At 33.3% G+C, this 72089-nt stretch overlaps 5 protein-coding genes and 1 long non-coding RNA gene across 6 annotated transcripts in view; 2 read left to right on the top strand and 4 right to left on the bottom strand.

The window, feature by feature from the left end:
* Positions 1-876, top strand: part of LOC122600887 (protein trichome birefringence-like 42) — a 3035-nt gene extending 2159 nt beyond the window's left edge. The window contains exons 3-5 of the mRNA XM_043773666.1: positions 1-115; positions 206-364; positions 456-876. The exon at positions 1-115 is cut by the window's left edge and continues 61 nt beyond it. Coding sequence (XP_043629601.1) covers positions 1-115; positions 206-364; positions 456-747 — 566 coding nt within the window. The 3' untranslated portion in view covers positions 748-876. The remainder of the gene's footprint in view (positions 116-205; positions 365-455) is intronic.
* A 12902-nt stretch (positions 877-13778) lies between these two features.
* Positions 13779-16110, bottom strand: LOC122602170. The gene is made up of 3 exons (XR_006324169.1): positions 15697-16110; positions 14885-14944; positions 13779-13998 (listed from the first exon to the last, which is right to left on the bottom strand). It is a non-coding gene; the product is annotated as an uncharacterized LOC122602170 (long non-coding RNA).
* A 17690-nt stretch (positions 16111-33800) lies between these two features.
* LOC122600390 (50S ribosomal protein L13, chloroplastic) lies at positions 33801-38874 on the bottom strand. Its single transcript, XM_043773099.1, has 4 exons — positions 38509-38874; positions 36880-37065; positions 36604-36774; positions 33801-34055 (listed from the first exon to the last, which is right to left on the bottom strand). The coding sequence occupies exons 1-4, from the start codon at positions 38764-38766 to the stop codon at positions 33939-33941; spliced, it is 732 nt and encodes a 243-aa protein (XP_043629034.1). The 5' UTR covers positions 38767-38874; the 3' UTR covers positions 33801-33938.
* Positions 38875-42196: 3322 nt separating this feature from the next.
* LOC122600244 (2-oxoglutarate-dependent dioxygenase DAO-like) lies at positions 42197-43709 on the bottom strand. Its single transcript, XM_043772931.1, has 3 exons — positions 43332-43709; positions 42639-42957; positions 42197-42529 (listed from the first exon to the last, which is right to left on the bottom strand). Exons 1-3 carry the CDS (start codon positions 43652-43654, stop codon positions 42278-42280), a joined length of 894 nt encoding a protein of 297 aa, XP_043628866.1. The 5' UTR covers positions 43655-43709; the 3' UTR covers positions 42197-42277.
* Positions 43710-49535: 5826 nt separating this feature from the next.
* On the bottom strand, positions 49536-51201 carry LOC122601944 (2-oxoglutarate-dependent dioxygenase DAO-like). Its single transcript, XM_043774672.1, has 3 exons — positions 50838-51201; positions 50139-50460; positions 49536-49962 (listed from the first exon to the last, which is right to left on the bottom strand). Exons 1-3 carry the CDS (start codon positions 51170-51172, stop codon positions 49711-49713), a joined length of 909 nt encoding a protein of 302 aa, XP_043630607.1. The 5' UTR covers positions 51173-51201; the 3' UTR covers positions 49536-49710.
* Positions 51202-58789: 7588 nt separating this feature from the next.
* Positions 58790-61353, top strand: LOC122602050 (pentatricopeptide repeat-containing protein At3g14580, mitochondrial). Its single transcript, XM_043774783.1, has 2 exons — positions 58790-58823; positions 58909-61353. The coding sequence occupies exon 2, from the start codon at positions 58937-58939 to the stop codon at positions 60104-60106; it is 1170 nt and encodes a 389-aa protein (XP_043630718.1). The 5' UTR covers positions 58790-58823; positions 58909-58936; the 3' UTR covers positions 60107-61353.
* The last annotated feature ends 10736 nt before the right edge of the window (positions 61354-72089 follow it).

Raw genomic sequence — 72089 nt, 5'->3', positions numbered from 1 at the left:
AAAGAGGCCGGGTTCTGAAACTGGATTCAATCAGCAGGTTCGGTAAATGGGAAGGAGCAGACATTCTCATCTTCAACAGCTATCACTGGTGGACTCACAATGGAATCAAACAAACGTATGTTTAATATATATCAGACGTTAAAAAGTTTTAAAATGTAATAGCGCCTTTTGGAGACTCTCTACATATGTTTGGTTTTGTGTGCAGATGGGACTATTTTCAAGTTGGTGAAGATATATATAGAGAAATGGAGCGAATGGACGCTTATAAGATTGCATTAACAACATGGGCTAAATGGGTTGACACCTACATAGATCCTCAGAAGACCCGAGTCTTTTTCCAAGGGATTTCGGCTGTTCATGAGAGGTAACTTACATTGTCATACTCAAATGATTCGGGCCAGCCTTGTGCCATTGTATCTAACTGTGAAATGTAAATTGACTTTATGTGTTTACAGAGGCAAGGATTGGAATGAACCTAATGTCCGGAACTGCAATGGGCAAACTCTGCCTACTCGAGGGCTACATTATCCAGGAAAAAGATATCCAGGGCAAGAAGTGGTAAAGGATGTATTAACACAAATGAAACATCCCGCTTATCTGTTGGATATAACACTTCTTACCCAGTTAAGGAAAGATGCTCACCCGTCCAAGTATGGTGACGGAGGCATGGACTGCAGCCACTGGTGTCTTGCCGGGGTTCCAGATACATGGAACCAGATTTTGTACAACATCTTGCTTAGGAATTAGATTTTTTGTACAAAATTTTTCATCCCTCAAGAATCTTGGAATTGCTAAATAGAGGAATATGCTCATACTATTCTTGTACAATTTAAAGTACAACATGAAATGATAATTCAGAAAACGGCGTTCTAGCTAGCTCTTAGTGTGTATCCTCTTGTTCTTATTGGCAACTCAATGGGCTTCTGTGCCTGGTGAGGATGCTCATATACACCTTAAGCCTTAAGGTGTGTAAAGAGGTCACTTCCAAGCTGCATCAGCAAGTTACTGGTATATATTCTACAAAATCTATCTACGAAAGGGCATGCTGGGTAACTTGTCAAAACGGGTTGAGTATGGCCAACCAGCAAATGCCTTCTATTCTATATCTTTGGAGTGTTATATATATATATATATATATATGACAATTATTGTGAGAACTAGTAAAAGGTCGAGAACTGCGAGAACTAATCTAATCCATTAGATTATCTAAATCAATGGTTAATAACACTTTATGGCATTTGTGTAAATAAGCTTTCAATTAAAAGGCTGGAACGTGCATAAAGGGTAGAATGGGTATACAAAAAGAGTATTAATAAAACAAATCATTTATTAAAAACAAAGCAGAAAACAAAAACCCCAAACCGATGCCCCTCAAACACTCCGTGGAAAACTCCAGAAACCTTCATTGAAAGATTCAATCCAATCATAAAATCAAAACAAAATCAGAAATTGAAGAAAAAAATCCATGGTGTTTCTGCTATCAACTAAGAATCCGGGATCTACTAAAGAGGAAAATTTTCAAGTATAGATACAGGATTGTCATATGATGAGGAGTAAAAGAGGTTTTTTTTAACCTAAAAAATTTTGTTGTTCGATTCATGTGTTGGTTCATATGGTTTTATAACTAATTTCGATTCATGTGTTTATATAAGTAATTACGATTAATGAGTTTCATATTTTTCTTGTTTTTCAATTGGTAGGAACAATTAGGAGTGACAGGGTAAGAATGTTGTAATCGTTTAGCAACTTTACCAATATATAAGAAACGATGACTGATTTAACTGGTCCATCAAGTAAATCCGCTGAAGGTACATCTGAAACATTATGTATTTAGTTGTAAGTATATTGTTTTTTTTAATAGTAATGTCATATTTTATGGTTGTTGTAATCGTTGTTTGAGATTGGGACACATGTGTTTGAGGTAGTTAACCTCAATGGATGGCTTGATCCGTTGTACATGGTGTTTTTTTAAGCCGATAGTATATTATGATTAGCTGTTAGCTAGGTGTACACATTTGTATGTTTGGTAGTTCACCTGTGTTGAGTTTGGTTTACAAATAGTTGTGTATTTGGCGGTTCACAATTGTTCAGTTGGTTACAACCATGTAACGAATGTTTGGGTACGAGAGGTTTTAGGTTTTAGCTTTGTCGAATGTGTGTTCTTCGTCGTTTCCATTAAGTATGAACTAATGTTAATATGTGTTTTGGATTAGCTTTGTTAAATCATGTACCCGTGTGAAAATGATGTTGTGACAATGTGAACAGATATAAGGAAATCATCATTAGGCAAAGATGCGCGGGGAGGATTTAAACGGGAACAAGGACGGTTAGGTGATCCAAATAGAGGCGAAGGGAATACAAGGAAAACACATGCGTCGTCGGTTGATAAAAATAGGGGCATGAGAATTAAAAGGAAAGAAAGTGGATCAGTCAAACTATAGGAGTATGTTGTTTTATAAATGTCAAGGATTCATCTAAGATTTAATCGGTTGTACATGTGTGGTTTTTCAAGCAGATTATGATCAACTGTACCTGTGTGTTTGTTTGAGTCAATATTCTATTTTACAATAGTTAGAACATATGTTCCTGTTCATGTCCACATGTGTTTGTCAGGGAAACATGTGTTTTTCGATGTACACATTGTATGTCATTCATCTCACTTGTGTCTTGCGTTCACAAATGTTTAATGAATGTATGCGTATGAGGTCCGAAATACATCGGATGTGATTTACGGTAAACAAATGAGTACAACACTGTAACACGTTTATGTAAATGGGTTAACTTTGTTTCATTTGGTTTAGAGTAAATGCATATAGTCCACATTTTGACAATTTATTCTATGATTTTTAACACATGTAGAGTCCGGCAATGATGATCTTAAAAAGAAAGAAAGTGGCTCAGGGGATGAATATCATAGAAATGGAACTAAAAGAAAATGATAAAACAATGAACTTAGGGGCGTTTGGTAGAGATGAATGGAAAGGATAAAAATAGAATTGATTCATCTTCGCTTGTTTGATTGGCAAATGGAATGGAAACAGCGAATTGGAAAATGATTCTCATTCCACTAATTTCATTCTTTAAAAAAAGTAGAAGAAAGCAGAGAAAGGAATGAGAGGAGCAAAACTATGCGGGCCCATCAATGAATATGCACCCATCTAGAAAGATGATATAAATATGTAAACCATGTGCCTTGCACAATTTTACAAGATTTGGGAAAAATCTTTCTAACCCTATCCTTCATCATTTTCTTTTCTTTATTATGATATTATTCATCTTTTGCATCTGCATCTTCACAAGGTATTTCTAGTCATCTTGCATCTTTCTTTTTAAACAAAATCAAAGATAAATCTTTTGGTTAAATTGAAACTCGATCTATCAAGCATATTATTATTTCTCATATATTATCATATTATTTTTTTTTGTAAATTTATTCTGTTATTCACTATTTGTGATATACATATTTCAATTTATACTTGTTTACTACGATTTACATATCTCAAAATTCATTTTTGGGTAGGTATTCTTGATTTGTCAATTTGTATGTTTTAATTTCACTTTGGTTTTTATAATTTGGGTGTTATGTATAAAGAAGTTCTACAACAAATTATGAGATGCTTTATTTGACATATCAAGAACACCGACATGATATATTATTGTACTGTATAGACAGAATTTCCAGAAAAGAAGTTGTTATCATTCCATTCAATAGTATAACCAAATAAGAGAAATAAATAACTTCTCTATTTCTAATATTGATTCTCTAGTTATACCAAACAAAGGAATCATTCCATTAATTTCTTTTCCATTCTCTTTCATTCTTCCCTCTAATTCCATTTTTTATGATTCACTCCTACCAGACGCCCCCTTAAGAGTTGGAGGTTTTTTTTTATAACTATGAATAAATAATGTCAAAATGGATGATAACGGACATTACTGACTAAAATAACATCAACTCAACTAAAAAATTTTGTACATGCTTAAAGAAACAAAAAAAACCTTGATAACTTAGTGAGTGTAACATGAGAACACATGTGAATGAAACCAAACTCTTGAATTATAAATAATAATGATACAACAGACAAGTAAATGTGAATGAAGAAGTGTCATGTTGAATGTGAATCTATGCTTCGGTTCTTTGTTTTGCTTTTTCTATTTTTGGTTACAAAGACGTTATTTTCATCCTTTTTTCTTCACTTCACAGTTGTGTATGTTATAGTTGTCTAATATTACTGCAATCACATATTCCCCAAAATATTAATGACGAATATGTTACATCTCGAATATGTTGTAAACTCATATGCCCCATAATCATGATTCACCTATAGTGATCAAAACAAAATCACAAATTTTTAGAACCTCTACGTGTTTGTAGTATTGATGAATCATGTATGCCCCAAAAACTCCAAATGACAAATTATGTTACATCAGTACTAATGAAACAAAAAATTGATTAACGATTCCAAATCAGAATACAACTTAAAGAACAAATAATGAAATGAATGTATTGATGGTGCCTTCAAGGCTTCAACCATCTCATGATTTTGAATACTTCATAGATTGTATCCAAGCCATTCTTTTCCTCCGTATGAATTAAGATATCTTTATTTTGATCCATTTTAACCTCTTTTTGTAAGAAAAAAAGATCTAAATCCTTTGGTAAATTCTAACGATGTATCAACGAATTCATGGAAATAAGGTGAGAGAATGAGATATATTTGCTGTAAATGATAATGATTCAGGTTTTTTTTATTATTTATTATATAATGTAATTGATCTAATTGTAATTGCAAAATTACCATACTATCCCTCCATTTTTTAATTAAATACTAGTTCTCTCAGTTCTTGACATTTTATTGGTTCTCATTTTATCTTTTGGCTATATATTTATATATATATATATATATAGGGGGATGATAATATAAGGCTGTCGGGTATCTAAGGTTAGGTGTGTAACACTCACATATTGTTTTTTTAACCCTTAAAAATCATGGGGACCCATGCATTTATTCATTAAACAATAAATAGTAAAATATTAGTATGTGAGGGGTTTCACACCTAAGCTTAGGTGCCGGACAACTTTATATTCCCTTTTCCCATATATATATATATATATATATAAATAGGGATAATCAAATAAGAACAGTTTTAAAATAAGAACGGTGAGAACACCTAAAAAATATCATTTTGATGCATTAAAAGTCCATAAAACTAACATAGTGCTTAACTAATTATCATTATTTAAGTGTTTAACAATACATTGATCTGTCAAAATCGAAAAAATCACGTTTTTTGGTGGATGCATTATTTTGAAGAATATGCATCCAAAATGGATGCACAAAACAAAAAATATGATTTTCTTGATTTTGACAGGCCAATGTGTTGTTATACACTTAAATAATGATAATTAGTTAAGCACTATGTTAGTTTTATGAACTTTTAATGCATCAAAATGATGTTTTTTAAGTGTTCTCACCGTTCTTATTTTAAGACTGTTCTCACTGGAATGTTACCATATATATATAGGGTAACACTCCGGTGAGAACACCTAAAAACATCAGTTTGATGAATTAAAAGTTCATAAAACTAACATAGTGCTTAACTAATTATCATTATTTAAATGTTTAACAACACATTGATCCGTCAAAATCGAAAAAATCATGTTTTTTTTTATGTGCATCCATTTTGGATGCATATTCATCAAAATGATGCATCCAACAAAAAACGTGATTTTGTCGGGTCAATGTGTTGTTAAACATTTAAATAATGATAATTAGTTATGCGCTATGTCACTTTTGTGGACTTTTAATGCATCAAAATGTAGTTTTTAAGTGTTCTCATTTGTTCTCATTTTAATTTTGTTCTCATTTGATAATCACCCTATATATATATATATATAATATAGGGTAAAGTTATTTTGAGAACTTTTTTTTACGAGAACCTTTGAGAACTTTTCAAATCAAGCCCAACCGATGATTGTTCTTTACATGAAAATTGTTTTTTATTGTTTTATGAATAACTTATGTGTAATTTTGATGTTTATAATTGTGTGGAGGCATGAATTATCATTCGTTATTCAATTATGTGAAGATTTGGATGCTTGATAACATGTGCACGAATATTGCTATGATCACATGTATGCAAGTCGTTCACATGTAATCATAGCAATATTCGTGCACATGTGATCAAGAATCCAAATCTCCACATAATTGTATAACGGATGATAATCCATGCCTCCACACAATTATAAACTTCAAAATTACACATAAATTATTCAGAAAATAATGAAAAAACAATTTTCATGTAAAGAATAATCATCAGTTGGGCATGATTTGAAAAAGTTCTCAAAGGTTCTCGCAAAAAAAAAGGTTCTCAAAATAATTTTCACTATATATATATATATATATATATTCAATTGTGTCAATAATTACCAGTTAGAAGCTACTTTGTTTACAAAGACTTCCAATATCTGATATTGTGTGAAAAACCATCTAGGAGGTTTCAGACTTTGAGACAATGTCACTTCAAAACTTTTTGACACATCTCCGTTTTAGCTATTTGAACTGTGAAAGACGTCTATAGTCGGATTGCCCGATTCAACCCTACTGCCAATTAGTATTCTCTCAATCAGAGGACAAAACTTTCAAATAGATGTGAGATCACCTTGATAACAATATAATTCATGTTATTAAAGCTCAAGTGTATGTTTTAGTGTGTTAATGGAGGTTACTAGTGTGTGTAAGTGTTTGTGGGTAATGGGAGGCTGAAAATGATCTAGAGAGAGAAAATAAACTAGAGAGAAGGATGTATGAAATTAATACGAAAACTTATTACAAGGTTATTATGGAGGGGTATTTATACAAATCACCTAACTAACACTAATACCCCTTCCATAGATAGAATTTTCAATTAAACATCACAATTTTAATTCTAACATCCCCCCCCCCCTTGGTGTTGAATTATAAATGTTGCATCGTCTTCAGTTTTTAAATAAACCTGATGAGCCCATTTATTGAAAATCTTCAATATTGAGTAGACTTTGAAGCTTTATCATTGTCTTCAACATCTTTAATCAACCTTGACTTTGAATCTTCTCAACAATTATATATATTTGGCGATGAGTCTCTAAATCTTGATCTTCTCTTGCAACTTTGAATATTTTAGAAGCATCTTTGAAATCTTTGTAGCTATTGAGCTTTGACAACTTGAACTTTTGAATGTTGATTTCAACTAGATGTTGCTTGGAAAAGTATTGAATCTTTGAGTAGAGTGCGGAAGCTTGGTTTTTGACTTTGAACTTCTTGAATTCTTTTAAGATGCGGAAGCTTGGTTATCTTTGACTTCTTTGGGCAATGTGGAAGCTTGGTTTTGGAATGCGGAAATTTAGTTCGACTATGTGTAAGTCCCAACTATTTCTAGATGGGTGCTGAAGACACCTCTATGTCAATGGTGAGTGTACTTTGCAGCACAATCACTTAATCTGGACGTGACCAGTTTAGAGTAATTGTGTACCAGGTAATCTGGAGGTTTACTTATTAAGGTGACAATGTAAATAAGTAAATACAATGCAATAGATATAATTGACAAGTATTTATATCGATGAGACAATATGTATTTTTCAAATGTATTTTATTTATTGATTGTTAAATAAAATACAAGGTTGTTGCGGAACCAAGATAATATAAAGATGTAAATATCCTAACAACCTATGAAATACAATTGATCTATACTTGGAAATTCTCCTAACAATCGAAACACTTAAAGTTGTGAAATGTTCCTTTTTGCGATTGAGAGAATATTGCACAAGTTCACCAATATTGCAGAATGTATGTGTTTGCAAAGTTGTTGAAATGCTTGGGCAAGGACCTCTATTTATAGTCAAAGTATGAGCATTGGGATCTCAACTTCGAAGTACAAATATGGTTGACAGCACACAAAAGTATTAGTAAATAATCCTTTGTGTGTGCTAAATAAAGTAAGACAAAAGGTTACTTTATTCAACCACTCTACATCTTTGCACTTTTATCCACAGAGAAGATTATTGTCCGGTTAAAAGGATGTTGTGTAAAAGGTCCTCCTCGTGATCAGTGTAAAGCTTTGTAAAGGCATTTACACTGAAGGATCTCCAGTTGATTGATCTGGTGAAATGTCAACTGGGCTTCGCTGCCATTGCCATTTCCTTTCTTCCACTTGTTGTCTTCGACTTCAACTGGAAGGTCTTCAGATTTAAGTCTTCAGATCTCAACTGGAGGAAGTCATCAGTTGCTTAAACTGTACAATGCAACTTGACTTCTAATATTTCGGACAATTCTTCATGCTTTCCAGATGCAGCTGGAGAGATCCAGTTTATAGCCTAAACTGGACCTAACACTATGAAACTCCATTTCTTGAACTAACTTGTCTTTGAATCAACAAACATCTTTGAGCATTTGATCCTTTGATCAATTAGTTCTTGCTCCCCCTCAAATAAGCAACTATCTTGGAGCAACTTACCATTTGAACAATAAATCTTCAATTTCTAGCTCCCCCTCAAACAAATAATCATTTCAGAGCATTTTTATCAATTAAGCAATTCATGAGTTCACTTTTGCTCCCCCTTAAATGAACAATCTCTTGTCAATCTCAAACTCTTCTCATCATCAAACAATGGTCATTTTTCTAACAAATCTTTTCATTATCGACCATGTACTTTCACAAACTAAATTCATCTTTCAAATAATCATATGACTTTCTAAAAACAATCATTCAACTTTCTCAAAACAATATTTCATTTCTCAACATCTCAAGATAATTATTCACTCCCTTCACCTAAACTAATGAGCTTTCGAACAACTAGACAAAACAATTATCCTCAATCAATCAAATTCTACCTAAAACCTTGAAATTCATCTATCAATCATCTAATCATTTCTCCCCCTTATGATGAATATGTGAAATATGTGAAACATGTTCATCATACAATAACGATTGATAGGTAGATGAAAACAAACAACATGTAAGCAAATCAACCTTCCCAATTCCCAATGAACCTATTGGTGAACTAAAATTTGAAGTTGCGTTGTTGGAAAAAGATTTTAAAATGGTGTTTGTGTTCTTTGTGTCTGTGTGAAGAGAAATGAAATCCAGATAAAAATGATCCGCCGACACACCAAAAATCGAAAGGATTAATGGTATGACCTAAAAATACGATTACTAATTTTAGGACTTCCCATTATCATCGAGAAATGCACAAAGCTTATCTCTAAATGGTTTGGTCTATGGCTTTTCAACCGATAGCTTGCTTTAAAGAATGTAATACATGGTCAGTATCACAAAGGCGTTCGATAACTATGTCTTACTATCCTCAAAGACTTTTGGGAAAATAAATCTGAGGTCACATAGACTTCTCGTTAACTCAACAAATTCATAACATGAAAATGTGAGACCTACATTCAACGTTGGAAAAGATGTTAGCATTGGTAGAATTTACATTCGATCGTCGTGGAATATCATAAAAATAGTATAACTACGAATGTTCCAACAATATCACAAAGATATGCAATGTCACAAAGACATATAAAGACTCGATGTGTTTAGTCAAAGAAATATATTTCAAGTACGCTCTAGACTCAATAAGTGATCAAATGAAGTCAGGAACCGAAGCAGAGTGTCTCCCTTTATCAATATCAACATCTTCCAAATGAAGAGTCAATAGAAATGTGAAAATCTCCGTGAGAATAAAACAAGTATTTGTTAAGAAACAATTGAGTGGTTACGAACAGATGTGCATTGCTTCACTGGGTCCATGAAGTCTTCTTCAATATCGAGAAATCAACAAATGAAATCTGATAGAAACGTGTTGACCCGACTTTTTGAGAATTTTGGGGAGGGCTTCATTTCTTTTAGCCCTTTCTCACATCATCATTTTACTATAACCTCTTACTTTTCGACTACTCCCTCATGCCCTATTTGCTCAAACATCATCACACTCATATACCCTCACAATGTAAATTGAGATTTCAACTCCGGGGTCAGATCTCATCGGCGATGACAAGATCATGGAGTATTTATGAGTGACCTAAACTCTCATGGCAAATCTAACATCGAAAAGATGATCGAAAATGGTTTAAAAATCATCCAAAGTGTTTGAAAAATGCAGATGAGTTTGAACACTTGGAAGTTTTGGTTTAATAAACAAACTCTCCCTAAATATATGCATAATTTGAACAAAGTTTTTGCATACAAAGGGTGAGTAAAAGGGTTGAAAGTTGCTCACAAATATTAAAAATGAGACTACAAAGGTAGTACACAATGGCGTTCGATGCCTTGCATCTCATCATAATACTTTGTGAGAAACTAAAAGACAAAGTACAAAAAAACGAAAAGATTAAATCTTTTTGGGGTTTTTTTTTCAAAAATAAGAAAAAGAATAATCTTTTTGTATTTTTCTAAAGATGCAATAATAAAAACAGTTTTGGGACGGGTTATACACTGAAGTGTGCATAAGTCACTTTTCATCAAAACATTTGGAAATCACCTTTGGAACCCATTTGAGATTGGGTCCAATGGTTTTTGACTTGTTGAAAGACCAAATATAAGTCTCATCGATTTGATGAATAGAAGTTGCATTCCACGGAGAACTAAAACTCGTTGTTTTAGTTGAAAAGATTTTTCATGGAAGCAAACGTGAAAAATCATTCGATTTCTTGGAAAGAGAAGCAATATTTTGAGATTGAGTTGAAAAATGATTTTTCGAAACAAAATCATTCACTTTTTGCACAACAGTTTTCACAGGTTTTGGTACAAGATCAAAAGGTTCAGAAAATGAATATTTGAAATATTTTGACTCAACTGACTTATCTTTTGAAATCGGTTTCCATTTAGATTTAGTCAATTGAGATTTGGCTTGAGAAATGTGCATTGAGTTATCCTCGAATGATAGAAAAGACACAAAAGTAGTTGTTCCATCAAAAATAGGTTTCTTAGAGTACTTCTTACCCATTTGCAAGGAGTAATTAGTAAAATGAGACACTTTTCTCTCAAAAGGTTTTGAAGATTTACCCGTGTAAACCCTCTTTGGAACAAGAACTTTTGGTTTGGTTGAATCAGATTTTGGAAAACATTTTGACATCTCAATCTTTGGAATCGTAGAATTACTCGATTGTTTCATGGGTTTTCCATGCTTTGTGTCCAACGATTTTGATTTAAAAGATGCAATTTGGTTCTCCATCTTTTCAAGCTAATTTGTAACCGAAGCAGTTAAATCAGAGAAAGAGATTGTTGACACATTAGATTTCAATTTCGAAACAAGAGTATCTTTCTCAAAATGTTTGGATTCCAAAGATGAAATGTAATCTTGTTGCTATTTGATGATTTTTGAAAATCTTTGCTCTTTGCATACAAAAATGTCAGACTTCTTTTGCAACTCATGGTTAAGCTTGGAAATCTTTTGTTGTAAAACAAGTTCTTTTGATTGAGTGCCTAAAACAATTTTATTGAACTCTTTGGGAGAATTGTCCAACTCATTAGTTGATTTAAAAATCTTTGATTACAAATGATCATTTACTTTTTGAAGACTTTCCAAGTTTGACAAAATGAGATCATTAGCAGATTTAAGCTTTTTGTTCTCTGACATGAGTTGGTCAATTTCAAGTTGAAAATTTTTGTGTTGTTCCATGAGTTTTTGACTCGTCTCATACATGAATATCTACACATAATTTTTGCAAAAAATAAACAAATATTAAATTAGATCAAGTGGTTTGTGCATAATATAAAAAGTTAGAGGTCATAAGTTCTAATCTTGTATTTAGCTTTTTTATTCGCTATTTTAAATTGATAAAAAAAGAAGCAAATGTCCACGTAAACAAATGATGATGTGGCAATTAAAGTGCCACATGAGCACTATAAAATATAGATTTAAATGTCAATATATCTAAAAACATTAAAATTACCAAAAACTGTCATCTAAGCAAAAAACCTACTATTCCCTATAACGAAAATGACCACATACAGTATATGTGTCAATCCTTACAACTAATTGTCATTGTCTAGTTAACCAATCATATACTGTATATACTCTCTCCGTCCCATATTAAGTGTCCTAGTTTTACTTTTAAAGTCTTATACTTTCAACTTTGACCGTAAATATTTTATTTTGTATTATATAATATTTGATTTAATATATATGAATTGGAGTTTTAGAAGTACTTTTCATTGATATAACTTTTATCAACTAATATATAACACAAATAAAGATATTTACGGTCAAAGTCGGAAGAAAAAGATTTAATCAATCAAAATAGGACTATTAAAATAAGACAGCCGAGCGTATAAGAGCAAAAACAAAGGCAGGAACTGATCCTACAACCAACATGTGAAAGGTATATCGCATGGGTGAAATGAATCGCATAGAACGATGGTTAATGGTCCATGCATATGACAAATATCTAGATTCCCTGATGTGACATAATTTGAACAAGCTTGCACACTTGATTGAGTATGACATAGATATATGCTCACACTCTAAGACCAAAGAGAATACTTGTGACACTACAAAATAAATGACTTTTTTGTCTGAAGAAAACAGTCACTAAAAGTGTTTAAAAGGTCACTAAATCAATTTTGACCTTCTCTTTTTGAAAAAATAAGTGTCACTAAAAGAACCATCGCTATAAGTCTATTATGACTCAAATTATCGGTCACTGGAAGGCTCATAAGAATTAGTGACTGAAGTTTCAGTCACTAAAAAACTCAAAATTTGTAATGACCAAACCAATGTGTATAAAACCAAGTAAAGTAAGATCCTGATTTCCTATTTTGATATCTTTCCCATAAGCAAACGAGAGATTGCAATATAACATGCTTTTCCTATTTAAAATATTAAAGAACATCATATATTATACAACTATATGTAATTCCCATAAAATGCCAATAAAATACAAACACCAAAATATATTTTATGTATAATTTGCATTCCCTCCAAGTACTAACAATGTTCCACGCACCACAGTATATTTTATGTGAAATTTTGCATTCCCTCCGAACATTATTACTACTTGGAAGGAATGCAAAATTTCACATAAGATATAGTATGGTGCTTGAAACATTGTTAGTACTTGGAGAGAAAGCAAAATTACACATAAAATATAAAGTTAATTACTAAAATGGTACCTAACGTTTGCGCTATATTACTGGTTTCATACCTTTTCTTTCGAAATTACACTGATCATACTCAACGTATGCAAATCTCCACTCAGACCATACTGGAAGCTAACGCCGTCACGTGGCCGTTAAAAACCCATCCACATGACTTGCATGCGAGGGGTAAAGATGTAATATCGCGTTTCTTAATTACTAAAATGGTACCTAACGTTTGCACGATATTGTTGGTTTCATACCTAATGTTTCTTAATTACTTAAATGGTACCTAATGTTTATTATTAATGTTTATTTTATTTTTTTTTATTTTGAAAGGTGAATTCCTATTTAATTCAATGTCTTAAAAACTGGTATTTTATTCATACTGGTGTGGAAAAATTTCTGGTATTATCGGTATTACCGGAAATACCGGCCGGTACGACATTTTTTAATTTGATTTATTTTTTTCTTTCATAGAAATTTTCCAAAACTTGTTATAATTTAACGAAAATAGTCAAAATGCACTTATAATGTAACACCCTGCTTTATAAAAATATGGATTTCAAAAAATTTTCAACTTTAAATATGACCGTTTATAAAATGCGGAAGCGACTTTTAAAAATCCCAATTGATTCCTAACGGAACCAATAAAACATAATAAATGTCTTAAAAAGGTGTTACCAACCAGTATAATCACAATAATGTAAATGAAATCCACAATCAACCTCAACAAAGACAGTCAACGTAATAAAAGCCAAAGGGGCTAAATAAATAAGTCTACTTAAATAGTGCAACTATGGGTAACTAAAGCCAACGTCCAAAAGCTCCAATAATAGCTACCCATCTCACAAGCAAGCTACTAGCCACTGATCAATGCCTAACCTGAGGGCACAATACATTTTCACAAAACAAGTGTCAGCTATTAAAGCTGAGTAAGATAACAGGTTAGTATAAATAAAAGGATTGCTAATTAAAACACTTTAATAAATCAACTCATGCATATATAAAAGCACAAATAACAAAAAAACATAAACTGCATAATAAGGATTATCAAATCCTATAATGTGCCTAGCAATCCTCCATAATCACCAATATCCACATAATTGCTTAAGCTACATAAATCACCAAAAGGTTATGCCATAATAAACTACATAGAAAGGTTGTGTAAGGCGGCTAAATAGCCAAATATGGATCCCCACACCCGACTTGATGGGTAGACCTTACGGTGGTCCATCTATGTCGTTATGGATAGGCATAACCAAATCCATGAGTAATCCGTTAACACCAGGTGGTCAACCACGACACCCGAAATACTCTAAACACCAGGTTGTATTCACAAGAGAACATGATCAGTGTCCCAAGTGACGCCATAGCACACTCCACCTAAATAGACATCATGTGGGTTAAGCTTAACTCTTACACCAATGCTCGAGACTTTCACCAAAAGATATATTAAATATCACACCAATATCTACATAATATTTTAGGGCCCTTAAACGCGCACGTGACATGACAACTTAAATCATGTCTAGTGTACTATGTGTACAAGTCCACATAAATCGTTTACCACACAAACAACAAGCTACATATATCAACAATACAACATTAAATCATTTCTACCCAAGCATGCTTTAATAACACCCAATAAATCTCCCACATATATCCCATACCCAACATATGCATGAGATAATTATAAGAACATAAAAGAGATTTTATCAAAACCATATTTTATTGTGTCCCCCAACGTGACAAAAATATGTTATCTTACCTCATCGTGGATAGTAGTAATAACAAAACTTAACTCCTTACTTCTCGAATGCCTGAATACCTAAACAATCATATATATAAAGATACTAATATTAATAACGACAACAACTCAACTTCATATATACGTGTGGTCTAGATTATAAGAGGAATCCCCCATGTCATACGATTACGCCAATTACTACCATAATCCTTAAGTTTACGTACAAACAGTACATATTATGTTTATATGCTAGACATGATAGGACCAATATAGTATTTAAACTAAAAGACTACTATACAATATGATATAGCACGTATGACCATGAATTCTTCTAGTCACCATTATTCATGGTTAATTAAAAATATGACATCATTAGCCAATTAATTTCCTTTATCGTATCCCATATTACATGACTTGTTGAACTACCTCCATGGCTCCATGATTATATATATATATATATATACTGTCATGAATTTCAATTTTTATAGAACACCAATATGCAATGTCTTCCTCATTATGTGACCTCACTTGAAGTTTCTTTTACCGCATATTTAAACAACCATTACCTCGTTCCTCATTCTAAAAATTTCCATTCGAAGACTTCAAAACCTCTCATTTAATTTTAAACTCATCATTAGATTAAAACAAAATCTATTCGCCTTATCTTCTCCGATAAATATATGTACATGCGCAAACATCAATATGAAATTCTAAATCACAATACTCGCACAGACACTCGACCATACCCTAGTCCCTCTTCCCCAATGTTAATACTAATAACATCTCTATTTCAATTAAAACTACGAAAGAGTTACACTTATAATGAAACTGACCTCGAAATCGTTTATCGACCACACAATCGAAACTCCATCAAAACTTGGCTGCTTATCATCTCGATTTGATCCATCCCATCACACAATAGCGAAACCATAAAAAGTGAAATTGCGTCATCGATCCCCCTTTTTCTAATTAGTTGTCGTATTATTATTATTATTACTATTGCTAAAGCTATAATAGAAATCAAGGTACAAGAAGAAGGTTTATTTTCTTTCTTTTCCCGAATCACGACTACACGAAAAACTGTATGTTGATGAATAAGATCTATTGTATATTTATATATCTATATATATTTAGCGGCTCAATACCACCTCCTCAAGTTTCTTTCATCTTTGTGGCGGCTCCTCTCCCTTCGACAAAATACGACCTCCCCTATAAGGGTTTCTTTTAGTTATTTTATTATCTTTTACTTTGGGTCCTCTCGTTTAATTGAAAACAATAATAATGTGGCCTCCTTTCAAACGTTTTTCCTCCATTCCTTATTTATTATTAATATTATTTTATTTTATTTTATTGTTTTCACGCCTGCTGCGACTACCTAGCCCAAAGTTAAGACACTCCAATATAATGCTGGATAACTTATTATATAAACCCAATTAATAGTAAAAGGCCTTTGTTTATCATTTCCAGACAATACAACCTTTAATCAAACTTAACTACGAATTGAATTAATTTTGGGTTTGTTCAAGTACGGTAACAAGTAGCAATCTATTTATTCGCTGCACACGTAGTTACACATATAATTATCTAAATATTTAATAGCTACATTAAACCATATATAATTAACAACTTAACAGAGCAAGTTAAAGTTAAATAAAGACAAAGTCAATATAATCGACAAAAAATTTAGGATGTTACATATAATCCACTCAAAAATAATACCAAATAGGTTTTTCATAACAAAATATAAGTTTAAAGTTCACAAATAACCAAAAATAGCAATAAAGTATCATAAAAACAATTATAAAAAAATTTCAAATTTTCTTTTTTGAAAATACCAGAAATACCGCAATATTAACACTGGAATATTTCAGGAATACCAGATATACTGGTCAGTATTTACTGCGACACGAAGCTTAAAATAATGTTTTAAATACCAGTAAATATCGGCCGATATTTCTGGTAATATGGATATTTCCACACCAGTATGACTAAAATACCAGTTTTTAAGACATTGGCTAAAAGCGGAATTCACCTTTCAAAATAAATAAAAAAAATTAAAAACTAAACATTAGGTACCATTTAAGTAATTAAGAAACATTAGGTATGAAACCAGTAATATCGTGTAAACGTTAGGTACCATTTAAGTAATTAAAAAACACGATATTACATATTTATCCCTCACGTGCAAGTCACGTGAAGGGTTTTTAATGGCCACGTGACAGCGTTAGCCTCCAGTATGGTCCGAGTGGAGATTCGCATACGTTGGATATGATCAGCGTAATTTCGAAATGAAAGATATGAAACCAGTAATATGGTACAAACGTTAGATACCATTTTGGTAATTAACTCTAAAATATATTATGGTGTTTGTATTTTATTGGCATTTTGTTGGAATTACATATAGTTACTTAATATATGGTGTCCTTTAATAGTTTAAATAGCAGAAGCATGACATATTGCAATATCTCATTTGCTTATGAGAAAGTTGGCAAAATAGGATATCATGAGATTACTTTATTTGGTTTTATACACATTGGTTTGGTATATATATTCAATAAAGGGAATTGCAACTTTCAGTTTTTCTTTTGACATTTTTTGGCTTTTAGTGACCGAAGATGTCAGTCATTAACAGATTTTGAGTTTTTTAGTGACTAAAACTTTAGTCACTAATTCTTATGGGGACTATTAGTGACTGATAATTTGAGTCATAATAGACTTTTAATGATGGTTCTTTAAGTGACATTTATTTTTTCAAAAAGATAAGGTCAAAATTGATCAACTTTCTTAACACTTTTAGTGACTGTTTCGTTCAGTCACATTCTCCTTTATTTTATAGTGTGTTATATTTGTTTGACTTTCAAACCATCTATCATATGTATGAAGCAGATTTCCTTTTTTTGCACATTATTTATTTGACATTGCAAGTTTGCAACCTATGTGGTTGTCAAGTCAATAAAAAATATATTGTTATAGAAAATTCAATGAAAATACTATAACTATATACATACAAATATCAATAAGCAATAATAACATGATAATATAATGAACTATGCACAAATGTTTACAAGTGGCAGCTTATATGGTTGCCACATATTCCCGGGTACATCTAATAACCAGGATTTGAAAGTTCATTACATATAATAAACATCCAGGTAGTTTATTACACAACAAAAACATCCGTGCATAGTTTATTACATTCTCATGTACTTATCCCTATCAATAAACTGATTGAATCTTTTATACACAAAATATCCGATTTAAAAGTCACACACAGAAAACGCTAAAATGTAATTCACACATACAAAAAAACACAGAAAAATCTTTCGAGTAAACATAATTGCCACAATTTTTAACAAATAAAATGCATATACATCCAATATTTTACCAAACTTAAAACAACAAAAGTAGTAAGAGTAATACTCCGTAGAAGTTACCAGTGAGTGAAATCAATGAGTAAATATCCAAATACTCAAAACATTGGGCTATCTTCGGCAAAACCCATTCATTTCACAATGCAATTTTCATTTTCATTCTTTTCTTCATGATTTTTCTACAACTCGATCTTTTCATCCGGAAACTTTTTATAGGCCATTGTCTTTTTTGTCTGCAAAAGCACCCATCTGCATCGATATAATAATGGGGTATTCTTTTGTCATCAAATATTTTTCTAGTATATCTTTAGACGTAGATGGGTTAATAAAGTATCTGATAATGAAATGAATAGCATATTTAGGTTCATATTCATCATAACGAAATGGGAGGCCGAGCCGGAATTGCAGTTTTGTTATTATAAATGAGTAAGCTTCTATCCTTTTTAGCCCGTATAGGCTCCTAAGCCATGAACTAACATTGTTTTCCGCATATTGCATCGATGGGGTTGCCAGGATATGTAGTGATAACACAAAGTTTCCTTCAAGTGTATGATCATCACCATATATTAGAAGGAGACGAGTAATGTGTTAGAATATGAGCACATAAACATATAACAATTCACGAATGAAAACGTATAGGCAATACTATTAATTAACAGAGAGGGAATCGACACGTGTAACTTATGTAAAGCTCCAATAATATAAGATAATATTATTATTATGATTAATTAAGGTTTAAAGGAAAACCCCTCTACGATTGCACACTAGACACCCCTATACCGTATGCTAGTACCCCGATCACGAACTTCACAACCCTTTGTGTACAAAGGCTTTGTTTAACTTCCGTTGAATAACAAGTTGGAACTTTGTTGCCATCGATCAAATGCCATCTTCAAAACAGACAAAAGTTCAATTATTAATATTTTCGATAATTAATGCTTAAGAAATGTAATTTACCCTTTGTTAAATTCATCTAACAAATTACTTTTAACTAAGGCTAGGATCCAACTTGACATACAATCATTTCATCTGTTGATCAGCTAGAAATAACGGTATTCAAAAGGTAATCGTGAAAACGATAATTGCATTCATGCAACTCCTAGAATTATGGGACTTATAAGAACACTGTAAAGGGATATTAAGTGTTTTGTAAACATGTTTTGTCCCATCTTATGCCACGGGTCAAGGATCTCACCTCTTAACTCGTTTTAAGTCGCCCAATTAAGAACATGTAGATAGTCCACCGTTGTCTCACAATGAGTGGTAATCTACCTTGAAGAGATACAATTCGCCTACGGTCTCACGCAGAGCGAAAAGCACTGGCAAGTGTTCTAATCAAATTGGGTGGCAATGACTTAACTTTAAATGGGTAATGCATTTGATGTGAATCAAAAGTTTATGTATGAAGACTCATGCATAATCTTCATAACATAATATTTAATAAAATCATTTGTATTGTCTTAACAACACAAAAGAGCTCGGTAGCTCTATTTGAACGCACAAAGAAGCGCAAGGGCAAAGGTTTGCGATAAACGCAATTAAAAACCCGCCCTTTTAGAAGGCTAACGCACTCCGGCTTATACTTCTCTTAGAGTTTGTTCAAATGGGTGAGCCGGTGTATTTCAAGGTTGTAAGACTCCAATTTTATTAATGAAATCTATATTTCGATAGTTCTTAGTCAAGTTTATATTTTTCCAAGAAAACAATTTTTGCATTACCTTTATACAACTTATAAACAAGCAAAAATTAATAAACTTACTAATTACCGAACTACTTTAATCAAGCAACAAGTTAAGGTAGGCCACCTAAACATGGTCACTATGGTTCATGCATATGTTTAAATTCCGGCTCCCCCTTCCGAAGAAAAGGACCACATACATCAAGTTGCCTTGATTGTGTAAGCCTTTAAACAATTTTAATTAACAAGTAATAACACATAAATACATAAACATGCTGACTGGAAATTTCCAGCACCTTGACGACCAGTTTAGACCTGTTTCTGGTCCGATTCGGCTTTCGGCCAGAACTACAAAGTTTTAGCCCTATGTGTTGAGCATCTACTGTCCAAAGCACAACTTATAACTCATTACCGATTAAAAGATATGAATTTTTAGTGAACTATCGCAAATCAGGAAAATCACACGAAAAATTCACATAGTCACATAATTATCTAATAATTAACCCTAATTATTTGATCATCATGCTTTGCAATATATATATATCTATATATTTAGTAAAATCACAATTAAATTTTCATGAATTCCTTGTGATTTTATTATTATTTAATAACTTTAAATAATTAAGAAACACGTAACATGCAAATTATAACACATAAATCATGTCAATTCATAAACTCAAAACTTGCCATGAGGGTTTCAATATTACATTGAATTAGGTTAAATTCATTAAACAAAACCCTAGATTTTATTTAATTAAAATCGATTTAATTATAAAAAAAATAAGAAAACTCTTTTAATTATTTAACAATTAATTAAATATAAACCAACCCATAACCTCCCCTTCAAGTTTTGATCTTTGTAACTAATAAAAAATTCACGAGTACGCAGCGGAATAAAACGTATATGCAATACTATTAATTAACAAAGAGAGAATCGAAACGTGTACCTTATGCAAAGCTCCAACAATATAAGATAATATTATTATCATGATGAATTAGGGTTTAAAGGAAAACCCCTCTACGATCGCACACTAGACACCCGAACTTCACAACCCTTTGTGTACAAAGGCTTTGTTTAACTTCCGTTGAATAACAAGTTGGAAGAAACAAAATCATTGTTGCCATCGATCAAAACCAAGAACACCATTAATGCATGATTATATTATTAAATGATATGAATTCTAAGGATAGAACAAAAGTCCATAAATGAATTCGTAGGTCTTGTATTGTTCGACTGAGAGAATCGACTGGTTTTACCTTTTTTATTTTCTTTCAAGACCCTTAACCTTTAGCCTCTACTTATAAGCTTATTTGTTAGGGTTTCCAAACTTGATGGACAAGTTTAGTCAAGGCTTAAAAGCCTTGTTAAATTAGGCCCCCATTAGGATTAATTAGAGCCCAACTCTAATTCCTAATTTACAATTAAGTCATTCTCTCTTTTAATTAATAAACATATTTAAACAATTGTTTATTAATTATTTCGTGATCTTTTTAATTAATATATTAATTAATAATATAGAGTTACCGTGTCATTTCGTGTGACCCCGTAGGCTTAAATTATTTCCGGACATACGTTTATATTTAACATGATCACACTCCAACATAATGAGGGTATCATCGAATGTTTTGTATGGATAGGACAAAAATCAATTCGTATGGTGTAACTGGGAATTTTGTTCGAATTTATTGCAAAAGTAAGAAGACCGGTGTTGTCAACACCGGTCTTGTCCATATCATTAAAGTTCGGTGTTCAAGACACCGTTCTTCTCATACATGTCTTTGAGAGAATTTAGATCGGTGTTGTAATATTGTCGGCGACTATATCACCGGTCTTATTTATATTATTTGTCTATTTTGTCGAAGTACTCAAATTGAAGTCAACACCACATTAATTTTGCATCAAAAGGCTTTCTAGTCTCTTTATCTTTTAATTCAACAATACGAAATAGACAAAAGAATCGAAAAATGATCCATGTATGAGAAGAACGGTGTCTTAGACACCGGGCTATGATGATTTAGAACAAGGCCGCTGTTTATAACACCGGTCTTCTTATCTTTACAAAAATTTCAAACGAAGTGTTACACCATACAAGTTGAGTTTTGTCCTATCTGTCTAAAAAACTCTGGTACCATCCTAGATAATTATTCGATGCAAAATTTGGAAATAATGTCGTTTACTGGCTTAAGAGCGCATACGGGCTACAGAACCGTACCATTTATGATGAAAAGGCTACAACTCGGGCTCCTGGCTATGCTAAAGATGTACCTTTTAAGACATACGAGTGAAAAAATTTTGCGACAAAAAAATTTACCACATGGTTGGATCCATATGGTATTTTTGTAGGTAAAAAAAAAGTAAAAATATGAACATGGTAAGTATGATCAAGATGAGGTATTAAAAATCTTTTTTTTCTTTTTTTTTTGTTTATTCCTTACCATGGTGATAGCCGGGATAGAAACTAACAATGTGGGAGCCACAGCCTCGGTACCGAAGGATAAGCTAAAGGGGGTTTCACTATTACTTCGTTTGGGAGTTGTTCTGTTTGCCAAGAGAACTAATGGTAGTTCATCGACCCATCCCTTATGGCTGCGTCCTAGCCTTTTTTCTATTCCTTTAATGATTTCCCTATTGGTCACTTCTACCTGGCCATTCCCTTGTGCGTAGTACACGGATATGAAAGACTGCTTTATCTGCAGCTATTTGCAAAACTCGGGAAAGATTCCTTTGGAAAATTGCGGCCCGTTTTAGGAAACTATTGTTTCTGGTATCCCGAATCTACATATTATGTGTGCCCACACGAATTTTTTCATTTGGTCCCCGTTTGTTGAAGCGAGTGGCTTGGCTTCTACCCATTTAGTGAAGTAGTCGATGGCCACTACCAGGAATCTCTTTTTATTTGCGGCTTCGGGTAGGGGTCCTACTAGATCGATCCCCCATTGCATGAAGGGCCATGCCGAAATTACTGAGATCATGTCATTTTTGGGCTGTCTAGGCACATTGGCCCGTAGCTGACATGCTTTGCAGTTCTTTAGTAGCGTAGCGGAATCTTGGTGCATTGTAGGCCGAAAGTATCATAGCCGCATGGCCTTCGTGGCGACGGACTTGGCTCCTGAGTGGGATCCGCAAATTCCCTCATGTATCTCCTGAATGATCATTTCTGCCTGTTTGGGCCCTGCGCACCGCAACCATGGTGTCACAAATCCTTTTTTATACAGTTTTTTGTCCATGATCTTGTACTGTGGCGCCTTGATCCTGACCTTTCGTGCTTCGTTTCCATCCATTGGGAGTATTCCGCTTAGCAGGTACTCATAAATGGGAGTCATCCAATTCTTTTCTTCCTCTTCGACCAGATGTAGCACTTGTTTTTCTTCAATTGACCTTTCTTTCAAGACTTCTACAAGCACCTTTTTTCCCAAGTGATCGAACATTAGGGTGGCCAGTTTGATTAGTTCGTCTATTTTTTTTCTTTTGACTTCTCCTAATGTGCTCTATCTCGAAGTGACTGAAACATTCCCTCAGTTCGTGTACCTTCCGCAGGTATTCTTGTCATGCTACCAGCTGGGATTCGATTTATACTTGAATGCTTCGGATCTTCATATCTCTCGCCATCCGAAGCCATGCCAATAGTGCTTTGTATTCTGCCACATTATTCGTTACTACAAATTCGAACTTCAGCGCATAAGTATATTCCTTCTCTTCCGGATTGACCAACATGAGCCCAGTTTCGCAACCGTCAGAGCTACTTGCCCCATCAGTGTATAGCTTCCATGTGTCTCGTTCGATGGTTCCTATTACTTCTAGGGATGCGGAGTGCGTTACCGAGTCCCTAGATTCTTGTACTTCAGTAATGAAATCTGCCAATATCTGCCCTTATACCACATGTCGAGCTCGGAACTCCATTTCCTGCTCCCCTAATTCAATGGCCCACTTTGCCACTCTACCTGATTTCTCTGGCTTTACCAGTATCTGTTTTATTGGTTTGTCCGATAGCACGACGATGGGGTGTACTTGAAAGTAACACCTTAACCTTCGTGCCGCATGGACCAAAGCTAGCACAAGTTTTTCTAGTTCAGGATAATTTGGTTCGGCGCCCTGTAACACCCTGCTTACGAAGTAGATCGGTATATGCTTTTGAACTCTTTCAGCCACCAATATGGCATTGACGCATTTAGAGGATGCTGCCAACTATACAAAAAGTGTTTCCTTCGGTTTTGGTGCTGTGAGGGTTGGCAGGTTTGCGATATATTCCTTCATCTGTTCCAAAGCTTTATTCACTTCTTCCGTCCACGTGAAGTCTTTTTGCCTGATGCATCCTTTTAAGTTTTTGAAGAAAGGGAGTTGTCTATCGCCCCCCCCCCCCCGTGAGAGGAATCGGTTAAACGCGACGATCTTCAAATTTAAACTCTGTACCTCCTTAATGGTCTTGGGTGGGGAGACTTGTTTTAACTTGTTTACTTTAGAAGGATTCGCGTGGATGCCTTTGTTGCTGATGTAATACCCGAGGAACTTCTCTTTCTCCACCCCGAAGGAGCATTTCTTTGGATTGAGCTTCATATTTACCATCCGGAGGTTACTGAAAGTTTCCTGGATGTCTTCTAAGAGCCCTTCTTCTTCCCTGCGTTTGATAACCATGTCGTCGACATATGCTTCTAAATTTCTTCTTATTTGCGAGGCGAAGGCTCTATCAATTAGCCTTTGATAAGTAGCTCCCGAGTTCTTCAAGCCGAATGGCATCTTCCTGTAGCAGTATGTCCCCTTGCTTGTGTAGAACGCTGTTTTATCCTCATCCTCCTCCGCCATTTGTATCTGGTGGTAGCCCTTGTAGGCATCTAGGAAACATTTGAACTTGTGGTCCGCAAGCGATTCAACTTTCTAGTCAATTTCTGGCCGGGGGTAGCAATCCTTGAGACATGCCTTATTAATGTTCGTGAAGTCAACGCACATCCTCCAGCCTCCGTCCCCCTTCTTCACCATTACGGGGTTTGCGATCCATATGGGATAGGTTGATTCTCTAATTATTCCTGCCCTTAGCAATTCGTCCACCTCCCTTCGGGCGGCCTCGTCCTTATCGGCTGAAAGGCTACGCTTTTTCTGGTGGACAAGTTCCATGTGCTTTCGTTCGTTTAGATGGTATTCCGTTACGAACAATTTGCCATCCATCACTAGGGTTCTTGGGACTCCAGTCATGTCCCCGTATTCCCATGCGAAGATATCCATATTTGACTGCAATAGCTTCAGGAGTTTGCATTTACATGTTTCTGAGAGCCGGGTTCCTATGGAAACCGACTGATCCGGGACGGAAAGTTTGACCACCACTTTCGTTTTGTCTGCCTGCTCGTGGGATCCCACCGTGACGGAGGTTCCTTCGCCCTCTGGTCTTTTCACGTCATGGATCTGCTTCCATCGCTCATAAGACGAACGGATCGTGCCTATCCCCACCTCGGATCTGAATTTGACAATTCTGTGGATCACGGAGGGGACCATCTCGAATTGTTGCATTGCCACCCTCCCCAGGAGGATGTTATAGGGTGATGGAGATCGTACGATGGCGAGGTCCAATGTTTCAGTCCTATCGTAGTCCTCATCCCTGATGCAAATGTCGAGGTCGATTTCTCCTATAGGCCACGAATGTTCTCCCGAGAACCCGACCAAAGGACCACGAGGGTCTGATCTTCGGGCTCTTATGGCGTCTGGTAGTTTAAGGAAGCAGTGCTCGTAGATAACGTCGCATTCGCTCCCGCTGTCTAAATAGACTTGCCGCACTTCAATATCGAAAATCATGGCCTGGATAACTAAAGGATCATTGGAGGCTTTTCCTTCTAGGGGTGGGAAGTAATAACCCTCCTGTTCTTTTTTGATTGATTTTGAAGTGCCAGTTGTCGCCTGATTGATCGCCAAGACTGGCCTTTTATTTTTTAGGGTTTGAGGTTTGTTTTTCTTAACCATTGCGTGCGGCAAAGATGTACAAAAATGTTTTTGAAGATCTAAGAGACCTGAATGATATCGAGGTCCCACGGATGGCGCCAAATTATTGTACACCAAACCGAGGCTATGCTAAAAAGGAGGGGTGATGGGTGTTTTGTGGTTGTTCGTTGGCGATTCCCCGAAGGTAGGGTTCTAGCCTCTTCACGCCAATCGAACAAGATGAAGATGGTCTATGTGTGATCGTATGTGATGTGTGATATGGAGTAGTCTATGATTCTTTGGAGGTCTTTTTGCTCCCCCTTTTATAGAGGAGTCCTCTCTAGGAAGCAGTCCACGTTCATTCTAGGGTTTTTCCCCTTTTTACGGATTCCAACAACTTCCCATATCTAACAGCCCTTATTAATGGAACCGAATCCCTTATTTGTATAGAATTGATTTTGTGATTTAATTCCGTTTGAGGTCTTCGCTACGAACAACCTTTCGAGTCGCATGATGGTTTCGTTGGGTGGATACACCATTAGCTGTTAGCATCAAAAATTGGAAGATGGTGGTGGTGTAATAAAGGTTGGATGGATGACTAGTTGTTATGAAGAGGGGAACGGTTGGATGGAATAAATGAAGCAATGAGCTCTTAATTTCTCATATCTACTCCGTAATACAGACTTACTTAATTTAGTGCTATTGTATTTCATATATTTAATCTCCATGTATGTAAGAATCACTCGGTGTGAAAACAAGCTTAGGATACCATTGAGCCATCAATGTGCCACTGCCACACTATAAATTAAATAGGTATTGGTGGTTATTATATTAATGGGAAGATATTGAAACTAGAAACCGTACATGATACTGCCTTAATAGCGCAGTGGCATCCCTGTGTTGCAATGAAGGTTTGGGCCCTGGGAGACCAGGGTTCGAATTCGAGCAATCAAAGGTTTTCCCCCAATTTAGCGTCGTGCTTTCTGTATCGGTTAAATTGGTGTGGTTTTCCCCTTATGTAATGGCTAGCCATCCCGTGACACGAATGTTCAAAAAAAAGAAACCCTTTTACATGGAGTTAGTTGGATAGAAAGCAAGCTTAATAAATATACACTGTTATAACCAGGAAAAGAATTGTATATGAAAGTTCAAAATGACCGGTCAAATCAATAATCGGTAATTACCGGTTCAACACCATTACATCTGTAAAAGAGGCACTCAAGTCATATTGAGACCTAAAGCAAAATTTTAAAACGAGGCTTATTTACGACTAAAATTTATTTAAGAGGATCTACTATAGGAACACTTCAATTTAAACACCCACCATACAAAAAGTATACATTTATACTTACCGTGTTTAAACACTCATCATACAGGAAGTATATATTGATACTTTCAGTATGGTATTTTGAATTTTCTTGTCAAAGCAAGTAAAATCCCCGTATAAGAACAAACTCTTATATAGTGGGTGTTTATGACGAATTAGTGGGTTTGTTTATAGACGTTACCATTTAAAAAGGAGAACAAAAGAACCAAAAAGTATTAGAATTTTCCCTTAATCGGTTAGAAAGTGCTAGTGTATGTCACCCTTCGTGACGGAACCATTACCTCCGTGACGAACCAAACCTTCATAACGAAGTTACCCGTTGTAAGCCTTATCTAAATATGAAAGAGATTATCTCAATCTCTTGATCCTAAATTAAAGGAAATCAGTTCACCAGCAATTATGGAAGGAATATAATCATGCCTAAAATCAAGGAAACCTTAAGAGGGTTCACACGGTTTCTACCTCTTATATAAAGAGAGCGTAAAGACCTCCTAGAGGCATTCACTCTCCATTCATCCAACACATAGATACTACTTACAATATATTCATCATACAAGATCGTGTTCTAAACACGATCAACCACTCATTCAATAGCACGATCATAATCGGCTAACAACATATACGATCAAACAAGATCTTATACTTAGTCGATAGTATGATCATAATCAACTATATGACGATATACATATACAGTGATTAGCATAAAACCCTATACATAATACGAGTTACCTTCGGGGAATCGCCAACAAACAACCAAAAACACCCATCACCCTTTTTTCTTAACTTAACCACGGCATGATGTACAATCACTTAGTTAATAAGGTTTGGTGATGACTTAATAAGGTTCAAAAGTGTTTTGATTGAAAAGTTAAATATAAAATCTTTTAAGATAATGAGAATATATTTTTTTAACTTACATATAAGAAAAGTATTGGAAAACAAATAAGACAACCTAAATGTCGTTAAAAAAAAAGAAATCAATTATATTTGTTATTTGGGCCAAATAGTTAATGAATATAAAGTTTTTTGTTAAACTAATATTTTACAATCGATCTATCCCGGTTTCAAAACTCCTTTGAAACTAGACTTACTTTTAAGCCTTTCTATTTTATTTTTAAATTTTTTATACGGCTATTTATCAATATATAGCAATGTCTATACATAAAATAAAATGACATATTTAACATATGTATAAAATCTGAGTCCTTCGATCATACGGGGCCTAAAGCCCTGCTTTATTTGCCTTACTTTTGAGCCACTATTGAAGAGGCATCAACGACAAATTGTGTTTCTCACGGTGACGGATCTAGGTTTCTAACTCATTAGGGGTCCATAACCTTAACTTTATGGCTTGGTCTTTTTTTAAAAGGTGAATTTTAGTGAAAATTTCGTGTCGTGATTCGACAGCGGGAGGTCTAGCATACGTGGTCTTGACCGGGTTCGCACTAGAGAGCTCTCTCAAAGTAGAAATGTCTATTTCAAATACCCGATGGGGAAAATACCCTACTAATCCGTCTGAAGGCACGACAATTAATAAGGGTAAACTCTGACCCCTTTATGGCTTGGTTAAGAGGATAAATGAGTTGCTTGAATCTAATGCGGTCACCAAAAACAACTACCGTAATTTTATACATGTCATGACTATTCTTTAATAATCAACGGTCAGTTTTAGTTGAAACTTTCTATTATATATGTTGGAACTAAAAATTATAAAAGCTTAATATTCTATAAAATTTTGTAGATATGGAAAACATAGATAAGGAGTAGATAAATTAAAAAAGTATAAAAAAATATGCAAATTAAATTAATAATAATTCAAATATATCAAGAAATACATTCAATGATTTTTATTATCTACCAAAAGTACATACTTTGTTTTACATCCGAAAATAATTCACCATTTTCTTTTTTATCATCTTCTTCTTTATTTCTTAAATTCTTGTTGTATAGATATTTTAGAATCTAACTTTGAATCGAATAAATATGAATTAATAAAATTTAGATGGGTAAATGTATAATAAGGGTAAATGTCTTTCTTTTAACGGCAAAAGAACTGACAACACCCTTTGAAATTGGTGTATGTGTCCACCCCGAGTTTAATCCTGGTTTGCTGGTATAGCATTACAAAGGGCCCTCAAATTTATATAGGATTCATGGAAGAGACTAAACAAACATTTTCACAGCAGTTTTTTAGAAGCAAAAAGGTACGTGCGTTGTTTGGAAGTGAATAAGATAGAGTTATGGCAAGTTGAATATAAATGCACCAGGAGTGAACATGGGGTTTTCAAGAAGCCAATGAGAGTGCAAGTTAAAGGAGGAAAAAAAAAGGCAAAGAACGTGAGCAGATTCAAATCTCAAGAAAAATAGAATGGGTGAGACCGTGAAAGCCGAAACCATGGAAAAACGAGCATGTGTTCGTGTAACAAGACCGAGATGTCAAGTTTATGGGAGTGGTTGTTGGAACAATCTTGACATTAATGGAGCGAGTCAAAGTGCTATTTTAATAGTGTTTCTAGTACTTGATTAATATCTTTTTAGCATGTTAATTAGTTCACTATTTTATATCCATGTGATATAAAACGCAATAAGTTAGTATGGGTAACAAGTATATATGCTGGTTATACATGGTTTTAGAAAGAGTCTTTGTTTGACCGAATAGTTGAGATGGAAGTTGGAGTATGGCTAGTAAATAGGATAACGTGGCTAGTCTTATTTGTGCAAGTAGAGCATATATGTATCCTTATTTGTTTAATGAAAGATATGCCCACTTTTCAGTAAGAAAAATCTGTAGTTTGCTTTTCTTTCTTCTTAACATATTCATACATAGTGTCGTGAGTTTGTAAGCCTATTCGAGGACTGTCACAGAACACACATCATGTATCATATCAATCACCATAGTCCACCACCACCGGTTATTTTTGTTTCATAGTAACGTGTTATGCGCACAATACGGTAGGTTCAGGCCCCTCCAATTACACTTATAAACTCACGTATCTATGAGCATTCTTCCATGATCAAGAAAACAAATGTACCTGCTACCGCTCTGATACCACGTGTAGGTTCAGGCCCCTCCAATTACACTTATAAACTCACGACACAATATGTATGAATAAGTTGAGAAGAAAGAAAAACAAACCCCTCCAATTACACTTATAAACTCACGACACAATAGGTATGAATAAGTTGAGAAGAAAGAAAAACAAACTATTGATTTTTCTTACTGAAAAGTGAGTGTATCTTTCATTAAGCAAATGAGGATATATAGGCTTTACTTGCACAAATAAGACTAGCCACATTCTCTTACTTACTAGCCATACTCCAACTTTCACCCTCACTATTCAGTCAAACAAAAACTCTTTTAAAACCATATAAAACCAACTTACTTGTTACCCATATTAACTTATTGTATTTTATATCACATGAATATAAAATACTGAACTAATTAACGTGCTAAAAACATATTAATCAATAAGTAGAAATACTACTAAAATAACACTTTGACTCGGTCCATTAATGTCAAGATTATTCCAACAACGCCTACGCTCAAGATAAACTTAAATATGTGGCTTATTCCATGACCGAGCACTTTAAAAGATATACCTTTAGAGATATACGAGTGAAAAAAATATGCTGAAGATGACTGGTATTAAAAATGTTTGAAATTTTTTTCCTTCTCTTTTTTTTCATGTCAATGTGATTGTTGGGATAGAAACTAACAAAAACTAAAATTGCTTGTAGGGAAAAAATGAGTTTGGCCAACCTGTTAGCATCAACAATTTACATGATGGTAATGTTGTAAAGAATGTTAGATGGGTGAGTAGTTGAGTAGTTGTTATAAAGAAGGAACAGTTGGATAGAATAAATAAAGTAATTAATTCTCATATCTACTCCGTAATAAAGACTTACTTAATTTAGTACTATTGTATTTTATATATTTCATCTTCGTGTATGTGAGAATCCCTCCCCATGAAAAACAAGCTTAGGATACTATTGAGTCATCAATGCGCCACTGTCACATAATTTAAATAGATGTTAGTGGTTATTATATTAATGAGGAAGATATGGAAACTAGAAATCGTAAATGGAGTTAGTTGGATGGAAAGCAAGCTTAATAAATATACACTGTTTATAACCAGGAAAAGAAATGTGTATAAAAGTTTGAAATAACTGGTCAAATCAAGAATCGGTAACCGGTTGAACACCGTTACGTCTGTAAAAGAGGAATCAATGACAACTTATGTTTCTCGCGGTGACGGATCTAGGTTTCTAACTCATTAAGGGTCCATAAAACCTTAACTCTATGGCTTAGATAAGAAGATAAATGAGTCGCTTGGATCTAGTCCGGTCACCAAAAATAAATAATTTTATACATATGTCATAACTATTCTTTAATAATCAATTGTCATTTTTAAATTGAAACTTTCCAATATATATGTTGAAACTAAAAATTATAAAACCCTAGGATTTAATAAAACTTTGTAAATCTATAATATAACTAAAAAAGAAGGTTGGAGTACACTTGCCACTCTTAAAATATCTTTTTAGATCTAATACTCTCTCCTAATTATTCTAGAATTTATATTAATATTTGTAGAAAAAGTCTCATTAACTTACTTTTTTTTTTCATCACTAATTTATACTTTTTAGCCTTAAATATTTAATTTATATTTATTTTTAGCCCTCAACTTGAAAAGATTTAATCATTTAATTTAATCATTTAACTAATCGTTTAACTATTATTAAGATAACATTTATTTATTTTGATATTAAAACATTTATGTAGCTTTCATAATTATAGTAGTTTTTTAAAGTTAACAAAAAAATTTACTTACGCAATTAAAACAACGTATGTCAGACATCGTGATATTCACGAATAATTTACATTTACTTAAAATATAAATTTATGTAACTTTTTTTTTTTTTGAAAAGTATAAATTTATGTAACTAAATAGATATAAAACATATATTTAGTTTTGTTACGAATAAAACATTTAAAAACATTATTACTAAAATTGTGATTTTGTATTAAACATTTATGATATCTCTGATAAATATTTAGTATATTCATTTTTCGTTAGTTAAGATATTTAAACAAAATAGTATTAATTATTATTATATTACATAGCAGATACAATGATTTCAAAAATATTGATAACATCACCATTTTTAACATTTTTTTCATTTACATTCGATCTGTAAAAATATTATGAAAGAATAACAATGATTTCATTTACATTCATCAATCCGCGTCTTACGCGGGTTAATAATCTAGTTGATAATAACTCGAATATACGAAGAAATACATTCAATTATTTTTATAATATACCAAAAGTACATACTTTGTTTTATATTAAAAAATAATTCACCATTTTCTCTTTTATCATCTTCTTCTTTATTTCTTTAATTCTTGTTTTATTTCTTTAATTCTTGTTTTATAGATATGATGGAATCTAATTTAAAATTGGAGAAATATGAAATTATTAATTTTAGATAGGTAAATATGTAGTTAGGATGATCATTTTGAGTATATACGAAAATTCTCTTTTTTTTTTTAACGGGAGAAAACTGACAGTACATCCTAGAATTGGTGTGTCCACCCCAAAATTGAATTCTGGTTGTGTTGTATAGCATTCCAAAGGGCCTCTCAAATGTCTACAGCACGATTTGAACCTTTGCTTCAAAATGAAACCCGTTAAAAGAAAAACACATTGACTATTAGACCAAGACACCAATGATAATTTTTTTAGATTACTTTTTCATTCGGAAATTGACATTAGTACCATGTAAGTTTATTATCCTACCACAATTATACATTATATGTTAGGACAGTATGCTATAAAGATTATAGTGTTAGTGATAATTTTATCAAATACTATGGTACATTGATACCAATGTCACCTTCCTTTTCATTTAGTAATATGTAAGCCTCAAAGCTATAGATACACGAGTGAATGGACACTTAGAAGATTGCATTAACAACGTGGGTCAAATGGGTTGACACATAGATCTTAATTAAGAAAGAGCCGACCCGGGTCTTTTTCCAAAGGGTTTCTGCTGTTCATGAGAAATTGTTAATGGGCTTATTAACTAAAAATGTCTAAAAAAAATCCAACCTTAACAACTTTTTCTCAGATAAAAGGTTATTTAATCCAACCTGACAACTTTTCTACTAAGAATCTGCGATATATTCTATATATTACACTTTTTAATCGGTTAGATGAAACCATATCATATCAATTTCTCCTACATCATTAGATGAAACCAATTATCTAATAAAAGACTTTTACGTGCTTATAGAGACAACGATTGTAATGTACTTAACGTCCGAAACTGCAATGGGAAAACTCTGAGTATTTGGGGACTACATTATCCGTGAGAAAGATAACTACGACAGCAAGCAGTGAAAGCTAACGCAGACAGAAAACAGTGAAGGATGTATTAGCACAAATGAAACATCCGGCTTATTAGTTGGCATAACTTCTTACCCAGTTAAGAAAAGATGCTCACTCATCCAAGTATGGTGACAGACGCATGGACTCCAGCCACCGGTGCGTTGCTAGGATTTCAGATACCTGGAACTGGAACCAGCTTTTGTAGAATATCTTGCTCATGAATTAGATTTTTGTACAATATGGGAGTGAACTTTAAGAAATTAATTATGCAAAAAAAGCTGGCATTAGATTAAATTTTTCATCCCTCCAAAATCTTGGAATTGCAAAAAAGAGGAATATACTCGTACTATTCTTGTACAATTTAAAGCACAACATGAAATGATAATTCAGAAACCGACGGTTTTAGGTCTTTTTCTGTATCCTCTTGTCTCTGATTGGCAACTCGATGGGCTTCTGTGCCTGGTGAGGATGGTCAGGTCCTGTATACACCTTAAGGTGGGTAAACAGGTCTCTTCCAAGCTGCATCAGCAATTTAAGCATATAAATTTCTGGAAATATATTAACAGCTAGGGTGTTCATTAATCAGTCAAAACTGCATCAGCAAGTTAAGCATATAAACCAAGGCATGTTGTGGTTTGGTCGGTCTAAAAAGTCTAATATCAATCTGGCTGTTTGGGAAAACGAAAACGGAATTGAATGATTGTTAATAATTTACCTAAACCGTATAGACCGAACTTAACCGAAGTTATAAGATACTGATTTCAGCATATATTCTATATATTTTCTCTACACTTGATCTATATCATTGTTACATAACAAATAATAAGGGGTAGTTTTAATATGTTGTAATAGTTTAGGGGGTTATAGTGTCAAGTTATAAAGTTAGGAAGTTAAGTCAGTTATGTAGTTATATATATAGGTTGTTGTAATATTGGATCAGTAGTTATGAAATCATTTTGATGTGAAAATCACATTTCTTCTCCTCTACAATTTCTCTCTGTAACAAGCATACGTATTAAAGAATTTTCTTTTAACTTCTAAAGCTATTTCATAAATCAAAAAATCACAATAGCACAACCACTTCATTCCTCTAAACCCTAGTTTTTTGCTGTTAAAAGTGTACACCACAGTCCCCAGTTCTCTCATCTTTGTAACAAGTAACACCTGATTGGTAAGTAGAGATGTAGAAGTACTTTCAATAAGTTTTCTAGCAAAAAGAAAAAAGAAAAAAGGTTTAAAACGGCTATGAGTTGCGAGTCTTGACGATATGAAATTAAAATATTTGTTAAATGGCAGTTTTAGTATCATTTTAGACTTCAAAACCATCAAACCAATGCAAACCAAACTGCTTTTGGATGGTTTAGTCAATCCAGTTTATCCAAGCAAAAATAAATGGTTTGGATTGAACTTTTTTAAAACCAAGGTTATCAGTTTGGTCCAGATTTATGATAAAAACCAACAAAACTGAACCGTTTACACCCCTATTAATAGCTATGTTACATACCAAATGAGAGAACACAACCCAAAAGACTAGCCTAATGGGTGAGAGAGACCATTTGGTATATAAACCCCACATTGGTTTCCCATACAACCAATGTGGGACAAGTCCCATACCTTGCAATGGTTTCGATCCGTAACAAGCTAGGAGTGTCAAAAAAGGTAGGCTGGGTAACTTGTCGAAACGGGTCGAGTATGGGCAATCAGCACACCTTTTTCTTATTTCTTTGGAGTACTTTCAATGAGTTTTAGAAGTACTTTCAATGAGTTTTCTAGCAAAAAAAAGAAAAGGTTTAAAGCGGCTATGAGATGCGAGTCATGATGATGATATCGAATTAAAATATTTGTTAAATAGCAGATTTAGTATCATTTTGAGGTAGACTTCAAAAGCATCAAACCAATGCAAACCAAACTGCTTTTGGATGGTTTCGTTGGTCCAGTTTGTCCAAGCAAAATAAATGGTTTGGATTGAACTTTTTCAAAACCGAGGTTATCAGTTTGGTCCAGATTTTTTATCAAAACCAACAAAACCGGACCGTTCCCTATTAATAGCTAGGAGTGGCAAAAAAAGTAGGTTGGGTAAAGTCAAAACGGGCTGAGTATGGGCAATCAGCACACCTTTTTTTTTAATTTCTTTATAGTTATGTATAGCAAATGTGTTAATAATAAGGAAAATGATAATGACAGCCCTAAGGACTATCACTAACAACTTATTACATGCTTAAAAACTTGTACATTATATATTAAAAATTGCCCCCTGAATTTTCTAACAGCAAGGTACAATTTTTTATGCAACCAATTAATTTTCACTGGCAGCCCTAAGGGCTGTCATTAACAAAACCCTAATAATAATAATCATGAAACTATATTATTTACAGTGACAATCTAATATCTGATATTATGTCATGGTTGCAAATATCGGCCATATCGGTCGATATATCGGTGATATATCGAATATTGGCCTTCAACTAATACGAAATATGGGTTATCGGCTGAACTTATTGTTTTGGTCAAATGTCGGTCAATATCGGTCAATATCCGTCAAAAAAAGTTGGCTTTTTAAAAAAAAAAAAACACGGGTTAAAATCAAAAATAGGGTTTCTGACTCTAAGATTAAAAGGTATGTAAAATTTGCTCCGTAACATAGCAATTAAGATTGAAAGGTATGTAAACTTATGTCAAATTGTATATATTGTTAGTATATATATATATATATATATATTTTAGATAAATTCCTTTACAAATTAGGGTATCCGATAAATCCCCGATATATCTGATACATCGCATATCGGGGGTCGGCCGATACGATACCGAAAGCGATATTTACAACCTTGAAAAAACCTTCTAGGAGGTTTTGTCATTTCAGATATACTTTAGGTGACGATTAAAACCATTTCACACATTTCCATGTTTGCCATATGCCCCGTTAAACAGAAACTATACCCTGAATAAACCCTTCCGCCCATTAACAACCATTAAGCAAGAAACACAGAAAATGGAACGTCTGACTGGTTTGGTAGCCAGTATTCTCTGAAACAAGCAAGAAACTCTCAAATGAATGTGAACTCACCCTTCCCTTAGGAAGCATCCCACGGACTGCATGCTCGATTATTCTCTCTGGAATCCTCTGTTGAAGCTGATCAAAAGTTTCTACCGTCATCCCACCTGGTCTTCCCGAATGCCTGTGGTACAGTTTCTGGGTCCGCTTTTTTCCAGAGACTGCCACTTTCTCGGCATTCACCTATAATTTATCAATATCAAATCAACATTCTGCTAATATTTCGAGAAGAAAAATGAAAAAAATGACAACTTTACTGTGATTATCCACTAGCGGCAGCAGACATACCACTATTACAAATGCTCCCATGTCAACACTGGGAGTATATGTAGCTAAATTCTTCCCACGGATGTGAACAGCAATAGCTGATGCCATACGGCCGAGAATCTTGTCACTAGCATCTACTACATACCATGTCTTTTCAGTATTGACATGATCTTCTGCTTTGGGGTACCATGTCTTGTTCCAGACATCCTGCCAGCAGAAGAAATAAGAATGTTTAGAATAATAAGAACAAGTTAGACTCATGATGTTTTTTATTTTCTATGATTAAATGATACATTGAAAACTAATAAATTCAACTAAAAAGAGCACATCCATCATCCATGAGTCTATCCTTAAAACTAATTGGCAATGTGTGTTGTGTGGATAATCAATCATAAATTTTTAGGAGTGAAAAATGACAACCAATCCCCCACCAACGGGTCCCACAGCCAGCATGGGTGAGGTAAATCAGGTAAAACCATGGTTAACGTTACATAGGGATGAAATTTGAACCGGAGACAACTCTACAGTTTCCAGCAGATAGAACATGATTTTTAACAAGCTTGAACCACTAGCCCCAAATTTGAGGCTTTGACGCATGAATAAGTTATGACACAGATGCTTACATTCTGCACCCAAAGGGAATACTTGTGGCTTTATCAAGACTTCTGGATTTCTCTTGGTAAATACCAAATTAACTCGTTGCAATGGAAAACATGTATAATACCATACTAATAGATGTCAAATCAACAACATACTCAGATCTGTGCAAATGCAGACAATGGCGTATTATGATCGACACATAGTATACATTAAACAATAAGACCAATTCATAGACATGGTCTCACTTTGCAAAGGTCAACTCAAATATGCAGATTAACAATTAGACAAAAAACCATCCAGCTTACAGAAAAAATTTTAAACCGACTTCCAGTAAGCTCCAATTTGTGTGTACCTAGTTTTTATATCAAAGTACTTGCAATATCGATACAAGGTAAGTATACCTCATCACATCCAACTTGTCATATTTTACAACTTTATGTATTTAATTAAACCAATTATCGTATGTATCAAACTTTCAATTTTCACTGTTGTGCATATTGACCTCTTATAAACCTGTAAACCGCGGCATTAGTTACAAAGTCAACAATAATACATATAACCAAGAGATAACCCGATACATACAACAGCAATAAATCGAAAAGCCTAACACACAATATTAGACAGTTTGAAAGTCAGACACATACACACAACACTAAAACTTGAGCTACATTTCAATGCACACATACACTTTCAAGAAAAGTTCCTAAATTTAACATAATTTCCACAATTTTCATCAAAATTAAGAACAAATTCCATACAACTTACACATATATCCAGCAATTAAGAAATACCCATCTCTAATTTCAACTAAAAAAATAAAAATTAACAACAGCTACATTTCAATGCATACAATATAGTATACACTTTCAAGAAAAGTTCCTAAATTTAACATAAATTCCACAACTTTGATCAAAATTAGCTACCAATTCCATACAAATTACAGATATATCCAACATTTAAGAAATACCCATCTCTAATTTCAGCTAAAAATATAAAAATTATAAAACTTTAAACAAAACGACGTCGTAAAAGTAGTAGAAAGAAAATTACCGGTCCAGTGAAATCATTGTCAGTAAACATCCAACGTTGTTCAACTGGAGCCAAATTTCGTTTTGGTACTGTAACCTGTTGTTGTTGTTGTTGGGTGTTGTTTTCACAGCAACGAATTTGAAATTTGTTGGGTCGGCAGACATTGATATGATTTGATGATGAGAAACCAAACACAAGTGATGATGATGAGTTTTTAATGTTGTTTGGTTGTGAGAATGTTAAGGATGGTGATGATGAGGTGGCAAATGTCATTGCCATTTTTGAAAGACTCTTGAGTTGAATGTGTTTATGTAAAAGTTTTAAGACTGGTTTTTGGAAGGGGATAAGGTTTCAAGAGCAAAAGGAAATGAGAAAGGATTTTGTTGATGATGAGATGAAGTGATTTTATTATTGAATGAAAAAAATAGGTAAAAAGGCAGAGGGGGTATTTTTATACTAGTAACTACTCAGTGCCGCCTTCTATGAGTTTTGAGCCCCAATACCTCGACGGTATATGGGAAAGTTAAGATGTAGGGCTTCCACTTTCTACCTAAATGATAGAAAAGGCCCTCCAACCTTTGCATGGGATGAGGATCGAACCCATGACCTATGTCTCCAGAGGCAAGAATGTTTACTACTGATCCAACCATGTTGCTTTTTAAAGGGGGTATTTTCATATGTAGCCCTTAATTTTTTTGTTAATTGGCATATTTAAGAAAATAAATAAACAAATTTATATAAATTTAATTATTTTTGAATGAAAAATGAGTATAAACTTATCACTGCATTCTTAAGTTTTATTTAAAATGAGTATATAAATTTTATTATTTTTGTATGAAAAATTAGTATAAGCTTATCCACTGCATTCTTAAGTTTTATTTAAAATGAATATATAAGTTTTATTATTTTTGAATGAAAAATGAGTATAAACTTATCATTGCATTCTCAAGTTTTATTTAAAAGAAAGAGAATGAGAAAATTGAATAGAGAAAAAAAGGAAAAAAAATTATATACCAAAAAACACATTTTTGAGTTAAATAGAAAAGAAAAAGAAAAATTACTTGATATTTTCTTCATAATTTTATAATCATGCCCCTCTTAATATCTTAATCACTTTGGTGAGAGAGTAAATTAGTAATTTTCTAATGGGTTATAATTTTTCTTTTCAAATCATGTCATTTTTTGTTGGAAAATTTTGGGATAAAAAGATTTACTTTTCTTTTTCTTCACTTTTTATTCCTTTAAAAACAAAAACCCCAATAATACAAAAATAAAAGTTTTTTTATTTTTTCTTTTCTTATTTATCAAAATAAAAACTCAAGAATGCAGCCTATAAGTTATAACTATAACTAATAGTTCCTAAGTCGCCTGTTGCAGGTAAAATCAGTAATCGTGTTAATAAGGTTTGTCATTATGCTTAGGTTGAATCCATAACTTTCTAATTAAAAACACATTGTCGTAGATAATTTTGCTGAAAAGTTAAAATATATATTGATTTTAGAGCAATACCACATTAGGTCCCTTTGTGCTTTATGTGGCTTGAACTAACGCGTGTTTGTTTGTTGTAGCGTATGACATTAACTAATGTGTTTATTATCGATGTGGTTTTGTACTTCTGTTATGTTATTTACCAACCATGGAAATTGGTTTGTAATCTTAGATGCGTAAATTTTTGTTTACATAAGAGATATCACAACTATATTTAAAGGTTTGTGATATATCTCTATATAACTAAGAGAGGTTAGTTTTTTGATTAGTTGGCAATTATTAGAGATTGTTATGTAGGATTTTTAATTATGTGTCATAGTTACATTAATTTCCTACTTTGCATTCCTTTAAATATTATTTTTTATCCAAATCATCATTAATTAATAATAAAAAAAATAAAAATAAAAATAAAAAACACAAATGATTATAAGTCGGCTCAAGATCATCAAATTGGATGACATATTTATTTCCATATTTTTTAATAGTTTTTTTTTAATTTGTTTTCTTAAATGTACAACCGTCTTTATATTTTATATATTAGATATTATTATAATTACATAATATTTTATTACCATTGCTTAAATCACTATTTCTTATAGATAATTTATTGTTGAAATTTTATAAGGTAATCATTTTCTATAATCATATTGATCTTTTCCACTTCATGTATTATTATTATTATTATTGTTGTTGTTGTTGTTGTTGTTGTTGTTGTTGTTGTTGTTGTTGTAACTAAGTGAGGATGAAGATAAGACTAATATGAGTTAAGTCTTTGGATATCAACTAAGTTTGTTTATTTGTTATTTTCTTTTCTTTTAGCACTTTATGATACTATTTAAGAGAAATACTCGGTAAAAGTCCGTTATTTAGGAATTACATAATGAATAAAAACTTCCGGGATTTTAAACTTTGTCACGTACTTTATATATAGAGTAAGACTTACATAACGATTATATCGAACTGATTTAGTATTAAATTAAATACAACATAGTGATTTTTTTTTCTTTTCATCCTTATGTATTAAAATTAAATATATGTTGATGGTTTATTTGTATAGTATATTTTAAATTTTCTATTTTTTGATTTCATTTATTATTACACAGTTACATGATTTAAATATTATAAGATAGATAAATCCTTTTAGAGTTAAAATATATTCATTTATTATGTAGCCGTCTTTAATAAATAAGTTCAAATTTAAATAAATTTTTACAGTATTGTATTCTTATACTTCAAATTGGAAGATGTATTATTTATTTTTATCGGAATTTTACGACAACAATTATTCACCATGCAATGCATGGGTTTAATCTAGTCATATATAAATTAACATTTCAAAGAAAAAGATGCTAGGAAGAAAAACAAAAGACCAATTAAAGATATATGTGGTAAGAACTCCGGTGGCCCAAAATCTAGCATTTTAGTAGAAGATCAATAAAGAACGAGGAAGACGAGGGTGGGATTCAAGTAGGGATGGCACACTTTTGTTTATCAATTACTCCGTATTTTACATAGATATTAATTTGTATATAGAGTTACTAGCACGTTACTCGCGCAATGCGGCGGTGATCGTGACAGCGACAGTGTGGTGGGGGGTGAGTGTTGGTGGTGGAGGCGACGTCGAGTGGTGTGAATAATTGATATAAAGGGTTAATGAAAATATATTGAAAAAAATAATGGATTGGTAGTGTATATTAATAATTAATGTTAGGGAATAGTGTATGTGAATATATTTTAAGGGGTGCTAAGTGAAAATATTACATATTTTCAACACTTTTATAAATAAAAAAGACTATTTATTTTATAATATAGTATAAATATTTATATGTGTTATTAAAAGAATGTCAAACTACACATTTTTTTTGCTTAATTTTTTTTTTTTTATCAATTATTTAACTTCTAATTATTTTTTGGGTTTTGCTAAACTAAGTCCTAAGGGTCTTCGTTAAGGTGTATTAAATAGTTATACATTTACCATAAAAATCAGGGAATGGAAACGTACAACCTTTTTATGCATGTTAGCATTTTCCTTATTTTTTATCCATAAACTTTTTACATTTTCCTAATTTACAAATTTGAACAAGGATAGAACTAATTTGCACCAATAAAGATAGAAATTTGATGCATATAATATACGAGTATCAAATAAAAACATATATATATATATATATATATACTCATACTTATTTGTGGAAAATAACTATGTAATGCATATAACTAGTGAAAGGGATCAACAACAACTTATACATATAAAAATTACAGTACATTAATTATTTCAAGATACATATGCTTAGTGAGATAATCATGCCGCGGATTTGCTAAACAAATCAAGGGCATCATCGGTGCTTAACTTTGAAGACATTCGAAATTGTTTGTATTCCTCAAATTCAATGGGTACATAACGACGCGGATGCTCCGAGTCAATGAATTCAGATGGTGCTTCAACCTTTTTATCTTTCGGGCCCAAAATAAATAAAGGTATTGTGTATCGTGTTTTGGCTTCATAACACCACTCTATATGTTTTGCACTGCAAAACCGTCCGTTGCTCCACGCCTACAATATTACATATATATTCGATACATATAATATGATTCAGTTTCAATTAGAAATAAATTAAAATCAACAAGCTATTATTAGGAACTAATTACTTTTGTTTACGTACCTTGCCAATGTCGCCGACATTGGCTATGAGTGAATTAGGAACAGGATCTACGGGAACAAATTCACCAGTGTCATTGTCGACTATTTGAAGGCCATTTACGTCGTCCTCTAGTAGAATTGTTAAAAATGTAGAGTCGGAGTGCATATGGATTCCGGGTAACCCTATGGTTTCACTTGTGTAGTGATATTTGTTCATTCTAAATTGGTAACACCATTGATCATCAAAAAGATCCCCAGATAAACCATTGCCTTCCTTCATCTTACGGCCGAGAATTCCAGCAAGATCACGAATAGCTTTCGTATATTTGTATATAACCTCCCTGCACGCAATTAAAATTCGTATTGTTATCCTAATTATGTATTTTTTTTTCTAAGTAACTCCCAATACAGTCTTCCATGGATTATATATGAGTCCCAAATGTACACAACCTTATCCTTATTTAGAATTGAGAGGTTGTTCCTTGGTTCTACTTAAAGTAAAAAAAGAACTCTGGCTTGCAAAGAGTAAGAATCGAACCCTTGACCTCTGTCTCAAAGTCAATGGTGTTACCACTTGATCCAAGTCTTGCTTTTCTTTTAGCAACACGTACATATATACACCTTTAATTCAACAAGCTAGCTAGCTAACACGTTCTCAAAGCTAAGTACGTGGTCTATTAAGTTTAAGGTCGGACAAGTATATATAAACACCAACCTTTGGGAAGGGGAAATAGCAAGATGATCACAAAACTCATCAATAGAAGAAATGTCATCAATACTAAAACTCTCGAAGAACGGAGTTCTTGGGTCACATCCAATGTAACCCTTGCCACGCACAGAACTAGTCGTACGTGTCTTGATCTCGCTAGGGAGATCAAAGAGTGAAGCAGCCACCACCTTCATCTCCGCCATGAGCTCGGTTGGGACAACATGGTTGACCATCCGAAAGCAACCCCATTCCTCACACGCCTTCACTATTTCCTTACCCATCTGATCAATCTTTTGCATATCTATCACTGGGACTCCCTCCCTCCCCATATTTTTTAGTTTAGAATGGATCAATTCTTAATTTGGAATGCATGAATATATATCTTTCTTAATTTGGGATGCAAGAATATATATAGTCATAGATAGACACATGAAAAATAATCAAGCTTATGACAGCGATACGCATGTGCACTACTACATCAATATAGTTGAGCTTAAAACATATGAGTAAATGAGTAAATTACGGTTTTCGTGCCTTTAAATGTCCATATTTGCACTTTCTATACCTAAGGTCAAAAAACTAGATAAAAAAAAACACGTAGTTGACAAGTCCTAGCAATTTTTGATTTTGGCCGTGAAGTTATCACATGCGATACTATTTCGTCCAAACACTTTAAAAGATAGAAAAATGAATAAATAGAATACTTTAAGGACGGAAAGTGTAATTTCAAGAAACTATCAAATAATAAAAGGTATTGATTAAAAGACAATGAGGTTGATTACTCATTTGTAAAGTGTAAGAACTTGAGAGGATCCAATTTGGTTCGAATCTTATTTTTTGCACGTTAATGAAAGTCATTATCCAACTAGATTGTTAAAGATCTCAAATTTCTATAAATAGCGCATCGAGATGATGTGTAACTTTAAGAAAAAGTAAGATAAATTACAACTATCACAGTAAACCATCATATGTGAACAGTATCGAGACGACGACTACTTTTATCTTTTTCAAATTGATTAATAACGTCTTGGTTATTGTGAAATCAAGGTTACCTTTCATTAAGAAAAAAAAAAGATAAATGACTTTTTTTACGATTTGTCCATTCGTGTTTGATTTTTTATGGAGTTTTCAAAAATACCAACTTAGATATAATAACTTTTTTCGCTAACAGGAGATGAAAATACCCCCAATCGATAGTACGTGTTTTTTCAACAACAAATTATCATATATTCTCTTAGTTTTAAACTCAACGAATGTGTGAGAAAGATCTCATAACCTCCACAAAACACCCCACAACCTTTTATACTCACAAATGTGAAAAATAAGATTCAAATCTGAATTAAAAAGCATTCAAAGACCTTACAAATAATTAAGTTACCAACTCCGTCGACACGTTCAATCTATAGTAACGTTGAGTCGATTGCAATAAAGAAATTATAAATGCATAATAAATATAGTTGTCGATCATTTTTGGACCTCCATGTGTTTGTGGTGTTTTAGAGGCTGGAAAATTACGAGGCCCTTGCACAAGGCAGACATGCTTATAGGGCCTACGTTTAAATTGGGATATTCATATTGGACCTCCGAAAACAGATAAAAGATCATTTAATATGAAATGAAACTGGTAGATTCCAGGTCTCTATGTGAGGCCTAAGTTGTTTCTTTTATGGATGGATCCTCCTAATTAATCAACTTAATAATCCACCTAATCATAGGATCAAGCTATATGGAAAAAATCAAGAAGGATGATAAGGAAAGATAATTAGTGGATTACACATGTCAAAGTTTTACCCTATTAGGAGGATTATTAGGCTAAAATGTTAGGAGAATCAATCATTTTCCTTTCGTTAAACGATTACATTAATTTAGTGTATTTACATTAAGTCTTTAATCGTTTAATTAAAAACTATTCGGTCATTAATAAGTTTGTTCAAAGGTTTGTCACATCAAAAAAATATAAATATCCCCTTCCTAAACCCCCTAAATATCATATATAGCCAAATTACAAGTTTTCAATGCATGATATACAATGGTCATAAAACAATGTTTGGGTAAATATGATATTTTATGATTTAAGAGGGATATATATGAAATTAACTCAAAAGGGCAAAAGCACATTGGCTTCCACCCATGTGTTATGCGGTTTCAAATATTATGATTACGTTTTTTTATTATGATATGTCACTATATATGTTTGTTAAAAACTTTGAATGTGAATTAGATATTTATTTGATGGCAACCACAAAAAAAACAATATATTAGTTCGAAACCCAAAAGGATAGGGCAAGAAACAAGAAGTCTCAGTTGAAAACTCGCATGGATGAGACAAAAAGTTGAATAAAATTTTCAATATATTAATTAAGAAAGTGGTAGAGGGTGTGGCAATAAAAAAATCGAATCAAAGTTTTTAATACATTAGTTGGAAACTAATTGTGAACCAAATCTAGTAGGGCGAGAATTAGTGGGTACGCGATGATTTGGTCGAAATAGATGATTCGTCGGTGATTCTCTTACGCAGAACCACTTTACGCCCTAGAATTGCTTGTGTGTGTGATGTGGCGAGGATGATATAATTTGTGAAAGAGCCGGAAGTCTTCCTTTTATAGACAAAAGATAGTTTGGAGGAAAAGTCGGGCTTCTATAAGGTTCCATAAGTCTTCAGCCGATTAATAAGAGTTGTTACACCCCCTTGATTTATTCCTATGTTTATGATCTTTATCTTTTATGAAAATAAAACAGATAGATATGATAGAACTCCCATTTGTTAGGGATAAATATCTTGTCCCGTCTAAGCGTGAAAGGATTTCGTAAGCCACTTTTGTTGTGATGCAGCCTACTAGTTTGCTTGCGTTCATTTAGGTCTTCGTACCGTTGAAAGGTATATTATCAAAAAACTAAGAAAATATGGCTTTATATTTAAAAACAAGAAAATACTAAAAAAAAAAAAAAAAAAGAAATTAGACTTCCACATACATACATAGTACCTTATCATGTATAGTATACTTATCAGTAAGTACAGGATTGAGAATAAGGATTGATTATTCCTAAATATTTCGACAATAATGTAATTCAGTAATTGGGAGGTTTGTAACCGAGTTATCACAATGTTTAAACTAATAAAAATAAAAAACGATGGAATCCGATATGACAGGGCATGTTGCTTCTGAAGAAACTTAACCAAAAAAAAGATTTGTGTTGTAAAAAATAGTTTAAAAAGGCATACATTTCGAATCCATTCCAAAACAAGTTCAGATTGTACTTAAATTAAGACCAAAATCTTATATGTTGAAAACAATAATCAAAACTCAAATAAAGCACTAGATTTGGTCATGTGAGTACCACACTTTCCTCTGACAAATTTGTATCCTAATTAACTAGTTTCGTTAAGTATGAGTACCACCCTTTCTATTATACATTTTTCTTAATCAACTGGTTTGTTTGACTATTTATATAACAATTATGTCTATATGGGGTAACGTGACACCACAAACCGCTAATTTTACTTATTATCACACCATGAACTAATATTACTTGTTCATAGCCAAACAATTAAAATCACGTATGAATACAATTGATAAGCACAGATATATCACCAACAATTATAATAATAAATAAAAATAAATAAATCTATTAAGATCTTAATACAACTTTAAGTGAAATCAACTAAAATTAAAAATCTAGCAACCATAATAAATTGTTTCATTTTATGATTAACTACTCGTAACAAAACTAATAGATATGAAAACAATTATTATTAACATAAAACAATCCATATTAACATTGGATGACGGTATAGTCTTGAAATATTGCAACTAATAATTAAATGCAATAAAAGGTAAAGTAATCGAACAAGAATGGAGACTTGCGTGTTGCTGGGTTGCTACTGCTCGAAGCCTCGAATCCAACACCAAGCACCTCACAAAAGTGAGCTTGGCGGCTGACACCAACTTACGTTCAACCTCCTTTCGTCCAGAACACTTCTTTATATTTTAATTTTTATATTTTATTTTTGTATTGGTTTTGGTATGTGGGCTTTTCAATGGAGAGTCCAAAATAAAAATCTTGCAAGCCTTTTTAATTCCTTTTTTCTTTTTTACGTAAGCCCGTAAGATCTACAATCCTTGGTAAAAGCCTTGTAGCCAAAAGTCTACATAACTGTAAATTGTAACGAGATTTTAGACCCGTGTGCAACACTGGATACGGGGTTTACGATATTATCAATATTAAATTTTTATACATTTAAGTCATAAAAGCTTATAATTTTGAAAATATACGGTTCCAAGTGTTATACTTTTCAAGTTGTTGTACCATAATCACAGATTCGTCACTTTCATTATTAGCTGAGACATATTGATCAAATTGTTTGTCGTAGTCATTGCACAAGGCACATGCTATAATAATGTTTCTATCATAAAAAATTTTGAAAACAGTTTTACTCATAATGCATGTGATATTATTATGAAAGATAATAAAAAATCAAAATATAAACATATTTGTGATCTTGTATTTGAATTCTAGTTGATCATGTTGCGAGTCTATAACACGAATAGATTTATTTTTAATCACATGTTTTATGATAATTAGATAACAATTATGATTGTTTTCATATTTTTTGATAACAATTAGAATTCTTGATTTGAATGACAATTGAAACTTTAAACATTAATACACAAAGCTAATATATAAAAAAGGATACAATTATGTACTTTTTTTTATTGAGAGATTATGTTGAAATTTTTTTAATTAATTAAATGAATGTAAGTTTTTAAAAATTCTCTCAAGTTCATGGCTAAAAATAAATATAAATTTAATATTCAGGGGTAAAAAATGTAAATTATTAATAGAAAACAAAAAAGTGTACATTATTGAGACTTTTTCTACAAATTAATATAAATACGTACTAATATAATAATATATTTAGATAATGATTATTAGGATTTTAATTTATAGTTTATCTACATGATGACATAAGCAAGAGTCAATTTTATAAAATCGAACGATTTGATTGGTTAATAAGTTATTGGTTCAACTGTCTTATAGTATATATTAAAATAAGATTAAGATTAAGATAAGATTAAGATTAAGATAAGATTAAGATGTTAGATTCCGGCACAACATGTGAAAGTCTTGATCTTGGAGTTCTTTTTTCCTTCTTTCTTTTTACTTCACAAAAATCATTTTGTCAACGGGCTTCAAACTAGTATTATTTAATCCAATAAGTGAAAAATGAGTATATGGTTGTTTTATATTTAACTTAGAACGGTATTCGCGTAATGTGCCGGTGGTTGTGGCGACAACGGTATGGTGGTGGGGGTGACTGTTGGTGGTGTAGATAAATGATGTAAGGTAATTGATGTAAAAGGATAGACCTCTTTCAGTTACCATCTAAATGATATAAAAGGACTGTCGGTCTTTATATGGGATATGATGATTGAACCTTTGACCTTTGTTTTTAAAAATAAATATGTTAACCACTTAATAGTTAATACATGTTTTATGAAATTCAATTCAAATAGTGACATAGAAAGAAACAAACTCAGAAATAATTAATCGAGGTCCAAATCAGGCATGCGTCGACTTTTTGTAAAGTCATATTAGTCGGCTAATAATAAACACCTAAAAGTTTAAAGATTTCTTTGCTTTTGTTCTCTTGTTTTGGTTACTCGAGATCGATGACCAATTTTTTGTAACTAATTTGTAAAGAAACTTAGAATATTTTACTTTTGAAATTTACTAAAATTCAGATTTATACTTCACAATTTATATATTTAAATACATTAATATAATTTTTCCTTACAACATATTCAATATATCCTTTTACAATCTTGAGACCAGTTGCTTACACTACTCGTAGTTGTCGTCATCATTAGTCGCTACCACTACCACACTTTCGTTGTAGTTGTCGGGTACCTTCTAATTTTTGCAAATGCATATGTTACCAAATGAATTGAAGGTTGAATTTATGAACTCTTATAGTCTTAATTAATATGAATAAATCAGTTTGTCTCTGATTACTTGGTCAGCTTGATGATAATTATAATTAAGCCGGCTGACAGAAATTGCCCAGTAAGTTTAACTACCCAGTTTAACTTTTAGTCGCTTACTCTTATAGTCTTAATTTTGAACAAATCATGTTGTCTGATTACTTAAATATATTCTTAAATCCTTAAACAACGTCAAAATTTGAAAAATTCATGTGCAACTTATATATAAAGATAGAAATTTGATGCATATAATATATCATATCGAAAGGAACATATAGTAATTTGTGGGAAATTACTATGTGACGCATAACATTAGTGAAAGGGATTAGCGACAACAACTTACATATAAGAATTACAGTAAATTAAGTAATTACTCGTATTAATTACAAGATGCAAGATAATCATGTCGCGGATTTGCTAAACAAGTCAAGGGCATCATCAGTGCTTAACTTTGCAGATATCCGAAATTGTCTGTATTTCTCAAATTCAATGGGAACATAAAGACGTTTATGATCCGATTCAATGAATTCAGATGGTGCTTCAACTTTCTTATCTTTCGGACCCAAAACAAATAAAGCCATTGAGTATCGTGTTTTGGCTTCAAAACACCACACTCTATGTTTCGCACTGCAATATCTTCCGTTGCTCCATGCCTGCATTACATTTATCGGATATATATACATGTTTGTGTTATATAATACTTGATATAATATATTATATAAAAACCCTGAAATATTTATAGTTAAAAGCTGAACAAAAAAAAAAACAATAATCATAAAGTGAAACTAAGACATTCAAATTGGGTCAGAGTGAGTAATATATCTGTTACCTTGCCAATGTCCCCGATGTTGGCTACAAGTGTACCAGGAACAGGGTCAAGTGGAACAAAATCACCAGTGTTTTTATCCACGATTTGAAGGCCATTTACGTCGTAATCATCTAGTAAAACTGTTAAAAATGAAGGATCAGAGTGCATATGGATCCCGGGTTTTCCAATGCTTTCACTTGTGTAGTGATATTTATTCATTCTAAATTGGCAACACCATTGATCATCAAAAAGATCCCCAGATAAACCACTGCCTTCCTTCAACTTGTGGCCAAGAATTCCAGCAAGATCACGAATAGCTTTCGTATATTTGTTTATAACCTCCCTACAACAAGCAATCAAAATTCGTATTGTTATCCTAACTATGTACATTCATTTCTTTGAATTTTTTGAAAGATTATTGGTGACTTTTTGTAATGGGTTTGTAAAACAAGAAATTTGGCCGAAAACTTTGTAATACAGTAAACCTCACCAAGTTTACAACCGGGTAAACTTGGTGAGGTTTACTAGTATTCAAAATTCTAGTAGCTATAGATATAACGTCATCAAAGGTAGTATGTGGTCTATTAAGTTTAAGGTTGGACAAGTATGAACATGCGCTTCAGGGGTTAATTTGTGCTAGGAAAAAAAATTTCTTTCTAGTCCGAAAAACTAAAAGACATCCATATAGTTTATATGGCACGAGTATATATATACACTTACCTTTGGTAAGGGGAAATAGCAAGATGATCACAAAACTCATTAGTACTAGAACTAGAAATGTCATCAATACTAAAACTCTCAAAGAACGGGGTTATTGGGTTACGTGCGATGTAACCCTTGCCATACACAGAACTAGTCGTACGCGACTTGATCTCGGTAGGGAGATCAAAGAGTGAGGCAACCACTAGCTTCATCTCCGCCATGAGCTCGGTTGGGACACCATGGTTGACCATCCGAAAGCAACCCCATTCCTCGCACACCTTTACTATTTCTTTTGCCAATCCCTGTTGATCAATATTTTGTATATCTATCAATGGTACTCCCTCCCTACCCATTTCTTTTACTCACGAGATATATATGTTTAGAATAGATGGATTTCTTATATTTTGGGATGGAAGACTTTATATATATATATAGATGGAAAAGGTAAGTGGTTAGACAAAGATAAAGGGTTTTATCTTTATGTCTTGCCTTACAAGACTGGAGGTCTTTTTCTACTTAGATAGAACCAAACAACCTCTTTACACAGTTGTGATAAAGGTAAAACTGTTTACATCTTAACCTCCCTCATACAATGTCGAGATATTATGACCTAAAACCTATTAAAAACGACATTGGATATTTGGATGTTTACTTTATTTTATTAACTTTCATAGATGAAAAAAATATGTTTATGACAACGTTAACGTTACGCACACGCAGTAAGATTATAGCTTTTTTTATACAACGAAACACATATAATTTATGTTTGTGTCGTACGTAACCACTAGTTTTTAGATCTAGTCACGTGCCCACGTATTGATATACAGATCTAAAATTATATTTTCTAATGTTTAAGATCTAACCAACTGTCCATAAGAACATAATAACCAATCCGAAAGAGATTTTTAATAGTAAGCCAAATGATATTGTCATGATTAATCAATTGACAAACTAATTACGAATACAGCTGGCAATTTCCGACACGGACCTGTTAGCACGACACGACACTACCTGGTTTTTTCGTGTTTTGTGTTTTGCCTTGACGTGTTTCGTGTTTTAACAAGTCCGGACCTGTTAAGACACGATATGACACGATAAGACAAGTAGTATATATATGAACATGTTAAAGACACGTTAAAGACCTGTTAAAGACACGTTAAAGACATGTTAAAGACACGTTAAGGACACGTTAAGACACGATAAGATACGTTATCATGTCCCTTAACAGGTCCCTTATCGTGTAACTTTTAACAAGTCTCTTAACAGGTCTTTTAACAGGTCCCTTATCGTGTAACCTGTTAAAAATCGTGTTGTGTTCGTGTTTGGAAAAATTGACACGATTAGCTATCGTGTCGTGTTCGTGTTTAACCCTATCGTGTTCGTGTTTTATCATGTTCGTGTCTTAGCGTGTCGTGTCGGACACGATATGCCAGCTCTAATTACGAACAAACTAATTAAACATCATCACATAAATATATGAGAAATTCTAGGTTGATAACTTAATTACCAACAAAAATTTACAAGCATATTTTTCCATCCATCGAATTAAGCTATTTATACTTTTTTTTTAATTTTCTTATTTCTTTATTGATTGGTCTACATCATATGTTATAAATTTTTGTAACCGTTTATCTCTCTATATAACTAAGAGAGAAAATGTTTTTGATTATGTGGCAATAATTTTTGTTTGCCATTAGGATTTTAGCTTATGTGTCATTCTTTGGTTTTTTAGCACCTTTTTAATAAAATAGTCATCAATTAAATAACTAACTAAATATAAATATATTATCTATTTTTTAATTAATTAAGTTACCTTTAAATATAAATTAATTGCTACTATTTTTTTAAACACAAAAGCTTTATACTTTATTTTTGAAAAATTTGAGAGTTCCATCCAAATTAGTGTTACGACCTTTATGTAATATTAACTTAATACACAATCAGTTATATTCCATTTTATTCTATGTTGATCCTAATAATACATAAATCAACAACAAATATATATTTTTTATCTATATTTTTTACTTCAAAATATCAATATTAATTTCATCTTCTTCTTTAAACTATTTTTACTATATATTATAAAATCATAATTATTATTTAATCAATGTGTTATTTTATTGATAAAAACTATGGTTTGTTTAAGATAAAAAATATGGTCTTATAAGGAGCTTATGATACTACTTAGTATTAAAGTATTGATATAACTATACTTAATAAATACGTTTATATTTGAAAATATTATTGTTACGATATTGTAGTTTTATAATTTTAAATCTAAAAGATGCATTATTTAATTTTAATATATTTTTAACAACAACTATTTATCATGTAACACATAGGTTTAATCTAGTTTATAATATGTTTGTAGATACTGCATCATTCTTTTTTTTTCCTTCCAAAAATTAATTTGAACTCGTTTGAATTAGTAATAATTAAATATATATATTTAGTACGTGGTTGATGGTTAAAGATGGTCATATACTTTTGGAGGTTTTTACTCAAATTCAAGTCTTTTTCTCTATTCATGGAGGGTGGGATGAAGAGAGTATTTAGGGTATGTTTGGTACAAAAACTTGGAGTTGAGGCTGTAATTAAGGGTTTGGAGCTAGAGCTTGAGGTTGGGACTAGGGGCTGGGGCTTTTTTTTCAACTTTCTTCCTACGAGCTTTTTATTTTAAAGACCTTTTGGGGCTTTTAAGAGTTTTTTGAGGCTGGGACTTTTGATTTTTTATGTATTACCAAACAAGACTATAATTTTTAAATGAACTTATTTTTAAAAGCTAAGGGCTTTTAAACCCTTAAAAGCCCCTAAAATTTCCTAAAATCCCCTTGCCAAACAGATCCTTAATATATTTTCTAAATTAACTTATGCGTTGTTATCAACTCCAAAACATCTTTGTCACATGCTTTGTCATGGAATAATATTATACCTATTGAAAACAAACCGTCCTCGATCTATCAATAGTAATAAACCCAATAGAATGACCTAGCGTTTGTGTTAAAATATCACTGATTTATTATTATTGTATATTAAATATCAATAAATTAAAACAAAATTGTTTTGTCTTATCATATTGATGTTCTTTTCTGAACTCTCATTATACGCTAAGTTTACTACTCGTATATTTCTGATCACATAATTAAACTAGTTTATGTATCCTTTAGGTTTAAAATGTTTGAAGCTTAAAGAAACACCATACAATGAAAAATCTGATATAATCACTTTAATATACCATTTACTTGTCTCTATCTCCACTATAATATTACAAAGCATGTGAAGAAGGTTTTGAATTTTAACTTTTTTTTAAAGTATTTGTATATTTAAATATTCTACTAACTAATAAAAAATACAATTTTAAATATATTTATGTGGTAGGTAATTAAAAGTCGGTGATCGGCAAATCCGGCCTTTGGCTACATCGTTTATAATGCGTATAGTCACCGAATTTTCCAGTTTTATTTTTTCTTTTAATTGAAACCTAACGAACATTAGTGCGAGAAAGTCAGCGGTAATAAAAATTGCAACTGTATGGGTAAATGAACCAATAGTCCACTATGGCGAAACAAACGACCCAAATGGGTCTAAATATCTTAATGATAAAAACGAAACTGACAGGCAGTTTTAAAAAAAAAAAAAACAAAAACAAAAAATCTTTACAATATAATAAAATCTAGAAGGTAATACAGGGTGAGACGTAAAAAATAAAATGTAAAAAAACCCATAAAAGGTACTAAAATAACCATGCTTAAAATTTTGTCATATTAAATACATATATTTATTTTTTAAAACAATCTAAAAGACAAAGCAAATAAAACTATATTAAATATATATGTTTTTTTCAAAAAATATATAAGCAAGCTAGTAGACAGCTGCGCAGCTACCTGTTAGCCTGGTTAAAAAATAAATAAGCAGGCAGCTGCGCAGCTACTTGCTAGCCTGATTCACTATTCATGATTTTATTCCTCTTAATAGCGGTATATAATAGATAAATCAAATAAAAAAATAGAGTTAATTACAGAATTCGTCCTTGTCATAGACCTCTATTTACAGCTTTCGTCTCTAAGTGTAAAAAATTACAGTTTTAGCCCAAACAACTTTGCTCTGTCAACACTTTTGGTCTTAACCATAAACGTCCGTTCAAAGGAGGTCACGTGTCTGGCACGTGATGGGTAATCTCGAAATTTAACTTCGAGTTATTTATAGAAATCATCCCTGTTGTGAACCATCAATTTCAGATTTGGTCCCTAACTTTTAATAATTAACTTTAAGCCAAATTAGTTAATCTAAATCTAAAATCCAAAATCTTATCAACATATACTAAACTAAATCTTATATACAAACTTCTAGAAATAATAAATCACACAAATTTTTAATAAATTATAGTTATCGTATTTGGAGGGGAATGAGGAGTTACCGGGTTTGGAGTCACCGGAGATGACGGTGGTTGTGAGTCACCGAAATATGTCGTAGGTTCCATAGTAACCCCATCACTCACTTGAATCCGATTTCAAAGTTATTAGGAGACGCATGCTTCAATTTATTTCATGCTTTCCTAATTTCCTCACGTGCACATGTATTTATAGTAGCATTCACATAGTCACATCTCAATCCCTTTTCATTTGTCATGGCTCACGAGCAGTTTATGTGATTTATTAAAAGTTTGTATATAAGATTTAATTTAATATATGTTGATAAGATTTTGGATTTTTAGATTTAATTTAACTAATTTGGTTTAAAATTAATTATTTAAAAGCTAGGGACTAAAGCTGAAAGTGGTGATTCACGATAGGGTTGATTTCTATATATAACTCAAAAGCCAAATTACGAGATTACCCATCACGTGCCAGACACGTGACCTCCTTTTAACGGACGTTTATGGTCAGAACCAAAAGTATTGACAGAGCAAATTTTTTTGGACTAAAACTGTAACTTATTAAACTTAGTGACGAAAGCTGTAAGTAGAGATCCATGTCATGGACAATTTTTGTAATTAACTCTAGAAAATATGTTTAAGAGTAAATTACAACTTCCGCCCATGTGGTTTGCTCCAAATTTCACAATTCACCTTTGGATTTCGAGAATACATTTTTCATCCCCAAGATTAGGACTCTGTTAAAAACTTTGGTCCACAAATCAAACACACGTTAAACAAATGGTCCCTTGAGTACTTGACCTATACATTGTACACTATGAGTATAATGGTCATCTCATTGTTCATCAAGCAAAAGCGTAATTAATTCCTGAAAGGTTTTTTTTTTAGTTAAAAATCAGTAAAATCATCAATTTCTATCATCATCTTAATTAGAAATGATTTTTTAAAGCAACTCCATATTTAATATCTACATAATACTGAACATACCTCACATCTTTTTCCTTTTCAATTTTTCTTCTAATTCAAAACCATGATCTACATTATCAACTTGTTTTTTTCAACCATCAATCTTTAGTTTTTTCATCTTAATCTCTTTTTTATTTCTAAATCAATTTTTCTATAGCTATATCAATACTCAAACACAAATCTAAAAACCAGTCTCTCTATATAATGATGGTGTTAGTCGGTTTTTGATATCCTAAAAAACAAGAATGGAAGTCCAAACCTCAAATGATGGTGGCAGTCATGTGACCATATTTTAACGCTCGTTTAAGTCGTGGCTTAAAGTTGTTAACGGAGTTCCAAACCCGAGAATGAAAGACGTAATTTCATGAACACAAAAATGAAACATGAAAATTGGGAAAACCACATAGACTAAAATTGTAATTTACTTTAAATGAAAGTATGAAACAAGCATCGTCAAGTTAACTCTATTTTAAAGTATGTTCAAAAAAACTCTGTTTTAAAGTACCCATATTTCTATTTGGGGCGCCGTTGCCGCCCGTAATTTCCATTCCGTCTATCAACCGGTTGCTGTTCACTTCAACAGGTTTTCTCATCACTTTTATATATTTTTCATTTATTGTGTTCGTTTAATTATAATAATAGTCTGATATACGAAATAATAGCAATAATCACTCACTTCATTTGGCCTGAATAATTAGTAAGTTCTATCATATGTCCAATGGAGAGTTACCATCAAGTTTTGTGTAGCTTGAAATTATTATTACAGCTATATGTTTTGTTGGTAGAGTATGTATATTAGGGATGAGCAAATAAACTGTTGACCCGCACCCGACCCAAAACCGACCCGAACCGACCCGCCCGAAGCCCCAACGGGCCGGGTCACGGGTCACGTTTTTGTTGCATTCGCGGGTCACGGGTCACGCGGGTTGAGCCGGGTGAAGGCAAAAACCGAAAAAAAGTAAAGGAAACCCGTGAACCGCCCGCGACCTGCCCAAACCCGACCCGACCCATACCTTCACAGGCCGGGTCACGGTTCCATTTTTCATGCATTCACGGGTTGCGGGTCGGGCCGGTTTTTCGCGGGTCGGGTCAGGTCATTTGCACATCCCTAATGTATATATTAGTTTTTATTATATATACAGGGTAGAGATCTAGAAAGAAGGTTCTTAAGGAAATAAGGGAGAGAGGTTCGTTTTTTTTTTTTTTAGCTTGTTTTTTTAACTTTTATTATTTCTTTCACTTTTCTTATTCTTTTTTTAGTTAAGTCAATCCATAAAAAAATTTAAAAAATAAATAAAAATAAAAAATTTCTAACCCGAGTTAGTGAGTTATACATGTAAGGATACGGTACGGGCTTCGCCCTTAAGGATATTCATATGGGGTAGCTGGTAGGAGTGATAGGTCATAGGGGGTGATCGGTGATGGGGTGATCTACCTAACGGGCTTCGCCCTTAGCTATTATGGCTCCGCCATAAGCCGAAAGGCTTCGCCTATAGCTTACGGGCTAAGCCCTTGAAAAAAAAAATATTTTTAAAACTTTTTTAAATTTTTTATATAAAATAAGTTAATTAAAGAGAGAATGAAAAAAGTGAAAAAAAGGAAAAAAGTTTTTAAAACAAATTTAAAAAAATCAAAAATGAACCTTCTCACCCTTCTCTTCTTAAGGTACCTTCTCATTTGATCTCTATCCTATATATATATATATATATAGAGAGAGAGAGAGTTTCCTTATTTTGATAACCATTTTTTTTGTAAAAACTATGAGAACTCTTCAATTAAATATGTGTTCATATGTTTTTTTTTTCATTCACATGTGAAATGATATAAAAATGTATGTTGTAGAAGAAACTTTTTTTCAAAACCTTATATATAGCCCTTTGTGAACTTGTGAATGACTTTGTTCACATGTTACAAACGACTATATATAAGGTATTGAAAAAAAATTCTGCAACATATATTTTTATAACATTTCACATGTAAATAAATAAAAAAACATATGATCCAATATGAAATCTAAGAGTTCTCATTGTTCATAAAAAAAAATAGGTTCTCAATTATACACTCAATGAGTCTTTAAATAGTCCGATGATTACTTATTGAGGTTTTGACCTAGGAAACAGGACACCCAACCATTAGGCTGCATTAATTTGGGTAACTTTCCTTTTGTTTCATTGTTTTTTTGGGTAATATGATGCTACCAGTCATTTGATGACTCTGGTCATTTTTTCAGTGATAGATAAATTATAAATATTATGTTACCCAAATTGCGGATACGTGCTTATCTGTTACCTAAAAATGCAATTTCACCCGTATGAGGCGAAAATGCAGTTTGATACAAGTTACCTTAGATAAAAAAGGTTCTGACTTGTTAATTTATTTTATTGTGGAAAAGAATATGGCTATTTGTATTTTCTTATATCGTTTTAAAATGACATTGACATGTTTTTTGTAGAATAATGTTATTTGTCTAACACATTGGAGACTATTTCAATACTCTTAGTGACATTCATGAATACATAATGCAGATATTTGACCATTCAGGACAAATTTTCTGAAGACTCGTCTGTTGTAATTTATACAAGTAGCTTGTTTTTTAATCAAAGAATGTTGTACAACATGTGGAGTGTGTGTTCATTATAAAGCAATGTGGTTTTACATTCATGGTAAGATATCTTTTAACTATACTAAAAGTTACGTACTTGCTAGACTCCGAGCGCACTTGAGCTTATCTGCTTAACATCATTTCAGGTAAAGATCAAAACCTGCAAAAAACAAAATGATTTCTCGTTCGGTGATTAATTGCAGTACCAAGCTTCTTAAATGCAATTCAGCCTTGATTCAACTACCATGGTGTCAGTATCATTCGGTTGCTTCACTTGAATCATGTAGTAAGCGAGATCTTCTTGATTTAAGTAATCATAAAGACTGGTTAAGCCCGACTGAAGTCATCAAGATTTTTGAAACCCTTCATGATCCCAATATAACTCTAAATGTTTTTGAGCAACTATCCAAGCGAAAAGATTATAAACCCAATGAAGCTCTTTACACATCTGTGATAAACAGTCTTTCAAAAGCCAAAAACTTTGATGGCATTCAAGAATTGATGAAAAGAATCAAACTTGAAAAAAGGTGTAGGCTTTCTGATGAGTTTTTCTACAACGTCATTAGAATTTATGGGTTAAGTGCTGGGAGGATAAACCGAGTAATCGAAACCCTTTTGGATATGCCCAGTTATAGTTGTTGGCCAACCCCGAAGACATTTAACTTTGTGTTAAATTTGCTTGTGAACACTAAGAATTTTGATGTGATTCATAAGGTGTATATGAGTGCTGGGAGATTAGGGGTTGAGATTGATGCTTGTTGTTTGAATATCATGATTAAAGGTTTGTGTAAAAATGGAGACATTGATGCTGCACTTCAAGTGTTTGATGAATTTCCAAGGCAGGGTTGTAAGCGTAATGTGAGGACCTTTTCGGCTTTGATGCATGGGTTGTGTGAAGCTAGTCGGGTTGATGAAGCAGTTTTATTGTTGGGTAAGATGGAAAGTGAGGGGATAGAGCCTGATACGATATTGATAAACATACTGATTTCGGGTTTAAGGAAGAAGGGTCGAGTTGAAGAGAGTGTTGAGCTTTTTAACAAAATGTTGCTTAAAGGGTGTGAACCTATTCCTAGCACCTACCAAGAGGTTTTGTATGCTTTGATCGATGACAAAAATTATGTTGAGGCCCTGAATCTAATGCGAAAGATGTCATCCAAGAAGATGGTTCCAAGTTTTGAGTCATATAAGTCAATGATCCATGGCCTTTGTAAAGCAAAGCTGGTGGAGGACGTTGATTTTGTTTTGAAGCATATGATAGAATATGGGTTTGTACCAAAGTTATCAATGTGGAGGCAAATCGTTCAGTGCGTACTCTCTAAGAAAACCACCATTGACATTGCTTAAGAATCTACTTCAAAGTGAGCATCAAATATTAACCAGAGTTTGTTGGATTGACAACAGGTTACTGAGGGAGTCTGCCACATTTAGTGGCGAAATCAAAAGATACTTGAGCTTAGTGTCCATAGTAACTGTTTATTCTCCATGTTAGGATTTATGTTAAGCTTTTTTTTGCTTCAAATTCCTACAGACTCACATTTCTACTGCCAAGTATTTTGGAAGGGCCTCAAATGATCAGGCTTGATTTCTCAGTGTGGCTGAGGCTTCTCTGAAGTAGTTAATTTTAGGTCGCAACATATATCAATCATGGTGGTTATGGTAGCACTGCTGGGATTTCTATGGATTTTGAATGTGGTACTCTTAATTGAAAGAATCCAATCATGGTAGTAATACATTGTGGTTTGGCTTCATTGTTGAACCAGCAGGAGTATGGATCAGTATTATTTTACACGACTCTGTGATAGGCTTAGAAAGAACATGAAATGTTTGCCGTTTGGGCTTTTAATCACCAATGTGTGTGTCTTCTGTATCATGGCAGCCTTGGCAACAATGAGGCAGGATGTGATGGAAGAAGATTTTGATATTGTGGCAAATGGCACATGGTTTGATTTATGTCAATCATTGTATGGGCATGTTTCAACCTTCAATGGTGAAATTGGAGCCATGATAGAGAGCAAGCAATATTGCCAAGCCTTTGTTAACGTCGTCACAACTGATGTACCCGGTTCCTGTGTCGACTTAAGGCTGGTCATAGACTCCCAGTTAGGTGATTAGTCTTTATAATGCGAGTGAATGGACTATGCGCCTATTCAATGCATAACACCTCCAAAGTTCTCGAGTCTTCTACCTTTAGGTTTGAACTTGAGTCAAGGCCAATCTAGTTACTCAGCTGAGGTTGTGAGTCGATGACGTGATCCGATGCAGGTCTACAACATGAGGGCTGGTAAGTGAACCATGGAACTAGTCAATGTTGTGTATCTAAATGTGTAATGAGGTGTGAGTGTGATTAGGTGTATCTATCTGCTAAGAAACTGAAGCACCTCAAAAAATGTTGCTGTTACATATTACATATGCCCTCAAAAAATGTTGCTGTCACATATTACATATATACTTGTGCCTGTACTAGACATATATTTTCTTAAGAGCTAATAGTTTTTGAAGGTATCGAACTTTCCTCAAATCCTTAAGCCTAACATAGTGTATTGTGACTATATGTTTATTTTTTTAGTTTTATATAGTCCGATGTTTTGACATTTTCATACGGTGGGTTTCTATAGGCAAACTCTTATTTGTATGATTTTGTTTCAAAACAAAATAACTTTTGGGTTGTTTAAGTTCAGGTTTCAATTAATTGAACTTCATGATTCTGTCACATCTATAACAAGTCACCAGCTATCAACTCTTACATCTAAAATAAACAATGATTCCAGTCAGGTTATTAAGAGGTTGCCAAATTGCAGGAGGTCACACATGAATATCATAGCTGGAACTTAATGGTAGTCTCTTTTATTACATTACATATTACATCATTGGGACAATGCTAGAAAATTTGAAGTTTGGAAGAAATTCTAATCTACATAAGTACATATTGCTTCTAAGTTCTTGATTCGCGTTTTCTCTGTAGTACCCAAAATATGAAAGTAACCGATAGTTGAAAGTACTCCGAGGTATTATACAGAACAGCTACAAGTAGTGATAGACCAGGTACGTTACAATTCAGGAAGGATATATTATTGCACATGAGTTGTTGATTAGCAGAAATATTCAGCAGCTTGCCTAAACACGCCGACTTGGGTCGGCATACCATAAACAATTTCCCCTACTTGTGACATCTCAATTCCGGTTTAGGTTTTTGCCTGCCGCCCAGAATCTCTCATAACTTCATAAGCGTTGTCCCTTCTTTATACTTGCTAACGTCACAAGGGGTTGTCTCTAAGATTCGACTCTGAAGAGTTGACGTCTACTACAGTTTCAAGTTCAACATAAGTCTTTCAATTACATCAAATTATTAACATATAAATGTCCAAATTATCAATCAGCAATGGTTTTGTATAAGTAGAAGGACCCAAAAACTATATCAGTGTTCCATAAGTATTTGCCTATTACTAACATGTCAAAATGGATAGACCATCTTAAAGAAACTTCAGTGTACAATATTATTTGCTTATCACATACATTTTAATATTATTGTATTTGTTCATAAATTACGGGTCATATATAAAATTAAGGCATAGCCATTTATTCAACAAAATTGTGTGATTTGTCATATGATGTTAAACTATACATATTTTTATTCTCATCTTCTTTCATAATTTTGCCAGCTACATATTATAATCTTGTATAACTAATAAGTGCCCATTGTTGACCTCTAAAATTAGCTGGTTCGCTTCTTTTGCAAAAAGGTGGAAATTTATATACCATGATGTGTTAATCCACTGTTGATTTATGTTTTAAGATCGAGTAAAAAAAAGAAGCAAAAAAAAACAAAAAAAACCACTAGACCAAACATCCCCTAAGAATATGTGATTAGTTTAAAATTAATTTTTGATACTTGACATACGATGCCTATTTTCTATTTTAATTCTAACTTTTTGATTTGACATATATCTTGAGGTCCTTTCGACAATGGATAGTTGGTTGTTTAAATTAAATTTTGTTATCATGATTTGAGCAAATACGTCAAATGAAAATTTCACTAACTTTCTCCAAACAATTGGGATTAATAAAGTATAAATTTATATTCGGCAAGATTCTAAACTTAGTGTTTCACTATTTGAACCATAATTAATTTAGGGAAATACTAAATACAGCCCTATGTATGTAACGTGCATAAAAAAATTTGTACCTTTCATATTAAAAGCTCATCCCCTTATTTTTATGGTAAATGTACAAACAATTTATGCACCCTAAACACAGCCCTAATGACTGTATTTAGCAAACCCCATTAATTTATACTTATAGATACACATATACGAGATTTTGGACCCGTGTCTAACACTGGACACGGAGTTTATGATATTATCAATATTAGATTTTCATACATTTAAGTCATAAAAGCTTATAATCTTTTGCAAGTTGTAGAACCATAATCACAGGTTCGTCACTTTCATTATTAGCTAAGACATATTGATGAAATTGTTTGTCGTAGTCATTCCACAAGGCACACGCTATTATAATTTATCTATCATAGAATTTTTTTAAACCAATTTTATTCATAACGTATATTTTATTATGAAAGATAATTAAAAATTAAAATATAAACATACTTGTGATCCTGTAGTTGACATTCAAGTATATGTATTTGATCATGATGCGGGTCTATAACACGAATAGGTTTATTTCCAAATCATCTGTTCTAGGATAATTAGATAACAATTATGATTGTTTTCATATTCTTTGATAACAACTAAGACTCTAGATTTGAGTAACAATTGTAACTTTAAGCATTAATACACAAAGCTAATATATAAAAAAGGATAAAATTATGTACCTTTTTTTATTGAGATTATGTTAAAAAATGAAATTAAATGATTGTAAATTTTTATAAAATTTTCTCAAGTTGATGGCTAAAAATAAATGTAAATTAAGTATTCAGGGCTAAAAAGTGTAATTTATTAATGGAAAACAAAAAAGTGTAAATTAATGAGACTTTTTCTATAAGTTAATATAAATACTAATATAATAATATATTTGGATAATGATTATTAAGATTTTTAATTTATAGTTTATCCACATGATGACATAAGCGATAGTCAATTTGATAAAATCGAACGATTTGATTGGTTAATAAGTCATTAGTTCAACTGTCTTATAATATATATTAAGATTAAGATTGTTTGTTAGAGCATTCACAGTCGTAGGCACTCATCCTCCAAGGACTAGTCCCTGTCAGCACCACATCAGCCCAGGGACTAACCAAGGACTAATCCCCCAAAACACCCACAACCCAAGGACTAGTCTAGGACCCACTATTTATTTATTTTTAAACAACTAAAAATACAATATATATATATATATATATAAACTTAGAAAAATCATTCAATTAATTAAAAAAACATACTTCATTCATAAAATTTAAACAAAATATATAAAAAACTTAGAAAAAAAATTACAACACACATTAAACTAGAAAATTAAAACGAAATTGTTCGGTACATAATAAAAATTAAAACCACATATTAAACCAACTAAAAAACCATCTAAACACCGCGAGGACCTCGGACCAACGGTGAATACTCCGCCATGAGCTTCTTCTTCACGTCCTTGATGAACATCTTCTGCTCTTCGTCCAACTCGGTCGTTCCCATGAAAGAAAGTGCCGAATACATTGTCCTTTTTGTTTCTTCCTCGGTCGTATCCAAGCTAGTGACTCCTTCTGGGACTACATAATCTCCTGTCGGGTGCTACAATGCTTCTCTAGTCGTGTTGCGATGTCTGATGCTGATGAGCGAGCTGAACCTGCATCGGAAGAGGCGGAAGTGCGGGGAGTCTTTGATTTAGATGGACGCGCATACGGGTCGGGCCCGAAGAGTTCATTTTCGGTTCCAAGGTCGACGGGTTCATAGGCAGGAACATCATCTTCACTTTCAAGATCCACAACTCCCGGTCTTCGGTTTTTCATGTTACGACCCAAAACATCCACGGCGGAAGGCGTTGGAATCAACAATCATACATGTTAAACGGGGCTCCAACTTCGTCTTTGTAGGCTTGTCACGCCTCTTCCATCACTTGGGCGTCGTTTTCTCCACTAATTCGGTTATCATTGTACTTGGCATAAATGGCATTGAACTTGGCAACTTGGGCTCGAATCTTCCTCCATTTCGACGTCATTTGATTCTTCCTTCTTTGAAATTCCACTAGTGCATTGTAGTTCTCCATCACTGTGTCCCAAAAAATATCACCCTTTCTATCGGTCCCAAAGTCTGGATCTTCAGACGCATCGAGCCAACACTCGGTCAAAATCTTCATCTCCAACTCGGTCCAAGCTTTCTTCGTCTCGGGTGGGTCGACTGCATCTCCTTTTTTGCGACTCGCCATGCGTTTAACTTTCCTTTTTGGGATGGATGACTCTGGTATATCAACTGGTGGTGGCTATGGTGCGACTGGTGGTGGCTGTGGTGGTGGTTGGACCACGACTTGTGGTGGAGGTTGGGTTGAGGGTTGTTGTTGTTGGGATAACCATTGTTGATAGTGTAGCCATTGTTGGTATTGATAATCATTTGGTGATGGTATGTAGGGTGGATACTGTGGTGTGGATGGTGAGTTGTGAGATACTTGGGATGGAGCGGAGGAGTTAATGGGCGAGAAGTTAAGCGCCGCGTTGTAGAAGTCGTCACCCCGTTGGTTGCTAAAGTTTCTAGACATTTTGTATGGTAGAAATGGGTGTTGTTTTGGAGAAATGGGTGTTGTTTTGTATATGTATAGAAATTAATGGTCGGCTATATGGAGTATATGTATATATATAGTGATAGTTGGAGAAGAAGGCTTGTGCATATTCATGTTTCCTAGTACATGCATGGTCAAATATGACCATTGGCAATAACGTTCGTTTTTTTTTAAATGGAGCATCCAATTAAAAAAAAAAGCCAAAACCGTTCGTGTTAGCTTTTGTAATAATTAGTGCTAGTTTTGTATTTCCTATTTGTATTGTCCATGTATTTAATTAAGTGTGGTTGGAGGGTTGTTTTGATAATTAATTAAGGGCTTGTATTGAAATTAGCAAGGGTGCTAAGTGTAATTGTTAGGTCTATATAAACCCTCCACCACTCCACATTATGTAACCTTTTTGCACAATATTAATCATAGTTATAATATCTACATTTCCTCCAATACCTACTTTCCTTTATTTCATCTAAAGGTTCACTACACATTTAACATACATTACACTTGGTATTAGAGCAAAATCACAACTTGTGAAAGATCCATGGATTGATTTTGTTCATTTTGTGTGCTATTTTGTGTTTTTATACCAAAACCGAAAGCTTTGTTCTTTTTCCTCTAAACATGTTAAAGTAATCGAATTTCTTGCATTAATCAACTCCTTACCTTCCTAAAACATCACCCATAAAGTTTCAAATCCTAACTCAAATCACAATGTCTTGAAATCGAAAAACAAACATTTTGTTCTGAATACCGGGTTTCATACCGGTTTACAGGTTTCTTGATTCGTAGGTCTAATACCGGGTTTCCTCAGTGTGTTTCATTGTTTTAATACCGGGTTTCATACCGGAATTCGTACCGTTTTTTCGTCGAAATTTTCATTTTTCTTTTACTTTCAATACCTGATTTACACCAAAACCGGTATTAGTTTACCATTTCCTAAATTTAATAACTCTTCATAATTTTCGATTTTATCTTCGAAAACCGGTTTTTCTACTTCCATTGTAGAAAACCGGTATTAGTTCATAATTTCTAGTTTTGGCTATTATAATACCTGGTTTACCCCAAAACCGGTATTTGTTCTCCTTTTCTCCAATTTTCTAACCCGTTATAATTTTCAAGGTTTTCAACGAAAACCGGTATTAATGAATACTTAACTAATTACCGGTATTTGTAAAGGATTGCTGTGTGGTTGTGTTTGAATGCTTTAATACCTGGTTTCCACCAAAACCGGTATTTGTTCCTCTATTGAACATTTATTAAGCCGAAATTCTGCTCTTCCCTTTAGTTGAAAACCGGTTTTTGTTCTTCCAAAACGAAAACCGGTATTAGTACATCTATTTTGAAAAACCGATTTCTTTTGAGATTTATTGTGTGGTGGTTGTTGAAATACCTGGTTTACACCAAAACCGGTATTTGTACTTTAGTTCACTACTTTTGTGAAAACGTTACTCTGCTCAACTTCTGTCTTCAAAACCGGTTTTTGTACTACCTATGACTACATTGGACTCTTTAATCATCGGTTCTGAGACTCGCCCACCGGTATTGTACCGTGACTGCTATCCACAATGGAGAAATCGTTTTATGAACTGGGTCTCTAAACAACCTCTCGGAGCCCAAGTGAAGGAATCATACAAAAATGGGCCAGTTGAACACACTAATCCAGTTACGAAGGAACCTCTACCGCCTGAAAGCTGGAGCGCTTCTCAGAAAAACCGCTCTCAAGCCGATGATTTTGCTGTTTCCTATCTCTACCATGCTCTTCCAAATGAAATCTATCGAAATGTTGACTCCTATGTCACTGGTAAGGAAATATGGGATGAACTTGAAAAACAATTTCAAGGTTCTGAGGTCTCCACTGCCATTCGTCTGTCATTTGTTCTTGACTTGTATGAAACCTTCAAGCACGAGAAAGGTGAATCTCTTGAAAGTACGTATGACCGTTTTTGTAATGTCATCAATGATCTGAGAAAGGAAAAAGTCAAGAAAACACAAATGGAACTAAATATCAAGTTCATCAGAAGCCTAGAAGATGTTTGGCAAACTTTTGGAACTCACATCAACACCCAATCAGATTTTCACAAACTAGACATCCATAGTTTGTATGAGAAGTTGAAATTGAATGCAAGGGAAGTTATGAAGAAACAACAATCCAAGGCTCCTGAAAACTCCAGCACAGACCCACTTGCTTTACTTGCTGAGAAAAAGTCTTATCGATCCTCCAACATTACAATTGAAGAAATGAATTCTGATGATGAACTATTTGTTGAAAGTGATCCAGAAATGGATGATACAGAGAAACAAATGTCTCATGACTTGGCCTACTTTACTCAATCCTTCAAACGTAAGTACTTCAAGCGTTGACCGACAAACAATCAACTCCGCACTTCATCCGTGTCTTCATATGCCAGAAGTTCCAATGCTCCAAAGTTTGACTCCAATGACAACTCTGCTCCCACTAACAAGAAGGTTGAGAATCCTAGAAAGTTTGAAAAGAAGGTTACTAAGCCAAAGCCTGAGTCAAAGAAATGTTATAACTGCGGTGCTCCTGGTCATTTTGCCATACACTGCCCAAAGCCCACTCTGAAGAACAAAGAATATTATCAAAACAAGTTGATGCTTGTCAAACAACAAGAATGTGGCATGGCTCTCCTTGCAGAGAATGAACAGTGGCTCCATCTGACTGATGAAGAAACCGAAGAATTGAAGGCAAATGTCTGCTTCATGACTAAGATAAAGAAGTCCAAAGCTCTTGATGAAGGATCTGCCAGCTCGGAGACAGAGGATGACGAGGTAAAATCTAATCTTCATTCTGATATTCCTCCATTTGAAATCACTCGTCTACTGTCTGAATGTGATAAAACTGTTGCTCATAACAACTCTTTAACACTAGACATGTCTCTGTTAAATGAAGCTTTGATTGAAAAAGACAACCTTTTAAAGGATTTTCAACTTAAACATGAAAAACTTCAAATGGATTTCAATGTTCTTCAGAAAACTAAAGCTTCAGTTTCTTTCACTCCTTCATCTGAATTGTTTCTTGAAAAACAGAACCTTGAATTAAAAGTCCATGAGCTAACTAAGACTGTTAAAGAAGCACAAATTGCCAAATCTAATGAGTCATTCCGTGTTGATGCCTTGTCTGAGGATCTTGTTACCTTGCAACAAAGACTTCTCAAAACCAAACCTACACTCAAAGAGTTTGAAGATAAAATCTCTGACTTAAATTATGCTTGTCGCATCAAAGATTCTTTAAACCAAAAGCTTGAAAGTAAAATCGATGAATTAAAAGAACAAATCAAATTTTACCAAGTCAAGGTTTACAAGCTTGATCGTTCTAACAAGAAAATTTTCCTACATAAACCTCGAGATTTTGATTCTAACTTTGCTCAAGGGTTGGGTTTCGAGAAACCCAATAACTTACTCACTGGCAAAACTGAAGTCCCATCACTGTACGATGCTGATCTTATGCGATATGGTCTAACCATTCAATATGTTCGACCAAGTTATGGTGACTTTGAGACTGACGAGCACCTATCCAAAGGTTGTAGAATTAACTTGAATTATGATCAAATCAATGACTCTTTCAATCTTTTCAATCTTCCACTTTATCCTAAAAACAAAACAAATTCTATCACCATTGAGGAAATTGATGAAAAGTCTGAGGATAACAAGCTTGCTATCATTTCAAGTAATCAAACACCCAAGGTAGATATTCTTGCTCCTAAACCAGCTCCACCAAGACCTTATATCCCTCAAGATGTTTTAGAAAACCAAGTGGCCGACTTGAAACAAACCATTTTGGAACACCAACGTGTGATACATGTTCTGGTGTCTCAAGGCCATTGTAACTCAAGAATGCATGATAAACCTGCTACCTCTTCTGATAGTTCTTCTGATTGTATTGATCCTGATTGTCTCGTCTGTGATGTGCTAAAAAATTCTTCTACATTCTCTTCTACAATCAAATCTATTTGTGAATTAGTTGATGTTACTTTAGCTACTGATAGTGACTCTGACCCTTTGACTGATGTGGATAGTCCCATAAAGTCCCGCAGTATTTCCATCCAAACTGACCATGATAATGAATTCGATGAACCAAAAAGTGAGAACAATGACCCATTACCTGATGTTTATAGTACTATTGAGACCCGTAGCATTGCCATCCAAACTGACAATGACAATGACTTTGATGACTTCAACAGTGAGACCCTTGACCCATTGGTTGAGTTTGAGTCTGAGAAGAGTGTCAACCAAAATGTTTCATATGATCATTTCTTTCCAAATATTGATGAACCAGTGAAGTTTTTTGAAGAAACTCAAGCTTATTTAAGTGAACTTGATACTTTAACAAAGAAATTTGAAAATGAAAGAGATAAACGGTTGACCTTGCTTTTAGATTTCAACAAACTTAAAATGGAAATGGAGTATAAAAACATCATACTTCAAGCTTTTGTTGACAATAACTGTGAAAAAGCTTCCAATTTGCTCAAATCATGTAATTTTCCAATAAAGCAAAATGTTGAAACTAAACCAATGTCTTCAAATCCCTCAAACTCAACCAAAGCTTCTCCTTCCCTTTATATCCCAAAAATCTCCACTAATGACAATTTTTGTCCTTCTACTTCTGCTGCCCCTACGGTTAACTTGGAATCAAAATCGAGGCCTAAATATGTCAAAATGGATTTCTCGACCCTACCAAATCTGAATAACTTTCTTGAAGAAGATCTTGTTTTCGATCCTGCTTTCGAAAAACATTTTGAACAAACAAAAGAAAAGGTTCATCCTTCCAAACCAAAGCAATCCTCTATCTCAACACAAGTTACTAAGAAATATCAGAAAATTTTTCAAAAGAAAGAAGTTTCATCAACTGTTAAATCCTCAAAACCAAAGAACAACAACTCTCCATCTGTTGTTCAAGATTCCAAGTTCATTAGACCTCCCACTAAGACCACTCCCAAGTCTCCATTACCTAGAACACCTTTTAAAGGCCGTGATTTCTCTCATCCAAGAATTAAGGTTCCACTTGATAATTCTGCTCCTACCCAACCTAAGTATCACAAGTACTCTAGCCTCCCTAAGGAATCGTTTGTCACCCCTAAATGCACTTTAAAAGTCGTAAGAGACGAGACCTTAGGATCTGTTAGATACCATGATCAATATGGTTGGTTTAAAACTACCACGAAGAAACCCGCTCGAAAGACACCTGTAGCTAATTCTCATAAGAAAACCCCTACTAATGACAAACATTTTCATGTTTCGGGTGACTTGCGCCTAGACACTATGAGTAGGTGGCTTCCTAAAGATAGATTTTTGCATGCTACTAGGACAGTCAAGACTAATGGGAAAACCACCTCTGTGAAACAAGAATGGATTGCTCGTGGACCTTATGTTTCTAGTTCTAGATCTGATAGGACTAGTTTTTCTAAACAATAAGAACTTTTGATGATTGTAATTTGTCTTTTATTTTTGAACTTGTTTGTGTGATATTTCCTTTATTTTCAATAAATGTACTCTTGTGCTTAAGTGTTTTATCTTTTCTTGTTTGTGTGCATGCTTTTATTCTGTACTTTCTCTCGTGATACATATCTTTCTTAATAAATGCTTTGCATGTGATTCCCTAACCCTCATGGACCCAATTTACTGTGGGTACCTAAAACCATATTCTCAAACTATTCAGGAATACTTTATATGTGTTTGGTACGTCGATTCCGGATGTTCGAGACACATGACTGGAAACCGATCCATCCTAAGGAACTTTGTTGAGAAATTCTTGGGAACTGTTCGATTTGGTAATGATAACATTGCTCCTATTCTTGGGTATGGAGATATTGTTCAAAATGGGATTACCATCAAACATGTTTCTTATGTTGAAGGACTTGGACACAACTTGTTTAGTGTCGGTCAATTCTGTGATAATGATCTTCAAGTTCTCTTCCGTCGATATGAATGCAAAGTTCAAACCGAAGATGGTGTTGATATTCTTACCGGAACCCGTGATGACAACTTGTTCACCATTGATCTCAACTCACTCCCCACTCCTTCATCCAATATTTGTCTTGTGTCCAAAGCTTCTGCTCAACAAACCTGGTTATGGCACCGTCATTTATCTCATCTCAATTTTCACACAGTTAATGTTCTTGCTAGTAAACAATTGGTTGATGGCCTTCCTGATGCTAAATTTGAAACCAACACCGTTTGTTCCGCTTGTGCCATTGGTAAGATGAAGAAAGCATCGCATCGTCCAAAGAAACACTTAAGCACTGAAGCCCCCTTACATCTTCTTCATATGGATCTGTGTGGCCCGATGCGCATTCAGAGCATTCATGCAAAGCGCTACATTCTTGATTGTCGATGATTATTCTCGTTATACATGGGTTTTTTTCCTACGAGAAAAGAGTGAAACTCCTCAAGTAATCATCGACTTCATCAAAAGAACTCAAGTCAACATCCAATCAAACGTTCGAATCATCCGCTCTGACAATGGTACTGAATTTAATAATGCCACTCTTGAAGCTTACTGTTCCTACGTTGGCATTACTCATCAGTTTTCTGCCACCAGAACTCCACAACAAAATGGAGTTGTTGAAAGACGTAATCGAACCCTTGT

The sequence above is a fragment of the Erigeron canadensis genome, chromosome 5 (genome assembly GCF_010389155.1).
Source record: "Erigeron canadensis isolate Cc75 chromosome 5, C_canadensis_v1, whole genome shotgun sequence".
NCBI lineage: Eukaryota > Viridiplantae > Streptophyta > Magnoliopsida > Asterales > Asteraceae > Erigeron > Erigeron canadensis.
This window is presented reverse-complemented; position numbering and strand designations above follow the sequence as displayed.

What these genes read in the sequence shown, in the direction of transcription:
- LOC122600244 (XM_043772931.1), bottom strand. Translation starts at nt 43,654, where the DNA reads ATGGGGAGGGAGGGAGTCCCAGTGATAGATATGCAAAAGATTGATCAG. An exon ending in GCTATTTCCCCTTCCCAAAG is followed by an intron (nt 42,958 to 43,331) that starts GTTGGTGTTTAT and finishes AATTGCGTGCAG; the next exon opens with GGAGGTTATATACAAATATA. An exon ending in ATGTCGGCGACATTGGCAAG is followed by an intron (nt 42,530 to 42,638) that starts GTACGTAAACAA and finishes GTAATATTGTAG; the next exon opens with GCGTGGAGCAACGGACGGTT.
- LOC122600390 (XM_043773099.1), bottom strand. Translation starts at nt 38,766, where the DNA reads ATGGCAATGACATTTGCCACCTCATCATCACCATCCTTAACATTCTCA. An exon ending in ACAATGATTTCACTGGACCG is followed by an intron (nt 37,066 to 38,508) that starts GTAATTTTCTTT and finishes TTCTGCTGGCAG; the next exon opens with GATGTCTGGAACAAGACATG. An exon ending in GGATGCTTCCTAAGGGAAGG is followed by an intron (nt 34,056 to 36,603) that starts GTGAGTTCACAT and finishes TTGCTGATGCAG; the next exon opens with CTTGGAAGAGACCTGTTTAC.
- LOC122602050 (XM_043774783.1), top strand. Translation starts at nt 58,937, where the DNA reads ATGATTTCTCGTTCGGTGATTAATTGCAGTACCAAGCTTCTTAAATGC.
- LOC122601944 (XM_043774672.1), bottom strand. Translation starts at nt 51,172, where the DNA reads ATGGGTAGGGAGGGAGTACCATTGATAGATATACAAAATATTGATCAA. An exon ending in GCTATTTCCCCTTACCAAAG is followed by an intron (nt 50,461 to 50,837) that starts GTAAGTGTATAT and finishes TGCTTGTTGTAG; the next exon opens with GGAGGTTATAAACAAATATA. An exon ending in ACATCGGGGACATTGGCAAG is followed by an intron (nt 49,963 to 50,138) that starts GTAACAGATATA and finishes AATGTAATGCAG; the next exon opens with GCATGGAGCAACGGAAGATA.